General features: G+C 37.1%; 2 protein-coding genes across 2 annotated transcripts; both read left to right on the top strand.

Annotated features, from left to right (window-relative positions):
• Positions 1 to 19,763: 19,763 nt before the first annotated feature.
• On the top strand, positions 19,764 to 30,788 carry alg14 (ALG14 UDP-N-acetylglucosaminyltransferase subunit). The gene is made up of 4 exons (XM_065258521.2): positions 19,764 to 20,129; positions 20,489 to 20,637; positions 21,107 to 21,229; positions 29,329 to 30,788. The coding sequence occupies exons 1-4, from the start codon at positions 19,970 to 19,972 to the stop codon at positions 29,557 to 29,559; spliced, it is 663 nt and encodes a 220-aa protein (XP_065114593.1). The 5' UTR covers positions 19,764 to 19,969; the 3' UTR covers positions 29,560 to 30,788.
• Positions 30,789 to 31,753: 965 nt separating this feature from the next.
• On the top strand, positions 31,754 to 48,482 carry cnn3a (calponin 3, acidic a). The gene is made up of 7 exons (XM_065258520.1): positions 31,754 to 31,990; positions 41,686 to 41,807; positions 44,046 to 44,112; positions 44,462 to 44,599; positions 45,949 to 46,065; positions 47,149 to 47,295; positions 47,469 to 48,482. Exons 1-7 carry the CDS (start codon positions 31,934 to 31,936, stop codon positions 47,808 to 47,810), a joined length of 990 nt encoding a protein of 329 aa, XP_065114592.1. The 5' UTR covers positions 31,754 to 31,933; the 3' UTR covers positions 47,811 to 48,482.
• The last annotated feature ends 5,553 nt before the right edge of the window (positions 48,483 to 54,035 follow it).

Here is a 54,035-nt window from a genome sequence, read left to right as displayed (position 1 = left end):
TTAATAAGCTTTATGAGGTATCATCACCACAAAGTGGTTTGTTTCTAAAATAGCCCTATAATAATTATAATAATTCTTTAATAAAAGGAAATTGGGGACCAAATATCCACAGGTTAACTAACACACACTGTCTAATCATGAGTCACGATGCTTTTATGAACCTGTGAATCAGTTCACACAGAAGATGACTGACAGGTCAAATTCTTTAACACTGTCTAAGCCTCAGATATGCATGGGATTAACACCTGCGCGTCACAACGCACCGAACTATGAGTTACCTCATTTAAACCAGACCCTTTTTGATAATGAAATCATAGCCCACTCTAATCCTAAAATAGATCAGATCCTCAGTGGCTCCTCCCCATCCTCACGACTCCAGCATTACTATGAGGCGGATCATCTTAAGTGCTTCTCCAGAGATCCATGAGAGGATGTGAGCTGTGAAACAATAGTCAGAGTAAGAGTCTGTTTGGCTTAATTCCTTTAATGTTTATAAAACAAACTACACACATTTATCAACGTTTATAAACACTGGAAAAAACACTGTAAATAAAACACACAAGTGCTTTCTGTTTTTACATATATGGAAACACTGTTACAAATAAAGGTGCCACACAGTTCCATATGAACCATTTTTGGCTGAAGGTTCTTATATCTGAAGAACCTTTCTGTTTCGCTAAAGGTTATTTGTGGTGAAAACAATGGTTCTTTGAAGAACCAAAAATGGTTCTTCTATGGCATTGTCATGAAGAAACTTTCATAAAACCTTATTTTTAGGGTTTCAAAGGATTTACACAAAAAATTATCTCATTATTTACTCACCAATTACTTTGTTTTGGACCTGTTTGCAGTTTTAGATATTTTTAATAATGTTCTGTTATTAACATTATATAGACTGTTTCTAATTGTTCTGAGTAAGGATGCACCGATACTACTTTTTAAGGATCGAGTACAAATAGCGATATTTTTTCCCTGGTACTCGCCGACACCAATACTACAGAGCCCGTAAGAGGACATGGTGGACAAAACTTTTGCGTTCCCCCAAGAAACCTTTTGCGTCCCGCTGAGAAACTTTTTGCGTTCACTCGCAAAAAGAGCCTACGTTTTCGCGAAAAACCACGGCGCTTCACAGCGTCACCTGAGGCAGTATTAAACACTTTTTTAAAAGTGACTTACAACAGAGGAAAACAATAAGAAAAACAATATGAGAAGTGAATATTAATGTTTCAACCATTTTGAAAATATATACTGGAAGAGGGAGATAAAAGAGAAGTGTTATTTTTTATTTTTGTGAGCTTTCAACATGTTAAGTATACAGTCTAAAAATGGCTGGGTTATTTTTAACCCTTGCTGGGTAAATATTGGACACACAACACACCACTGGGTTAAAATTTACCCAATGCTGAGTTATTATAGCCCATAGTTGCATAACAACAACCGAATATTGGGTCATTTTTAACCCAGCAAGTGTTCTGTACAATATTTACCAAGCATGAGTTAAAAATAACCCAGCCATTTTCAGAGTGTACCTGGAAACGATTTTTAGCATTTTTAGTTTTTGATGAACTAAACTTTTAACAAAAAAGTTACAACATGTATGTAGCCCCTCATGTGTGTGGTTTGTCATTTCAAAATATGTGTTCGGCGCGTCGTGTGAACCTATGTGCATCATGCGTCTTGTCAAAATAAGTGCTTGCTGCACACGTGTCTAAAGGGTTTATAATAAAAGTGACGCTCGAGTTCGTCAGATACTCGCTTACCCCTCGTTCAGACAGCCAGCGACGTTATCGCTGTGTGTCGCTTGTCTCTTTCAATGAGGCGTTTCTAAATCTGCTTGTCATAAACAAATGAGTAGCATCCACGCCAGTAACTGACGAGAGAAGGGTGACGTGAACTCCACTGCTTTGTTCTCATTGGTAGTCGCTCCCGAAAGTCGCTCGACATTTGCATAAAGTTAAACTTTTCTTAACTTTCTCGCGTCGCTGGATACGCCCATACGGTCGCCAACGGTCACTGTCGCTCGTGTCGCCAGAAGTCGCCAGGTTTCCATTGAAATGAATGAGATCGCGTCGCTCTGCTACTGCTTGTCGTTGGCTGTCTGAACGAGGAGTTAATCTCATCAGAGTTTAGTGTTAAGTGAGCGTCTTCCGAGTATTTTGTGAACGTCAGCGTCTCTTTTATCATAAACCCTCTCAACGCATGTGCAGCATGACACTCTGAACACATATTTTGAATTCTAAGTTACCAGCTGTCACTGTCCAAATACATTATTTACTTTTACTACATGATTAAATTATTTCGAAAGTTTTTGTACTGAATGTTTTGCATTGCAAATTGAAAACAACATATTAATAAAATGGTATAAAAAACGCAAAGTCTATAGAGTGCCACAGAGATGACATATTTTTATAGGCTAACACGGAAGTTAGCGGGAAATTCATAAAATTTTTATTCATCTGTGAAAATTAACTTAAAGTGTAATTGTCTTTTGATAAACACAGAGCTTATTTTTTTGCGATAATCCAAGGAGCGGTTTCCCTGACAGGGTTTAAGCCTAGTCCCAGGATAATTTAAATGTTAGTGTTGTCTTGATCAAAAAAAAACTGACATATCTTTCAGTCCCTCCAGAAAAACACAATTATGCGATCGCATGATTCAACGCATAATCAGCCAAAGTCAGCATATTTATGCAGGGGGCCGCATTTTTTACACTCTTGCAGCATAAATTGCAGATTTCTGTGCGCAAAATATGCAGGGCTTAATAAAAAAATGATAAAAAAATCACATATATCTTAGCATAAAGTTGAAAAAAGTTGCATTTACTTCACACAAGCGCAGCCATGTCCCCTGTTGCCATGGGAACGTTATGAAGTTACGTAATTATGTGACGTGAACATCAATGAAAAGCTGCAAAAGCTGCAAACAGTTCACGCAATTTTTACAAGTTCCCCCAATTTCATCACATTAAATTGCATAAATATCCTGCATATTCCATCGCATTTTTTAAGAAAACGTGTCGCAAGATCAAGGATTTTCGTCCGCAACAATCACAAAAAAACTCTGCGTTTTTCTGGAAGGACTGTAAAAGATATCAGTGCAAGTGTTGTGTCTCAAGATGCATACCAGCCGTGTTTATTTATAAATAATGCATTTAAAAATGACTCAAATATCCAAATTTAACTAAGGCCTAGTCCTGGCATAAGATAATCCCTGTTCGGGAAACCACCACCAAAAGTCTATGGGAAAAATGAATGGGCTTTTTAGCAAGGAAACCAGTGTCTCACTAACTTCCAGGGTTGGCCTACAAAAATATTTTATTGGGCATGACCACAGATAGCCTACATCATTGCGTACATATATTCGTCATAGGATTTTGATAATTCTGTCTCTCATCGAGGGCTTTTGATGTGCACTCATATAATCCGTTTTGTAATTTCTTGTCCCAAAACAAGCACCAAGACCTCAACCTCACTGTTTTTACAGCCGGCATTCGGACACAATTAATAGCCACAGATGACGTTGATTAAGGGTCTTTTATGTTGACTCAGACATCTGTGACATTTTGATAATGAATTTCCAGCTACCTGAAAACTTACTTCCAGACTTGGAAAGACATTTACAGTAAGTAGCAGAAGAGAAACAAACACCTGATAACCTAAAAACGAAGATTACCGTTTTCTACATAAAATCATCTTACATAAAGAGCATTCTATGAAAATATAAACTTGATATTGAGTAAGGTCAAAGATTGAAATCAATGAGTGAAATTACACTAATTAGATAAGACTTCACTGCATGGTCACATATACAGGGTCCTGACAACATGGACCTTCCATAAACTGTAAAATTCACAGCGGGTTACACTTAAAGTTTCTCATGGCTGGCATGTCCTGTATAATCGCTCGCAACATAAAAGCAGGTCTGGAAACAACTTCCTGTTTAACTCTGCGTCTCATCCATCAAACACTTCATGCCACTAGCGCACATAAAGTCCGGTGCACCCGTAATGAAAAACAACTGCATTTTTGTCCTCCATTATGGCAATTATTAGCATCAGTGCACATAAAACAGATACCGGCTCATTTCTTTCCAAAGTTTTAGGCTGAGAGTCAAACAGAGGACAGATGCTCTGCAGTTATGCTCTTATCATCAGGGTGAGGATAGATCTCAGATAAAGTGAACAGTCTGGTTTACATTCTTTCTGCTGGTAGATGAAGGTGTTTCAGCAAATGAAGATACTATATTTCACAATAGCTATGGTTGTGTGCATTTCGGTGGACACAGAAAAAACAATGTTTAGTTTCATGTACAGCGGACGTACTGTAGGAGTGGGAGACGCAGTCAATTCATGACAATGAGAGAATAACAAATATTTCACATGTTTCAGATGAAAAGTCACACATTTTTCACAAACAAATAACTATGTGTGTCCAGATCTCACAGGCATTCATATATATTTTACATGTTGGCTAATTCGAACAAGGAAATCGTTTATTAGAAAAAAAAAAATAATTAAACACCACCCCAAACCCCACCCCTAAACCCAACGTCACAGGCGAAAGCAAATTGTACAAAAAACATAGAATGTAAAAAATATGGACGTAGTGTCCGTGACATCACCCATAGGTTTGTGAAGAGCTTTTTTGAAGCTGATAGTGGGCGGGGCCTGCCGATGCCATCTTGGCAGCGCGTAACTCGCGCATTACCGAAAATGGGTCCCGCACGTGGGTGAAGCTGAAGTGGCAGGTTCTGCCCAGCTTGACGGTAGTGACAGCAGTGGCAGTTCACCCGTCATTCAAGTGGACACACCCTTATGCAGACCTTTAAAGGAAAACACCACCGTTTTTCAATATTTTACTATGTTCTTACCTCAACTTAGATTAATTAATACATACCTATCTTTTTTGAATGCATGAACTTAATCTTTGTACAGCGCCTCTTGAATGTGTTAGCATTTAGGCTAGCCCCATTTATTCCTTAGGATCCAAACAGGGATGAATTTAGAAGCAGCCAAACACTTCCATGTTTTCGCTATTTAAAGACTGTTACATGTAAGGGATAATGTAGAGGCAGCCGGTAGTTATCGGGAAATAAGCCCCGACAGTGTGATCTTGTATCACACTGAAGGGGCTTATTTCGCGATAACTACAGGCTGCCTCTACATTATCCCGCTTATTACACGGCTACTTGCCACATAAGAAAAAAACTGGACATGAATATGAATTTGAAACATTTTATTGGCATATTTGTTTTAAATTAACATTTTTATCCTTCCGCGAAACTTTGCACAGATGCATAAAATGATCGTAATACCTTATTAAGATCCTCTGCTTCATACTTGTCTGTCTCCATTTTTTCTCTTTTAGCCAGTCTTTGAGAAGTTTTAATGCCCATTCTGTATTTTTTTGTGTGTTGGCTTCGTAGCTGTCATGCTCTATTTTGTCAAGTTCAGTCTCAGTAAGCTGTCTGTGTCTTGTCGTGGTTGTCCAGTGTTTGTCACAAGATGGCGCCAAACAGTAATCTTTATTGATCTTTATTGGCGCGGAGCGATTTTACTCGTACAAGTAGTACCGGCTATGCATTATTATTTGGAGCGGTTATTATTTGAAAAGAACGAACCTGCAAATGTCTCAACTGACCAATCAGAATCAAGCATTCCAGAGAGCCGTGTAATAAGAGTGGTTACACGAGTAAGTATGGTGGCACAAAATAAAACTTTTGTTTGGAGCCATAGGAATGAATGGGGCTAGGCTAAATGCTAACACATTCAAGAAGCGCTGTACAAAGATTAAAAGTGCACGCATTGAAAAAAATAGGTATGTATTAATTTATCTAAGTTGAGGTAAGAACATAGTAAAATATTGAAAAACTGTGATGTTTTCCTTTAAGGCCTAATATAATTTATAAAAAAAAATTCACTGCCCTCACAGTTGTCATGAAGGGCATATATAGCTAGTCGACGAATTGCAGTTTAAGTCACTTCCGTGTTGGCTTCATCAGAGAGATCCGAAGGTTGCCCCTCAACAAAAATGTATGAATTAGGTCGTAAAAATGTATAGGAATTAGCCATATTTAAAATATGTGTGCTGTCAGAAATAATGGTCAAAAATGGTCCCAAGCTGTCATTGGGGCAGTACCCTTGCATTTACACACATATATTTGGTACCAATATGTGTATTTGAGGTGCTATGCACTTTTTGGTACCAATATGTGCCTGGTGCAATATTAGGTGCAGTGGTGCAGTTTGGGAACTGCATATAGTGACGGCTAGGACCATTTTTCGACCTTTTATTTTGCTATGAGATTGTGTTGGTATGTCCTAATTTATCCAAAAGAGTTTAAATAAGAAAAAAAATCAACACAAACTTGCATTTAACAATCTTCAACAAGTTTAGCATTTGAAGTTAATTGGCAATGCTTATCAAACTTAAATTCCTGGTTGGATAGGCATGGAGGAGAACTGAAGATATCTCACAAAAGAAAGAATTTCTTGGCCATTATAATTTTTGGCAGGTTGGCATGATCTTACTGGCATGGCCTTTTAATGAGAACAAACCAGCATAATTAGTATGGGAAATATTTTGTTTCATTTGAATCGGTGCCCTGTTTTTACTGTAGTATGTGAGTTGGTTAGAGGGGTCAATGAGTAAAAATCTGACTTTTCCATGTTTAAGTACTATAAATAAGTACAGTTCTTTATATCAACCCAGAAAAGGTGAAATATTTGTGGGGTATTTTGAGCTTAAACTTGACATACGCACTCTGGGGACACCAAATACGTATTTTACATCATAATATGACCCCTTTAAATGCCACAGACATTTAAGACTGACCTAGGACCAAAATAGACAAAGGGACTTTTTGGATATAGGAAAATCTATCCACACTGTAAAAAATATTTTGCTTCCTTAAAATGTTTTGTTGAATTTACAAGTAATTTCAAGTTACTATTAGTTATCTTGACTAGAGATGAGTTGTTATAACTACAGGTGAGTTGTTATAACTTATAAAATTAAGTTGACTTTTCTCAACTATGTTTTAAAAGTTGTGACAACTCATCTCTGTTGACATAATTTCTAAATCTGAGTTGATTTAACAAAAGGCAGCAAAGTATTTTTTACAGTGCATCTATTCATCTTCCAATTGTTGCATTAAGGATCTTTTCAATTCGTTTTAACCCCTAAATGATTTTCTTAGTGTACCTATAATCATGTTGATTCTGTCATTGCATACGCTGTAAAAAATGTGCTGTAGTTATGCATCTGTTTCCCAGTAATATACTTACTGTAGATTTAAACATATGTTATTTACTGGCAAGAGTTTGTTCAAAGTTATTTGAATATTAAAAACTTAACAAGTCTTTACAGAATAAAACTATAAAATAACGGCCTCATGCAAAGCACATGGGAACCAGAAATCTTCATCAACCTTTTTCTTCAGATTTTGGTTCCCAGGATGCTTTGCATAAGGCTATTTTATAGTTTTATTCTGTAAAGATAAAGACTTGTTAATGGTTAATGTTCATTTAACTTTGAACAAACTCCTGCCAGTAAGTAACCTACATTTACAATAAGTTACTGGCAAACAGTTACTTGTAATACTGTAATTTGACCCTGTCTGTGAAATCCAAGCTTAAGTTTCATAATTTCAGTCATTTATTTCCTTTTAATTTCTATTTTTGACATGGTCTGACTCAGTCAATATCATAGATATAAGTAAATCACAAAATTTATGTTTTACTTTAATGATTGATTATTATATGGCCAATGTTTTTTCAAATAGCCATTGACAACATCCTTGCATGACTTTTTCTGTCCTTTCAGGGGACAACACATATTTCCCACACTCTTTGAGTTTATTTTTTATGCACTAAGCGGTGATTCGAAATAAACAGGCACCCCTTCATGATATTTTTATTGGTCAGTCTGCGTGCCGCATTGGAAGAACAACTTGTTTTCTTGCAAGTGGCTAAGATGACTCAGATATGTTCAGTCAGGGGATATTAAAGAAAGGGACTTAAAAGTAAGAGAGCGATTACAGATAAGATAAGGATCTTTCTGCTGATTATTCATCCAAAAACAATTTGTGTCCATGTTTCAGTACATGAATATATGCTATTGCAATAGTATTGAGGTCTTTTCATATTTCCTTAGTCATGTGAATAAACGTCAACCAATGAACAACAAAAAAATCATAGTTGTTGTTTACTTGTCACCCTTTCCTTTCTTATCAAACTGGCAAAGACTTCATCAGTGGAATCCATGAAAGGAGCCAAGGGCGGCTACACTTCCTAAAACAATTTATCAAAAAGTAACAACTGAAGTCATAAAATGTACTTTTGATTTAATAATGCTCATAACTTAGATATGTAAAAGATAAAAAGAAGTATTACAGATGTAACTATTTGTCTTACAAATCACTGTATGTGTGCCTGATGTTATAACAAAGCTTTTCATCAATGTCACAAGAACACACAAATGCCCAAAATTGGATGTCAAAAGTGAACACCTACTGTCATAAAAACACACCCACACAGATTGCACCACAATGAAACTTATATAAAAAAAAACAAATGATAAAAATCGGTCGGTTTATAATATTTAATGAGTCACTCACGCCCCCATCATTGGAGAGCTGTAAGCGTATCAAACTATGAACATGATGTGATGTCTAAATCAAATAAGAAATAAATTATTTTATAATGACTATACTGTACGTGATACAGTCTATCAAAACAGGATTTATGTCACATTTTGTTCTTCCTAAACATGTCGTGGCACGCTGGACGTTCCCGTCTGGGAATTTACAGTTCCTATTTACTTATTACAGATCATGCAGGTATGTTCAGAAGCTTAATCTGATTCAGACCAAGACCATGATATAAAACCAGACCAGACAAGTACTAAGCCAAATGTACACCCAAGCAGTTTGCTTTAGATATTTTCTTTCTGACTATAGCCCACATTGGCTTTGGATTTGTGATCACCATCAGGCCTTTGAGCACAAAATTATCTCTATACGTGATCACACTGAAGTTTGCTCAAAGGTAAAAATTCATGGATTGTTTAAACAACTGTTTTCCACTATGAAACTCTAAATTTACAGTAAACCATTACACCACATGCAGCCACTTGGAGTAAAATAGAGGAAATACTGATGACATCATCTTCCACAGTAGAAGATAGGGGACACAAGGCCAGTATACCGCACTGATTACCACAATTTATTTAAGAATAAGTTCTCCTAAAGTATTTCTCGAAACCTGGTCAAGACAATCTCCTGAACTCCAAACTGAAAGTCAGAATGGGAATGAAAGGTGATTTAAGCAATTTTGAGCGTGTCATGGTTGTTGGTGCCAGACGGGCCGGTCTGAGTATTTCACAATCTGCCCAGTTACTGGGATTTTCATGCACAACAATTTCTAGGGTTTACAAAGAATGGTGTGAAAAGGGAAAAACATCAAGTATGCGGCAGTCCTGTGGGTGAAAATGTCTTGTTGATGCTAGAGGTCAGAGGAGAATGGGACGACTGATTCAAGCTGATAGAAGAGCAACTTTGACTGAAATAACCACTCGTTGCAACCAAGGTATGCAGCAAAGCATTTGTGAAGCCACAACACGCACAACCTTGAGGCGGATGGGCTACCACAGCAGAAGACCCCACCAGGTACCACCCATCTCTACTACAAATAGGAAAAAGAGGCTACATTTTGCACAAGCTCACCAAAATTGGACCGTTGAAGACTGGAAAAATGTTGCCTGGTCTGATGAGTCTCGATTTCTGTTGAGACATTCAGATGGTAGAGTCAGAATTTGGCGTGAACAGAATAAGAACATGGATCCATCATGCCTTCTTACCACTGTGCAGGCTGGTAGTGGTGGTATAATGGTGTGGGGGATGTTTTCTTGGCACACTTTAGACCCTTTAGTGCCAATTGGGCATCGTTTAAATGCCACAGCCTTCCTGAGCATTGTTTCTAACCATGTCCATCCCTTTATGACCACCATGTACTCATCCTCTGATGGCTACTTCCAGCAGGATAATGCACCATGTCACAAAGCTCGAATAATTTCAAATTGGTTTCTTGAACATGACAATGAGTTCACTGTACTAAAATGGCCCCCACAGTCACCAGATCTCAACCCAATAGAGCATCTTTGGGATTTGGTGGAACGGGAGCTTCGTGCCCTGGATGTGCATCCCACAAATCTCCATCAACTGCAAGATGCTATCCTATCAATATGAGCCAACATTTCTAAAGAATGCTTTTAGTGCCTTGTTGAATCAATGCCACGTAGAATTAAGGCAGTTCTGACGGCGAAAGGGGGTCAAACACAGTATTAGTATGGTGTTCCTAATAATCCTTTAGGTGAGTGTATATACTAATTTCATTTGGCCATACATGGGCATGCTATTTACATTATCATTTAATGATAAAGAAAAGAGTTACAGAGAATAAACCTCTTACAGAATGAGAATCCAAGCATGTATAAATGAGGAAGATGGCTTTCCAGAAAGAGCATCTATTGAAATTTGTTTAGGACTTCCAGGGATTATTTCCTATTTGAACCTTAATTAAACGGCTGACTTCCTATAATTGTTATTATGGAAATGACATTCACGGTTGGCCGAGGCTAATATGTCATATGTTACTGTTCAACAAACCACATTTTGAAAACGAAATTGAAAATGGAAATAATGCTTCAAAATTCTAGGTTATTTTCAACCCAGCTTTGGGTCAAAAGGGATTAACCCAGCCTGTTGTGTCGCCAGCTTTAACCCATTGTTGGGTGAAAATATAAACATTTTCTGGATTAATTTAACCCAACGTCTGGGTTTGCCGCCTTTTGACCTAATGTTGGGTTGAAGATAACCACAATGTCTGGTGATTAATAAAACATTTGCTGTTTTATGACAAACTGAAAACACATTTTATATCGCACTTAACACAGACTTCAATTGCTAAAATTAAATAAAAACTTTTATTCTTTTGTTAATGGTTTACAAAAGATTCTCTCTCCTCTTAAACAAGTTGTAGAGAAACCAACATGGATTCATCTCCTCATCTTTAAAAACAAAAAATAGTTGCTATGACCTTTCAGTCCCGAAGTTCAGTTGTTATGTTCTCCTGGGGTGAAGCTGCGTTCCATTGGTGACAAACAGCTGTGGTTATCCTTCCTGCAAACCTTATAAAACACTGCGTGTAGTCTATAACAGACCTTATATTTTCTGATTACAGCAAAATTCTCATACACAATACACATAGAACGCTGTCAGGTCACTATAAACTAACACAAAACACATCTGTCTGAAATTGTTAAACCAACAGGAATGGTTTTTATGGACGCCTTGTTCATCAAAGCAGTATGTGCCTGTTTGCTTGTTAAAAGCAAAGATTAGTGGGAACTATTGTGGGGAATCAGAGGCCCTTAAAGGGGCCAAATCCCTTCAATTAATTTTTAAAAACCTCATGGCACTTGACAGGGTTGTCGTCTATTTTCCAGACAGCTGAAAATAACCTAGCATTTTTTAATGTACGTGCACCCATTTTGCAGACGGGTGATTCTCGCGAAATTAGATTTATGAGGTGTCATGAAACTTTTTGAAAAAAAATTTTAAATGCAAAGTTAGAGCATCAAAATAAGAAGCATACAGTTACAAACATCTATTCATGTACTGTTTTGCACATGATTTCAAATGACATCATAAAAAACAATTTTGTTGTTTTTCCACATTTAAGTTGAAAATATTCATTACCGCAACGTGTCCATGACTGGATTTGGGTTCTTTGACATGGAAAATTTATAATAAAAAAATCTAAAAAATAAATAATTCAGTGCATGTAATACTATAAACATTTACAGTAAAGAATTCATTTACATCATTTACAGTGATTATTGGTAAATCTAGAGACTATAATAAGGAATATAAATGTGTCCAAGACCAATTTTCTCATCCTCCACAACAATTTTCAATCATTGTTTATTTTCAAAAAAAAAAAAAAAAAAAAATAGTTGTAAGGGAATTAATTGACTGTGACACTCAAGATGGTTGCCAGGTAAGCAGTTCTTATTTTTTCTCTCCAGATAAAAGTTGAAATAATGTTTCTCATAGTACCTAGACAACTTTTTAGTTCTCATTGCCGAAACATGAGTTTGTAAATGCATATATTTAATGTATCATGTTGCGGTAATGATAATTTTGATAATGATAATCTAAAAAATTTAAATAATTCTATAGGAAATATTTTTAAATCCTCTAAAAATAATGGATAATCTTATAAAAAATAATAATCTTATTTGTGCAAAAAAATTGGCTTTAATGGTTTTTTTAAAAAATCTGATGCTGAACACCTTCTAAGTCTGGATTTCGTGCGAATCACCCAGACGCTTTCATCCAAAGCAACTTACATCCCAACATCCCATCATTTTATCGACTCTGTTAACTAGACCTGATATAGTCTGGTTATGAGCAATCGCTTCTAGCCAAAATAAACTTGGATTTGGTTACATGTCGTTTTTGCCAACATAACTTGCGATATGCATGATATTCCATCATGTAAGCAATGATTACAAGGTGTTTGGTTTCTTTAATTTATTTATTTTTAGGCTACGATTAGATGTCTAATAAATATTCACTATCAGCCCAAATTTAGCCTAGACGTCTGGGGTGTGTTTGGCCCAGCCTGATCTCACGAGAATTCTTCATATTTTACAAATTGCCTAATTCGTATTCTTACCAATGAATTGTACAAGAATGTATTATTATCATTTTAAAAAAACAGTAACGAAACCCCACCCCTAACGTCGCAGGGGAAGAGCAAATCGTACAAAAATGTAAGAATGTGGCTTAACAAAGGTCATGTAGTTGTCTCTGCAGTGATCACTTTTTCTCACAGTTCTTCATCCGCTGGCCCTCAGCCTGTTTCCTGTGAGGGAGGCTCCGAGTCTCTCGAAATCAAACAGAGCCCTCAAGGGAAACATCTAAGCTTGGTCTGCCTTGGATAAGGAAAAACCTCTCAAAAAGCCTCATTGAGAGCTAAAGTGCAGGTAAGTGGATTTGGAGATAGAGACGGCCTTTTGGGAACGAGGACATTCCTGAGACGTCTTTAGTAAGGGACTGACTTATGTCTCAATCCTCCGCTCATAGCTGCTGACAGGGCATGACATCATCATTCGACTCAGCGTAACATTATAATACAGAGAGTGAAAGGAGTCAGCGTTTGCTGAGGGCGGTAGCAGGGTGAGATTGAGGTGGTATGTGAATGTGGAGGAGTGTGGTTGTGTAAACAGAAGCGCATTGAATCCACTAATAAAACATTTCATGTAATCCTAATATATTAAAATGTCATACGAGTTCATATACAGAGATGTGTTTCCCACAGTTTTCTCTGTTGTTTTGTATGTGTGTGTGTGTGTGTGTGTGTGTGTGTGTGTGTGTGTGGTGTGGATGTACATGATTCAGACACCCAAAATAGCCATTTCTTCATGTACTGTACTCACCCTAATGTCATTCTAAACTACATGACTTTTTGTGAAACAAAATAATCCTAAAGGTCCTAATATGTACCATTAGGTACATAATACATTTGGTACCAATTTGTACCTTTGAGGTACTAGTTTGAAGTCTTTATGTGCAACCCTGTACTTTTTGAAAGGGTAAGTAACAGCTGAGGTATACTGTAGCTTGACCAATTTTATATGTACTGATAAAGAGCTGCCAAGCTTTAAGCTAAAATTAGAGTCGAACATCCAAATGCAAACCATTTTATTTGATAAACCAAAGTTAGCAACATAACAGGGAACCAGAGATTTAAAGAGATAAAACATACGTACACAAGAACAATGTGTATATATACAGACAGGAGTACACGGAGATGACTACAATATACTAAACAAAACTACTAACAAATCATGGTTTTATAATAGTAAAAATATAGTTACCTTTGTTTTTAGCTTTTTTGATGTAGTTATGTAGCTGTTTGCCAACTTACTGTACTTTAGTGGCAACCCGTTGCGGCTGGTGCTCATCCGAGGGGGCAAATAAAAAATAAAGGGTTCGGAGTGTCGTTTGTTGCCCGAGCTTTCAAAATATGTGTTTGTGGCGTCATGTGAACAATGTGCATCACATGTTTTGTCAAAATAAGTGCCTGCTTCACACACGTCAAAACCGCTTTTGATAAAAGAGACGCTCACGTTCACAAAATACACACAAGACACTCTGATGTAAACTCTGATTACGCATGAGATTATGTGAGTATCTGGCAAACGCGAGCGTCTCTTTTATCATAAACCCTTTAGACGCGTCTGCAGCAGGCACTTATTTTGACAAAACACGTGATGCACACAGGATCTCTCGATGCGCAGAACACATATTTTGATATTTCGAACCACACACATAACGGGCATACATGTTGTGACAAACTTCGCACTGTGCACCCTCGAAAAAAGAAGTCACCGGTCGCCACTACTAATACTAAATCATGGTTTTATAATAGTAAAAGTATAGTAACCACCATTTTTAGCTTATTTGATGCAGTTTTGCAGCTGTTTGCCAACTTATTGTACTTTATTGGCAACTGTTTTTCAAAGTTAAATTAACATTATTTAAAAAAAAAAACTATATAAAAACAGCCTCATGCAAAGCATTCTGGGAATAAGAATTTTTTATCAACCTTTTTCTGTTTTTTTCCTTCAGATGCTTTGCATGAGGCTGATATTTTATTTTTATTTTGTAAAGATAAAAGACTTGTTAATGTTTCATGTTCATTTTACTTGAAAACTGTAATTTCTACAGAATTTTTTACGGAGTAAAACGATTGGTTATTACTATAAAAACCATGGTTAATCTACGCTATGAGAAAAAAATACATTATGTATACATTTTGTACCAATATGTACCTTTATAAACTTTTTAGGTACAAATGTGTACTTTTTAAAAGTTTATCGCAGTGCCAGCTATGAACAGAAGTGCAAAGTACTCAAGTATTTTACTTTATTAAAGTACATTTTGTAAGTATCTGCACTTTATCAGGGTGTTTTTCTTTTACTTTAAAGCAACACTATGTAGTTTTTTACCTTTAAATAATGTCTCTAAAATTATTTCAGTGATAGAACAACTTATAACTGGACAAATTGTACTGTTGCTGCAACCTGAGCAGCCTCCTAGCTGCTACAAGCACACTCTGAAAGTGGCGGTGGAGGGACGGAAACACAGCCCCGCCCCTCCCCCTGCCTGCAGAAGAGTGTCTGACACCAGGCACTGTTGCGCTTTTCAACCACATGGGGAGCTGTAAGTCATTTTTACATGGAAACTACATAGTGTTGCTTTAATTCATTTTAAAGCATAATATCAAACTTTTTATTCCACTACATTTCACAATAAATATCTTTTAATATTAAGTTACATAAAAAAATCTAGTACTTGAATATTTTACTCAAGTAAATCTAAAATTATACATGAGTTAGTACTACATTTTAATGTATTTAACGCGAGTAAAAAGTATAAAGTTATGCATCAGAATGTAGTGAAGTAAAAGACAAGAAAAACACACTGATAAAGTTCACATACTTAAAAAAACATTTCCTTGAGTAAAGTAAAAATACTTTAGTACTTTACACCTCTGGCTATGAATGATTATATTTTCAGATATCATGTTTTTTGGTATCTTTGTAGTAAAACCATGGTTACGTTTTATAAAGACAATTTAAAGGCATGCACATATAACAACAATCCACATGACTATCTGCCAGTATTCTTAAAGGGGACATATCATGAAATTCTGACTTTTTCCATGTTTAAGAGCTATAATTGGGTCCCCAGTGCTTCTATTAACCTAGAAAATGTGAAAAATCAACCCAGTAACTTAGTTTTGGTGAACAATTCTCTGCAAGCATGTGAAAAAATAGGTCATTGAAATTCGGCTCCCCTTGTGATGTCAGAAGGGGATAATACCGCCCCTTAATCTGCACTATCCAACCACAGCACTGCCATTTAATGCAGAGATCAGCTCATTTGCATTTAAGAGGACACACCCAAAACTGCACATTTTTGCTCACACCTACAAAGTGGCAATTTTAACATGTTATAATAAATTATCTATATGGTATTTTGAGCTAGAACTTCACATACGTACTCTGGGGACACCAAAGATTTATTTGACATCTTAAAAAAGTCCCCTTTAGTGAGATACCTAATAGTTTATGTGAGGAATAGCTTGAATTTTATCTACTTATTAAAAATGTGGACCTTCCAAAGTGACATTTGTATGTGAATAAGATCTGAGAGATATGGTATAATGATGAACGAAGTGAGTTAAATATTTTTACGACTTTAATAGCACCTGTTATGCTTTCAAGAACACAATGGACATATTTATTTAACGTCTTTGAAAGACATGAAAGGGAGTAAATACTGCTTAAACAGAAACCTAAAGTGCATTGAGTGAATATTGCATGCTTTCCAGAAACTGAACCTGTGACCTTCTATGTGCAACTATGACTACTAATTCAGCCGTAGGAGCAAATGAGTAACAAAAATGTTCATATATGGGTAAAATATTCCTTTAAGCACCGATTACTGAGCATGAGGCTTTCCTTGGTAGATGACCAAATCATTATTTTGCAATTTTTGTAACCACCTTCAGGATTTGCCAGAACACGATGGCCCTGATGTATATGATACATCTGCTTTTATCATGTAATCCATCTCTTCCAAATCCCTCAGGTGTCACACTCAGGTCAGACAACAAAGCATAAAGGTGTGTCTTTACCTGCAATGCTCCGTCTTAGACTAAGCAAACAACTCGTGAACATTGCTTAAACAAATAATCCAGGATGTTATGAAAATTCTTCTCAGGTAAACTGACTCACGGCATTCCACCAAAGCAATAAAACCGCAAGTTTACACATGCAGAAGTTAACGATGTCTTTTACCGTCATTCGCCCCTGAAACTGTCGAAAGTGTTTGTGTCATTGTTAACATTACTGTCATTGCTCTGGATACACCCTGTGCTTTGCCAGATCCAGTTACAATAGCAGCTTTGTGCAGATAGATCGAAATCAACCTGCAGGACTTTTATTGTGTGTTTAAATCCAGAAAAGAGAGGTTTGTCTGCAAGCTTGCATCAACATATGAACATCAGTGTGTCCTAAATATCAGTTCAGAAATGTATTACGTCTAATCACAACTGAGAGTTGTACCAAGATGTACTTTTCTTTCTTCTTTTTGTAAATAAAATCTTTTGTAATCACAGAGCCCAACCAGTTCATCTTTTCCTAACTTCATATAATTGAAACCAGAGCTCGATCCTTTCAAAAATGCCTAAAGGTAGGCTTTTGAAATGATACTTTCTGTAAGCACATACTGCAAACCCTTACGAAAATTAACCATGGTTTTATTGTGGTAAAAGTGTAGTAACCATGGTTTTTTGGTCAATTGATTACTATGAGCAAAACCATGGTTTTACTACACTATATGGTTTAACTATGGTTTTTGAAATCCATGGTTGTCAAAACCATGGTTATTTTGTGGTAACCAGGGTTTTACTACAGTAACTATGGTTTTTTGGTCTTAACTGTAGTAAAACCATGGTTAATTTTCGTAAGGGAAAACAAGACGAGCAATGAAGACGGATGTAAGCGCAAGTAAACACACAAATGTAAACACACCAAAATGTAAACAGATTAAAATCTACCATCATTTTATACTTTTATAGTACAAATCTTTTATCAGCTTGTTTATTGATCATCTTCATTTATTGCAAATAATTAATACAAGTTTTTGTTTACCAAGATTTTATGATACTTTTAACTTGCCACAGGACTTTTATTGCATTTTTTATTTACAGTTACCGTATGTGAACTAACCTTTAATTCTTCTATACTGTATTTTTTTGTCTTTGAACTTTATTTAGAAATGCTTTCCTTCTGAAAGGTTTACTGATAAGAAAGTCAGTGATAAAAATAAAATCAATATTGTCTATATGTGAAATTACGAGCCTGTACATCCAGTTTTAAACTCTATGGTGTCTACAAAAAAGTCTGGAATTTGGTACAAAGGTAAAAGTTTACGCACAAGCAGGAATCAGGATCACTTGTGTTATAGTCATGAGCTCCTTGAGTTTTATGATTACCATAAAGCACATGCACTAACACATACTCACTTATGATCAATGTTCATAAACATCAAAGCAGTAAGTTATTACCCTACAGGTGCTATTAAAGTCCAAACGTTGATTTAATGGCAAATGTCCTATGCAGTGTGCCCCCTTGTGGTACATTAAAGGAATCGCTACAGGCAAACTTGTACCTAGTGTCCTGTTATTGACCCTTTCTTTTTGTTTGGCAGTGTTGCTGAGAATATTTCTGTGTTTCGATAAGACTTTAGATAAATAAAGGCACTGATGACAGAACTGAAATCTTAACCAGCATCTCGACACAGTTGATAACCAGAATGTTAAATTTACAGCCTTTAAGCTAAACAAATATTTTAGACATCTTCTCTATAAGCCACACATCTGGTGGTCAATAGAAAGAGAAGAGGGTGGTACCAAGACTTAATTTAACTTAAAATTGAAGTTTTAAACGGTGGAAATGCAAGGAACTGTAAAGCGTGTATCAAATAAAGTGAAGAGAAAAAACAGAGTAGATCACATTTGCACATCATTTATTTGGTTTGTTTTTAAAACAAATGTTGCCTAAGAAAAGCAGATTCTCAGCACTGAAATCAATCACTTTTAATTATTTTCACAATGGTAGTAAATATAATGTCTGCCAGTTTAAACATATTTCTAACGGGTTTACAGGGTACTGAAATCAAAACAAGCTAAGACCATTTCCTTCAGATGACAAACAGACACATAATCATGAGAACTTCCCATACAAAGTTTATTTAGGAGAAGCTTGGGTGAATACATCCACCACTGAGCAGGATATTGTTTATGTTTTGTTAGGAACATATTTCAGGAAATACCATTGTCGGACTGGAATTCTTTACATCATTAGTATAGCTACAACTGCATAATTGTATAACTTAACTTCAGTTAGACGTCACAGTTTTGTTTCATATAAATGTTTTAGAATTGTTATTTAATGTTATTCAAAGGTGTTAAAACTGCACTATATGAACAAAAAACAGGGAAAAATTGAAGCAGTAGATTTATAATAGTTATTCAGAGTTAAACAAACATTAAGTTAACTCTAAAGATACAAAATAATGAATGATTATTATTATTTAATAAGCTAGAAATTTGCAATAAACTTGAATGTTGCAAAACATATGTGCACAATTACAGCTGTAGACTACTTCATTGTTAAAAATAAAATAATAAAACATACAACAAAATAAATAAACCAAATATACTTAATAATGAATAGTATTTATTCAAATAATATACTAAAAAGTTGTAATAATTGTTACAAAAAATCTTGAGCACAATTAATCCCAATTACCTAACTAAATCAAAATCTCTAAAAATACATAATGAATAATCATTTGAAAAAGAAACTGCAAAATTGTTAAATTAATAACAACATCTTATTTGTGTCATGTGTGTATTTACAATTTAAATTCCACATTAATAACGTAAAAATTCATAATAATTTAAATAATAAACCTAAAAGATGCACACACATAACACATTTATACAATTATTATAAATAAATACAAATAAAAAACATTAAGAAAATTATTACGCCAGTAAACCACTTTGCCAGTAGAGGGCGCTGTTTGTAAGCGCAATTTAAAATGTCATATCAAGTTTGTCCTGTTTGAGTTTCCGTATTCATTTTTTGGTCTGCTGTTGCTCTTCTCATCTTTCAAAACTTGATCGTAAAAATGTTCGTTTTAGCAAATATAGTTGTTTAAATTTTACATCTGAGAGTTTGTCCTGAAAAACATACGTTAAATGTATCGTAATTCGTATTAATTTATTGACCGTATTTAGTTGTGTTGTTAAGTTACCTGTCCGATGGGATTATTATGTGGCGCTGTGTGTGGTGTTATAGTCACCGGTATAATATTAATAACCGTATTTATTTTGCGATTATATGTGACATTACGACATGGATCGGAACATAAACCAGGACAGAAGAAAAGATCTCTGTCAGTTCTGGTGGTGGCAGGATCAGGTATGTTAAGATGTCAAACAGTCAAAAATGGACAGGTGTATTACTTTATATTAATGCAAATTACTATATAAGTATATATATAACATTTTAAGATGTGACACGTGCCATGCAGTATCTTGGTTACCCTGCATAATCTGTTTACCATTAAACACAGTACAAAGTTTAGTTTACGTAGTGTTTTGGGAGTTTATATAACGTTAACCATTAAATCCACTAGAATTTCTGTAATACTTTCTGTTGTTATTTTTTGTCAGCAGGGAATATATATTATAAATGAAAAAGCATGTTTTATTATTATAATTATTATTATTAATGTATTATTATTAACACGTGCACGTGTCTTTGCTGTGTGGTTTCAGGGGGGCACACGACAGAAATCATTCGTCTGATGGGAGGTTTATCTCAGTCTTATAATCCTCGACATTATGTGATAGCAGACACCGATCAAATGAGTGAGGATAAGATACGAGTATTTGAAACAGAAAGAGAGAAAACAGATTCACCTCAGGTAAAGCATTAAAACCATCACTTCCGGTTTTGTCATATTTTTACCAGCAGATGGCAGCAGATCATCTGTCGTGTATATTTCATGAGCATTTATTTAAAAAAATGTGTTGTAGATACAAACTTTTTTGATTTATGTCTTTTTTCTAATTAAAAGTCTTCAAGAATGAGAACATGGCCAGCAAATTATGTTTAATGGCTGTAATATAAATAAAGCCTGTAGTCTGTTTAGACATGACCCTTACTGTACATACAGCCAACCTTTCTCTTTCAATAAAAGTTTTAAACGCAGGAAACAATATTTGGTTCATTAAGTGATTTTATAGGGTCTTTAACCCTCATCATTTACTATTATACCACCACCACCACTTTAGGTTAATAACATTTTGTGGTTCAGTCAGCTATATAATGTTTAGCAATGTTACTAAAACATCTGTTGTATTGTCTGTATTTCCTCCCTCTTGTTATTACAGTTTACTCTTCACCGGATTCCTCGCAGTCGGGAGGTTCGTCAGTCTTGGAGTTCCTCCGTTCTGAGTTCACTGAGCGCTCTGTTGTCATCCGTTCCATTGGTCTTCAGACTGCAGCCGGATGTGGTGGGTCGTCTTTCTCTCCTCTCGTTCATCCCATCACGTCCTCATTAAGTATTAATTTCCTCTGTTCTGCGGGACATCTGCCCAACGCCCCCAGTAATAGAGCATCGATGGTACATTTATGAATGAAATAATAAATTGTACGTTGAAATAACTTACTGCCAATTTGATAATACTTAAATATTGTCCCCATGAAATCAAAATAAAAGTTTTTTTCTTTTGTTATGAATATGTTAACCTTAAAGTCACAATGAAATTGAAATTAAAAACTTTAACTCCTACCAATGACGAGTTTTTCCCAGCAATCCGTATTTCCGCTATTATCCACCAGGTGGCTCTCTTACCCAATGTATAAAACTCAGAAGTATCCCCTTTGGGCAAATAGTAAGAACTACGTGTATGTTTTGATCATCACTCTAAATCTGATCTCTATAAAAGTCCTTCACAAAAATGCAATTATTTCAGTTTTTGCTCAAAACATTTTTTTTTAAGAAAACTTCCCCATATTAGAAAGGTGATAAAAAGAGAAAATGAAGGTAGGATGACACTTTTTTTGAAAGCAGAGGGTCTGTTCTTTCATTTGGTATATTGTATGTTTATATATAATATTGTTGTTGTTTTTTTTTACAAATGACTTATCTGTGAGCTTCATTATTTTTTACAAATTCATGTTCCCTGATAATCTTTAATCTAAAACGCACGGGTCCTTGAAAGTTGTGAATGTGGGGGGGGGGGGGGGGAATTCAAGGCCCTGGGAAGTTTTTGAAAATATACATACATAGATAGAGGTCATTGAAAGTGCTTGAATCTATTTTATGCAAGAAGTTTTCTGGACAAAAATCCATATCATTTCCTGTGTAGTGTAGAATAATATCATAACATTTCTAGCCTTTTAAGCACACGTGCTAAACTGTTCGCTTTAAATGCTTATATATTCTGTTTGTGAATGTTGATTTATACCAAAATGCTTTTTTGCATAGTTGTGTTTGACACATGAAAAAGTATGTAACTGTTGTTTCCTGAGAAGGGAAAGAGACGCTGCGTCTCCCTTGCCATACTAACTGCGTCCCTATAACGCCATCTTTGGCAATATTTCAGATAGCGATATACTTCCTGGCTCCCGCTTCACCCTGTCTTTGTCGTTAGGCCTCACCATTGGTTGAATTTGATATACACATTCAGACGCACTTACCCCTGGAGGCGTACCCAAAGTGTCACCGCAGTGACGCAGCGTGAGTTCCCTCGAAAGGGAGCTGTAACAATGTATCTTAAAAGGTAACACGATGTAACCTTGCTCTCACTTGAAATGTGTCCCCACATTTAGTCCTTGAATTTGAGGGTATTGAACCTGGAAAATCCTTGAAAGGTCCTTGAATTTGAAGTTAACCAAGGTGTGGGAACCCTGATTTTAGCGGCATCTATTGGTGAGGTTGGGAATTGCAACTAACGGCTCATTACACCACTCACTTCTCTCTTTGAAGCACACAGAGAAGCTACAGTAGCAGCCACAGTCACAACACAATTGTAAAATTCATCAGAAACCTGTGGCACATCTTGCACGTACAGATTCTGTTCAGACCGGTTGTGAATGTACAGAATAGTTTTTACACCTTCAAAGAAATGTTGCCAAATAAACAACCAGTTGAAACGTCGCTGATACAAACCTGCTTATTAGTAGCAGTAGTTTTCGGTGACTCAACACACAGGAGCCCCTTTGGAAATATTTTAACAGGTGATAGTGGACTTTTATCCTTCAGCGGATGATAAGACTACAGTATCTGCTGTGTAAACAAACCCAAATCCTGCTGTTACTCTGCTTGTCTTCAACCAGAGAAAGAACAGAACAGAGATAAGAGACCTGTTAAGTACCAAAATTGGAATATAGAGGGAGGAGAGTTCGGTGAACGGAGTGCTTTTAAACACTTTTTCAGGAACGAGCTACAATTCAGGGCCTCTCTCTCTCTCTCTCTCTCTCTCTCTCTCTCTCCCCTCCTCCTGTGGTTGTGTAATGAAGGGTTTTTGGAGAGGACCAGCAGAGGGGTCTTGTTCTCAGGATGTGGCAAGACTTTACTGGCTCCTCAGCTACTCGACTGCTCTCACACGTCCCCCATCGGGGGCGGAGTCCGGCAGCATCGGTTTTCTGCGTAGTCGTGGCAACCAGCCGAGAGGAGGCGGAGCATTACCAAGCAGCCACTGGTACAGTGGTCGGGTAAAATGCGGTCATCTCTTACGGGTGGCTGAGCTATCTGTCTGATAATCTGTAATTAACACCTACTTTCATGAGTGTGATATCATGTTACATTTTTTCACAGAAGCCTGGTGTTTTGGGCGGGTAGATTTTTGCACCATTAAAGTTTTGTCAAACTGTTATGTAAGAATGAAGACAGGAAAATGCATGTGGAATATGGATTTTCCTGATCATTTTCTTGAGATATTTTAATCCAGTTCACATGTGGTTTATTGGCACACATTTTTCCTAAACCCCAGCCATTTTCTTGCAACACGTGAAACCTGGATATAGTTTAAGTTTGTTTATTTGCAATTTGAGATTACAATATAAGTTCCAGGTGTCCTCTGATTCGCCGTTGCACTGAGACAGCAGGATTTCCTTTTTTGTCGAACAGACAATGTCTAAGATCTTCTTTAGGGGTCCGGCACCCCCGTTGTGTCTGCACGGCGAGGGGCTTGACTTAAATCTCAGCTGTTTGTTTTAACCAAACTTGTCTGCGTAGGGCCGTTCGCATACCAGAGAGGAACGGGGAAATGGGGGGTCAGGTCTGGAAACCAGAGGTGAAAACGGGGGAGGATTCAGTCCTACTTTAGCCTTAAAAGGAAATAAGTGCGTCATGGGTTCTTACAAGCTCCAGATGTGTCAGCGCAAGCCAAAAGTCTGACGGCGTTACTCGGTTTTGACCTGATTCTGCGCACAGTGCCTGTAGGCGTCGTGAAGTTAATAGTGAATATTACCGTCTGCTATTTACAACATGTGGAATTGCAAAACGGGAGTCTAGACTGAAGGGGTTACTCATGTGTAGCTTTGCTTTGTGATATAATAAGCATTTGTTTTAGTTGGAAATGGCCTCATTATGCTGTCACTTTTACCCAAAGTTACATTCAAGGAATGCATTTTAAGTATGTGTGGGTTCACTGGGATCGACCCATGACTTTTGCATCGCTAACGCAATGCTTAACCAATTGAGCTACATGAACACTTAAAAATAATTCATCTTGAAAGGTGAACACAAAATCAACCAATTTTCGGTCAAAAACGATTAGTCGATCAAGCTAACTCGCTCACTAATTGTTGCACTTTAATTTTTAAATGTCATTTTATTTGAATTTAAACTTTTTTGGAAGACTACGATTAAGAGGTAATAATCTTAAAATAATTCAAATTTATTCTTATAGCAACTCTTCACTAGTCAAGAAAGTTAAAATTAATTGTAAATTCTAGTTGCTTCAACTTAAAAATTTAAATGCGACAAGGAATTTTGAAAATGTGTAATTTCGCACCGTTTATTAATAAAGCGTAATATTGGGATAACTATTTTGTACGCTAGACTGCTGATCTTGCACGGTTTTAAAGAGTCAAATTGTGACGCAAATCCAAAAAGGGGTGAAAAAGGCAAAACTATTTAAAGAATTCACTTCGTTTAACAGACAGAGTGGAAAAACGGGGAGAGGTTTTCTGAGGGGGTGGAGGGTTTGTGCGATTTACAATAACAAATAAAGGGGCCTGGACGTTGTGCGGCGGACGTCCCCTCGCATTCCAGAACGACTCCTCACTGTTCCTCAAGATCTTTGGGTTAGTTTTGTTTTGCTGTGCGCCCCTGAGCTTAAGCTCCATATGTTTCATCTTAGCCTTATTTGGAAATTGTTGGGGAGCGCGAGAGACGGAGCTGCTGATGTTTTATTTATTATTCTCCATGCATTGGTGGGAGTTTTTAATGGACAGTGTAGACAGGGTTTCAAAATGAAATTGGTGATTTAATATAAAAAAAATTATTCTGTAATATTGATAATTTCTTCTGAGAATCCCATTTTGTTAATATTTTGTAATGTCAGTCAATGAAATACACTTTTAAGTTACTCATTTTTTAGGAGCCACTGTATGTACGCAAAAAATCTTTATGTTATTGTTAATGAATAGTTACGGACCATAAAAGCCGCTATTAAATATTAGATCTAGTTTAGTTGTCTGATACGGTTTATTACTTGAAAACGAAGTTTAAACAACCCTGTTGTTCTTTAACAAATTTTAGGATGAACTTACGTATCATGTCTGAATTTATTTACCCAACACCTACAGTCTGGTCTGTGCTGCTGACTCACGACAGGTAATAAAACCTGGTTACAGTTTAATTTTGCAGGTTTGTACCTGTGGTGTAATATATCTCGATGAGCTCATCACTTATATGTGACTTTTCCTTCTGGAGCCCTCACCTGCCCATGACGCAAAGATGACTCGTTGTGATGTCATCGCAGGAAACGACTGTTAACCCTTGAAAGACCTTTGAACTGTTTACATGTTATACAGTGCCATGCTGGCTAAAGATACGCTGCACTGTCTTCTGTTGTATGTTGTTGGAAGTATACTTTGTTTTTTATGTGTACGCGAGTGTACCCGCACAGTCAAATGCACAGCATTACAAAGCATACTTCATTTGACTTGACCACGTACATAGCCGTTAGATGCATGCATATTTCTCCTGCCCTACAGTGATCCGTAAGGAGCAGTTAAGCAGGTCTACAGGGTTGTGGCTAGAAGGGATACAGCAATGATCAATCTCTTGAAATCTCCCCTGATGATCACTGTTTTTACCCTTATCCTACCCCCAAAACTAACCCTATACCCAAGATCTTGCAATATTTAGGCATTAGCTGTATCCCATCTACCCAAATCTGCCGTTTTATCCTAATCCTACCCCTAAACCTAACCTTAAACCTAAGATCTTGTGATATTTAGGCATTATCTGTATCCCATCTAGCCAAATCCGCTGTTTTATCCTAATCCTACCCCTAAACCTAACCTTAAACCCAAGATCTTGCGATATTTAAGCATTAGCTGTATCCCATCTAGCCAAATCCGCTGTTTTATCCTAATCCTACCCCCGAACCTAACCTTAAACCTAAGATCTTGTGATATTTAGGCATCATCTGTATCCCATCTAGCCAAATCCGCTGTTTTATCCTAATCCTACCCCCGAACCTAACCTTAAACCCAAGATCTGGTGATATTTAAGCATTAGCTGTCTCCCATCTAGCCAAATCCGCTGTTTTATCCTAATCCTACCCCCGAACCTAACCTTAAACCCAAGATCTGGTGATATTTAAGCATTAGCTGTATCCCATCTAGCCAAATCCGCTGTTTTATCCTAATCCTACCCCCAAACCTAACCTTAAACGCAAGATCTTGGATATTTACGCATTAGCTGTCTCCCATCTAGCCAAATCTGCAGTTTTATCCTAATCCTACCCCTAAACCTAACCTTAAACCCAAGATCTTGTGATATTTAGGCATTAGCTGTATCCCATCTAGCCAAATCCGCTGTTTTATCCTAATCCTACCCCCTAACCTAACCTTAAACCCAAGATCTGGTTATATTTAAGCATTAGCTGTATCCCATCTAGCCAAATCCGCTGTTTTATCCTAATCCTACCCCCAAACCTAACCTTAAACGCAAGATCTTGGATATTTAAGCATTAGCTGTCTCCCATCTAGCCAAATCTGCAGTTTTATCCTAATCCTACCCCTAAATCTAGCCTTATACCCAAGATCTTGTGATATTTAGGCATTAGCTGTATCCCATCTAGCCAAATCCACTGTTTTATCCTAATCCTACCCCTAAACCTAACCTTAAACCCAAGATCTTGCGATATTTAAGCATTAGCTGTATCCCATCTAGCCAAATCCTCTGTTTTATCCTAATCCTACTCCCAAACCTAACCTTAAACGCAAGATCTTGGATATTTATGCATTAGCTGTCTCCCATCTAGCCAAATCTGCAGTTTTATCCTAATCCTATCCCTAAACCTAACCTTAAAGCCAAGATCTTGTGATATTTAGGCATTAGCGGTATCGCATCTAGCCAAATCTGCAGTTTTATCCTAATCCTACCCCTAAACCTAATTTTTAACCCAAGATCTTGTGAAATTTAGACATTAGCTGTATACCATCTAGCCAAATCCACTGTTTTATCCTAACCCCTAAATGCAAGATCTCGTGAGATTAGGCGTGCCCATCTAGCCAAAACCGGTCTAAAGGGGTAACGGTACGAGTTAGACTGTTCGACTGAAACAATGAACTTAAATATTTTATCAAGATTTTCCTCAACTTATCTACCATCAGGGGTCTTGTTGTCGTACATTCTGTGGTATTGCCGTTTTTAAAATTTGCATGCGACCAAGCTTGGTATTCTATTTTATGTTTTGGTACCGTTTGGCAAGCAGTTTTTATGTGAAGGGAGCATCCACAATAGCCAAAACATGCTGTTATGTAGTCGGCTCGCTAGGTTTTAGGAAATCCAATCAAAGTCACTGCTACATCTATTCAGCATTTCATTCAAAATGACGTCAAGCTTTAAACCCCCACCAATTCTTAAACCCAGGATGCCTAAAAGCAGCTCAGCTGTACACAACCAGCGTTAGTGTGGAGCCTGTCTTTAGTTTCTGTGTGTGTTCACAACTCTTAATGCCAAGAATTTATTTTTTGGGAGAATAAGGAAGATGCCAAAAAAGAAGCTACTGAGACTAATATCAGGCTTTCGCTATGAGATTCAGCTTCTTTCCTTGTTAGTCTAACAGAGGTTACACAAAGCAGTTTTTCTTCATTAGATTCCAAAATGGGAGCCCCAGATTTTCCCTACTCATGATTTATTACGTGTTGGCGGTTCACATAATGCCCATTTAAATTGGCACCACTCTGTTGACAGACTTAACTAGCACTCTGACAGCTGGGCTTGTGCCAGTGGTAAACACCATTCAGACTCGGTACACAATCCAGCAGCCGTTTATAACTAAATTCTTTGTCTCTCGGTTGGGTGACAACCCCTCGAAATAATTTTGCAGGTGCATGTGAAATGTAAACGTGCTCAAGGTGGATCACCCACATGGCTGTTTGTCTTAGCTCCTCTTCATCGCTCATCCATTTACTACTGCAAGATGAAATAAAAGGTGTGTTAGAAAACTGGGAATCCATTTAACATCCCTACAAGCTATAGTAAGCTCAGATGAAGTATGACATAGAAATGTATATAAAAATATATATTTTTTGCAAACAAAACAATAATATAGCAAATTGGACCCACCTCCCTGAAGTTCTTATTGTTCGATAGATGCCTGAGTCAACAAGTCATGTGTAAACTTGATGGTTCCCAACACAGTTCCTTGGGGAATCCCTCCAGTATCACATTTATACATCAGTGTCTCCTTAATCACTTAATTCAACTCATTTACATTTAGTTCAAAGTATAAATTTTTATCAGAATGTGTGTTCCCTGGAAATCAAACTTTTGACCTCTTATGCTGCTAATTCAATGTTGAGCCCATTAAATGGATGTCAGATGAGGAAGACTTGCCAAATGTGTGCTTTTGTGGGTCGTCCAGGGGCAAGTTTGTGAACCACTGATCTTTTGCGTAAACATCCTTAGAAAGAAGCCCACCCTGCACCACTAGACCTTCAGACCGACAGAAATGGATTGGGGATTTATAACGTGTGTGTGTGAATGCTCTAAATAGAAAGAACTAAAAATTATGCAAGCGTTAAGAGCCCTTACCTGATGTTTACTTCAGTTCCTCGTATCAGTTTCAGCTTCGAGCAGACATAGGCTGCATTTTTCCAGCGTTAATGTGTCTTAGCAGTCAGCGTTAGATGATTTCTCCAGAACCGATGGCTCGTGTCCATCGAAAGTCTCACCGCCTTCCTGTGCTGCTCACTGTGGCTTCAGTTCGGCAGAAAGCTCATATTTCTCCTACTCGCAGGACTCTCTGTGCTGGCGTCTTTCTGCTGTTGTGTCCCAGATTACAGTCATTTATCACTTTATAGACCTTTATATGATTTGCGTACTTGTCTATTCTCAAATACTTTTATGTGTATTTTCTAGATACTTTGTAATGGACCAGGGACATGCGTCCCACTGTGTGCTGCCGGCCTCCTCCTCAGCATCCTGGGTGTGAAAAAGGTTGTGATCGTCTACGTGGAGAGCATCTGCCGGGTGGAGACGCTATCGCTGTCTGGAAAGATCCTCTACTATTTTGCTGACTATTTCTTTGTGCAGTGGGTTCCACTGAAAGACAAATACCCAAAAGCCATTTACTTGGGGAGACTAGTGTGAGGGAAACTCAAGCAGAGTGCCGTTCTTAAATAGCATTGTATTTTACTGTGATGCTGGGATGCTTTTCATATTTTATACAGTTACTAAAGAGCTGATAAACAGAAAGTTGGATCTCATGGATGTTTTCAGTCAAACTGAGAATGTACTGAGCTGAGAGTTGTGCTTATCAGACCTGTTCTACCTTCTACGCCCTTTTTGAAAAGTTGCCAAATCCTAATCTGAGAAATAAATCTTGCATACAAAGCTGTTACAAATTGTTTATATTTTACACATGCATTGTGACTCCTCATTCCAATACAAATGTTCATGTTACTTCCTTATGCATTAACTAATGTTAACATTGACCATATGGGACCACAAAACCATTCATAAGTCGCCAGGTATTTGTAGCAACAGCCAACAATATATCGCATGAGCCAAAATTATAAAAAATTATTAGGATATTATGTAAAAATTAACCTTTGTGAAATGTAACCACGTTTTTTTGTGTTAAAAGTATCTTAAGTATGGTTTTTGGTGTTTTAATTATTATTTGCTAACCATGGTTTTACTACAGTGGTTTTCAAAATATTTTCCCTTATGACTGGTTTTGTGGTCCAGGGTCACATATTTAATTAAAAAAATTTATTAGTAAATTGTTGATTAAATGATAACAGTATTTTAATTTTGCGGTGAACTAATGAGCAAGTGTAGACCTTCGTGTTGTTTAATAGCAGGAAGATCCAAAGTCCTCCAATATTGCATTTCATTGCCAAGCAGATTATAAGAGTTAGTTGCACTCAGCCTTCAATAAAATGTTTATTTTAGGGCATTCTTTGTTATCTTTACCACAGAACACAGAGGTGCTTCATTGTTAAAGTCTTCCTGCATTAACATGTGGTTGGTTTCAGAGGAAACAACAGTGTGACTAAACAGAAAGAGCAGCGGTTCTCTGCTGTAGTTGCTTCTGTTTTGTGTCTCTAATGAGTATTTTGCAGATATATTCTTGTAATTCCTGTTTGCAGATATAATGAGACAGCAGTACTTTACAGGGCCTTTGTCTTTCAGGACAAGTTCATGCAGGTTTAGATCTTGCTCAGCATAAAGTTAATGTTCCTAAACAGCTGTGAGAGTGATTACATCAGACGTGTTTGTTATATGTGTGATGTCATTGTAATATCGCAGGCGAGCATTGACTTGTAGGGCCAACGCAGTGTTAACTTAAAAGTAAACAAAATCATTAAACATAATGTGATCCAAGCTCTTTATTTTTTATTTGCTTGCTATAGTTTTGTTGTTCATAATATACACACACAAGTATAAATCTTTTCCACTGCCATTCAGAATTTCCATTTAATTTCTTATGCATTGCACGACTATTTTACATTTGGTTTCTGTTTTTGGACAAGACTTTCAGCATCTCCGTTTTATGATGCATCAAATGGCAAGTATGTAAGCTATTAGATCAACATTCTCATGTGGCCAGTTTCTGTTTATGCAGCACAGGATGAGTGACAGGGACCCTCATTTTGTCATTCAAAACCTCTTGCGCTAGTTGTTTTTGTCCTTGTACCTTTCAGAGTGACTCTTTAGTTAAAAAAATGAATAATGAAGCCCCACCCAGCAGATCATACTTATAACAGGTCATTACAACCAGAAATTAGATCCACTTGCCTATGTAGTAGAAAACAGGTATAGCCATAATTCTGATCGTTCTTTATATATATTTCTATTTACCTTATTTAAAAAAAATATCTATACATATATCTGAAAGCTTTTAAGGAAATTGATAGTTTTAAGGAAAAAGAGTTTTGTATTTTAGTGTTTATGTTTCTCATGAATAAATTCAGTTATATTATAATAAATCAATTTAAACATAGACACACATTATAAATTGTATTTAAATACATTCATATGTAAATGTACAGACATTATTGATCTGACACACGTATAAACTGCACAAAAAAAGACAAGGATAAACATATATTTTACAATACGATTAGAGACAAAACACTTTAGCAGTAGACTGAAGCTCGGTCAATAACATTACCAAGTTATCTGTTACATTTAACCAATGGCACCCAAACAATCGGTGACCTTTAAAGCTTATTGCGAGAGAAACAATAGACTGGGTGATATGCAAAACCGACACGTCTGATTGGCTGTAGACATACGTGGCTCCGCCCCGAATCTGAGATAGAAGCGAGAAGTTTTTGCGCGAGAGTTTCTGTTGTGTGAAGTGAACGTGGATTACACATGCACGCGGAGCACCAGGTCATCTTTCTCGTGATTTACTCCATCTGTGCCGCGATTTTACCGCATCTTTACTGATTTACTTCGTTGTTTCTTTGTTGGCCTGTTTATTGACTCTTTGAGAAAACTCAAAAAGTGAATCATGACTCAGTTTAACAAGGGACCAGCCTACGGATTATCTGCAGAGGTTAAAAACAAGGTAACGTTACATTTAAAGTCTTTTTTTTTATCACTTCTATATAAACAAGTCCTTGTGTGTTTCATGAAATGTTGATTTGTGTAACGTTATGTGTGTTGTTTAAAGAATCAAACCTTCAGGAATTTCCTTTGTTCTTTTCTGAACTTTTAAATAAAGTTTAATTTGCTGATACTTTTGTTGTTGGTTTAGCAGTGAGAATCATATCTGTCGTGAAAGTTTTATTCAAGCTTTGTTAAGTACCTGGGCCTTATTAAGTTTAAGAAGCGAATTACCTAAATGAAAACTAACGTTAACTTATTTCGGTGATTATATTTTGGTATTTACTATAGTAAACACTTAACTATTTACTGTGGTACGGTTGAAAATCTATGACCAGTCATAAAGTTACTATATATATATATATATATATATATATATATATATATATATATGTAAGTATACTGCAGTGCTTTTTTATACGTTAAGATTAAGTTATGTTATTGTTTTATAAGTAAATTATGCTTTATATTATGTGCTGTATTACAATGACTGGTTAAAATAGGGCACAACTGTACTGAAGTTAATTTAACAAAAGTTTGCAAATGAAGGTACAAATGTCATAATTTTAGATATATTAACAACTTCATGATTAAATTGATCTGGACATGGGTAATGGACTCTCTTTTTCTTATTTGTCTCAGTATCACTGTGATTCACTAAGATTTATGTTATTACAGAATTCAGATGTGAATAAAGGAGTATAATGTTATAAATCATCAATTTGGGAGGGCACTAGTTGTGGTTAACACACAGTCTGTCATTTCTTGATCTGTGAGATTCATATGTTCAGACTGAAAATAATCAGACGTGAGGTTTTATACAATTTTATGTCTGTTATACAATATTACTTTTATAGCACTTAAAAAAACACAACAGAAGATGACCAAATTGTTTTTAAAGAAACAGTTAATCAATAAAATGAACTTCATTATTATTGCTTGGCCTTAAAGGTTAAGTTGAAATATAAATTTAAGCAATAGGGGAAGAAATGCAAGAGCATTACATTCTCATTGTGAATTATTTTTATTATCGTTTCATAAATACTGATAAAAATGTATGCTGCATTGTAAGGCACTTTGGATAAAAGCATCTGCCAATGCATAGATGTAAATGTAAATTTGTTGGAAAGAGAAAGACTTCCAGAATCTGTGAGTATCAGCAGCTGATAAATTAAAGAGAGACTTTTCATTCAGATTGCTTAAAATTGGTATCACCAATACTAAAGAGGGCAGATCATTCTATTTTTAGATTTGTGTAATTTTACAGAATATTAATTAATCAAGACAGGTAACCCCACAGGTAAATAAAGTATATCGTTGCCCAAGTATATTACAACAAGTGATCACCTCTGAAGTAAAGAATGCTGATAGGTTTCACCCTTTTGTTCAGCCCATCGGAAGTAAAGGCTACATTTTGGAATTCGAAGCATTTCTAAAATGTGACACAAGTACCGGAACAGCTGTGATGTGTATAATCCCATTTCATTGAGAAGTTTGGACACTTCCTTTGATCTGTCAAAGTGTGTTTTACCCAGCAATGCAGAAATGAATTCTTTAGCTCAGTGAATGAATGATACATTTGTAACTATACTTTATATTTACAAACCTTTAAAGGTAAATGAATGGCTAAAAAGTTAAGTGCAATGTATTGATCCCAACTAATTTGACTAGATCCTTTACACCGGTTTACCTTGTAATCCATGACTTCTTTTCCATTTTATTCAGTTTTGATAGACAGTAGTACATTATTATCCTGTACAGTATGTCCTATGCATTTATATCTGTGACATAGAACCACAAAACCAGTCATAAAGTTATTTTTTGTTCTGATTTATACATAATCTGGAATCAAAGTGTGCAAAAAAACCCCACATAATTATTGAGAAAATTGCCTTTTTAAAATTATCCAAATTAAGTCCTTAGCAACATATATGATAAATGCATTTTGATATATTTATGGTAGGAAATTTAATATTTTAATGATTTTTGGCACAAAAAAAGATAACTTTGATCCATACAATGTATTTTTTGCGAATTATGACTGGTTTTGTGATCTAGGGTGACATATAGGTTCTTTTTGAAGTTAACTAGTTAGGATTTATTGGATTATATTAGGGATGCACCGATACTGGTATCGGGTATCGGCCTCGATACCACATTTTTTAGAGTACTCGTTAAAAGTCCCCCCGATACCAGGGATCGATACCACGGTCTGAGAAATGTCTATGTTTGAGCGGCATGTAAGGGGTTAATGCCTCTTGTGTTGTCCAAAGAGGCAGAGTTTACAACAAACTGGAAAACTAGTCCCTTTTTTTTTGTTAAATTATATGACTAAAGCTGTTACCTGTAAATTTGAATCATGTTTTTTATTAAGTACTCTGTATCGGTATCGGCAAGTACTGAAATGCAAGTACTCATACTCGTACTCGTATTCCAAAAAAGTGGTATCGGTGCATCCCTAGATTATATGGAGATGTTGGCTCTTTTCTAGTACTGGTAAACTGTGTTTGTAGTGCTCATGCATTATATTGATCCCAACTAATTTGAATAGATCCTTTATAGTGGTTTACCTTGTAATACATGACTTCTTTTTCATTTTATTCAGTTTTGATAGACGGTAGTACATTATTATCCTGTACAGTACGTCCTATGCATTTATATGTGACATAGAACCACAAAACCAGTCATGAAGTTATTTTTTGTTCTGATTTATACATCATCTGGAATCAAAGTGTGCAAAAAAAAATCATAATTGTTGAGAAAATTGCCATTTTACAATTGTCCAAATGAAGTCCTTACAGATGATAAATACATTTTAAGATATTTATGGTAGGAAATTTAATATTTTAATGATTTTTGGCACAAAAAAGGTAACTTTGATCCATACAATGTATTTTTTGCTTATTATGACTGGTTTTGTGATCTAGGGTGACATATAGGTTCTTTTTGAAGTTAACTAGTTAGGATTTATTGGATTATATGGAGATGTTGGCTCTTTTCTAGTACTGGTAAACTTTGTAGTGCTCTTGCATTTTAAAATTGGGCAAATATACATGAGGCTTTACGCCTTGTTTGGTTTGCAATGTGGAAAGAATAACAACTGGGTGTTATGTAAGGAATGTAGGCTGTGCTATTTTTCAGGGCTTTACAAAATGCATAGACAATATGCATTATAGAGTAGCTTATCAACAATAAATCTGGATCATAACTGTTTAGGAATGCAGGGTTATATATTTTTATGTGCATTGCATACTAATTTGACATAATTTTTTGTTTCAGAGTATGTGCATGGTTGTTTATGTTGAAGTCCATACAGTATGTATGTATATGTACAAGTTTTTACTTTCGATTACTTTTAAATCAGGAATAATCTGGAAGTTACTAGAATGTTCTTTGTGTTGTTTTGAACGTTCTCCGGGGTCATGCCGTTTTTTTTCAAAGACTTGTTTGTCTTGTTTCTTGAGTTTCATCGGCAGCCCTCTTCTGCCGAATAGCGAGAGCGGCTTTCTGTTGTTTTTCTCCAAGTTGAACTTTGAAAATGTGGGAACTGGGAAGTCTCTCTTTGCCGTAAAGTTCAGACTTTGAGATTTAGGGTAATGTGTTCTAATCAACTTAGACTAAATCCCTTTAAATGTCAACGAATCGCACCACATTCTCAAACTGAATTAAACTAATACCAATAACATAAAAGTAGTTTTTCTTGTCAAATGAAACCACCTCTCTGGTTATGAAATGTTAGGCAGAATTGGTCACCTATTATGGGCTTGTTGCCAAAGCATTATCCAATGTCGACCAGCACAGTAAAGATATTGTTCTGGGTTATTTTTATACATGGGAGAGAGGTCATTAACTTCCTATTATATCCTGAACATTTGTTTTGCATTATAGTAATGATGTTACTTGTTTTTGTCAAATTCGGTTTGCCAGACCATACAGTCAGTGAGAGGTCAGACAGCCAATCCTGAAGGAAAACTGTTGGAAGCCATTGGTGACGTCAGGGTTGTTGCTAAAATAAGTTGGATGGGACGGTCTCCTTTCCTCTAGAACCAATGAATAGTTCATACAATAGAGTATCTCAGTATGGGGCAACATTGCCTTGGTTGATGTATTAAGCCTATATAGTACTGTTCAAAAGATTTAGATTTAAGATGGTCTTCATCTTTAAATGTTTTAGTAATGCAGACTTTTTGGCATTGTATCTCTGGCTTTCTGTTATCTTTTAAGAGTAGACACAGACAGTAGTTTGCACATCTCCCTAGGCTGAATACATTGTCTTGTATTTTGTCCAACAAATTTCAGATGTCAGAACTTCAAGACACGATTTACATACAGAGGAATTTCCCCTGAAATGTTTGGATGTGGTTCAACCGTCAAGGCACCTAGAGTCTCTCAAGCTTGGGAAATGGCTTTTTCTCACTGTAGTAAATTCATATTATGCTTGGCTCGATGACCAATCTCATTTTGTGTCCATCCGAGCATGCGTGTCAGTCTTGTGGTCTGTGGGCCCACAATTCAAACCCCAGTGTCCTGGGAGAGGCCAGTGGGAGTAAAGATTAGCGTCAGAACAGGGAGGTCACAGTGGTTCTTGGGTAAACCAACACCAGGTTAACCTGATGACTTTGGTCCACATTTATGCCACATTCTTGAACCTTAGAGTAAAATATCTTTTATTGCCATGCTTTGACTACCGATGGGCAACAGGCCCAAAACAATTCCCACAGTGTGCCGATAAGCAATATTTTTTAGGATTGGTTTAGGCTTTGCCCACCGAGTGTGGCTGCAGTTGTTAACCCTGCGTTGCCATTTTGGGAAGGACAGGAAAGTGAGCTTTCCTGCGGCTATTGTTTGGCATCTATTGTTCTGTAGGATCTCATAGCAATGTAAACATGTATGACAATAAGATGTTTATAGAAGGATTATCAAAGTTCGCAGAAAGTTTAAAAGCCTTTTAGCCGAAAGTTGAGAAGTAACAGTTCTCCGGTTTGATTGTTTAGTGTCTTTTAGCATCATTATTTCAATATTTTTATTTAGTAGTGCAAACATTACTATTAAACTCCTGCAAAAATAGGCATTAGAAGAACCATTTGGTTCCCCAAAGAGCCATTCAGTCAAAGGTTCTTAGAAGGTTCCCTTTTTCTGCTGCAAATAGCCTTTTGTGAAACAGAAAGTTTCTTTGGATGTTAAATGTTTCTTATCCAGAAATTGTTCTTCTACGGCATCACCTGTATTTAAAGTTTGGGATTTATAACAAATCTCTAAACATAGGTATTTCACATACTGATTCAATTTTGGTATATGATAAACCAAATTGCAGGGTATTGAGTAGAGATGTGGTTATTGAATAAAATAGGACCTGGGCCAGTGGTTTTCAAAATTTTCGACATGCGCACCCCAACCCGCCAGCACGCCATGCCCCTAAAACTTAGTATTTGAATTAAACAAAACATATTAAATTCTACAATATAGTGCTGTTGGTTAGTAGCCTTGTTTTTCATTTATAGAATTTATGATAAATTCATGCATTTTATAAAACGTCATAAACTGGGGCCCACGGCCCAATTTTTTGGCCCCCCAGTTTGAGAACCACTGACCTTGGCCATAATACCCAAACCATAGAGACCTGGGTATTAACTCTTTTGACTTGAGACACTAAGTAACCAAGTATCAAATGCTCAAAACACCGTAGCAACCATCTAGCAATGCCCTAGCAACCATTTGACGAGAACTCGATAGCAATATGCTTAAAGCCATTTTGTACCCTTCTTCACAAAATGTACAAATGTATACTAACATTTAAAGTGGATCAAAAACTTCAATTTGTTTAAAGACAAGAATGGGTATTGGGTGTTGGTTTTAAGACAACTTTTAGAAAAGGTTTTGATCCAATTTAAATGTTGACTAGTGTAGTTTGTGTAACTGTTTCTCTGGATGAATGTCCTGACTCATTTGTAACGTCTTTGACTCATTGTGTTTTATTTGAAATCTTTTGAAAGAGAGCATTTCTAGTTGATTTCACATGCATAGTAGAGCGAATCTCTCCATGTTGTCCGCTCTACTGAGCGTTTCCAGAGAACGGAGTTAAAAATTGCTTAATACTGGCTGGACTGGTTGCTCACATGTGATTAAGTATGCATACTTGATGTCAGCACAATCCTTAGTATTTATTCATAAGATAGAAAAGAAACTAATCATCCTAATAGAGGTTATTATGCAAGAATCTTTCTCCTGTTTTAAGTTTTATTATTTTTAAATCTTAACTCAAGGTGAGAGGTTCACTCCTTCTTCCTTCCACTGTTTTATTGATCTCTAAGGGACTGTTTGATGAATTGATCATGTCATGTTGAGAGCCCTTTCGCCTCTTGACCTTCTTTTAGTTTGGATGTTTGCTCATTTTTTGTGCCGTCATCACTAAATGCTCGGCATGAAGTGGGGGAGGCGAGCTGGGATCAAGCCGCAACTTTCCAGAATGTTCTTCTTCAGCAAATGCCTATAACATCTCCATCACGAGCCAGGTCACTTTTCCACATTTCTGTTCCCCCTTTATTTCTACAACTGGCCGGTTTCCCGGCAGACTGAAAGACAGACGGTTTTCCGATCTTTCCATCTCATCGTTAAGCTCATTCTTTTTATGTTTTTGTCCGTCTTCATTGTCCGACTCGTGTTTAATATAAATCATGCAAGTCGGTGGCTCGTTATATCAGAGATGTAACGTTGTTCCGAACCCGCCACATCTGAAATCGTTCATTTTGATCTATTTGGAACGTGGATAAAGTTTTGCAGTTCTTCAAAGATGAGAAACTGTGTACGGTTTAACTTTTTGCCTGTCATTATAGGAGAAAAGTCATCTCGCATGACCTCAAATTGCACAAGGGAGCTGCCGCAACACCCCACGCACCATTTTTCCTAGTAGTCATGTGGGAGACTCCAATATTGATCTTCAGCCTTTCTGTGGAATTGAATAGCCCGGAGAAATATCTTGTTGCATTTAAGTATCAACTGAAAATCTCTGGGGTTTCTACTAAAATACCTTAAGAGATATTTGACTTTTATTGTTGACTTTGAGAGCTTGGCAAATCTAAGGACCGTTCGTGACTTTGTCTAGAGAAAACTCTAGATGACGAGGAAAATTCCTGGTGAAGTTAAGAGACTTAAAGCTACAGTGCGTCATTTTTTTCTTATCATATCCTAGCTTAATATGCAGAGTCATAAGTCGTTTAATGCTTTATATAACTGATAAAATCTAAACGCTTGCATGTCAAAACAGCAGTGGTCAACCAATGTGGTTAAGTTTGGGGCTGGACTGTTAATGTATGTGTTTATCTAATGCCAAAAAGGAAACCTGTTTGAAAACAACACTGAAATGACACGCATCTGCTTTATCAGTTGTTCAACTCATTGGTGTCTAGGGCTGTTTACACGAAAACTGAAAAGTTTTTCTCTTTGTGATTATAAAAAAACGCTGTCAAAAAGATCCACAGTTACATGGATCAGCGAAGATGATTAAATCCCCTACATGATGTATACCAGTCCAGTAGATGTTGGTGATGTTGTACAGTAAATTAAAACTACAAGCCTGCGGACAGACACATTCATCCACAAACGGTAAAATTCAAACAATCAAGACGACGAAAGCATTAAGCATTTTTTTACTGTTACTATTTTGAGTAGGTTTATTACTACAAGTGGACTATTAAGTCAAAATATTGTATTTTATGCAGCACAAACAAACACAGTCCTGTAGGCCGTCGTCATTGTTTTGGTTATACGCGCACATGCCTTAAGACTGACTCGACACATCTGCATGGCGTCACTGTTAGCACAGATTTGCATTTTCATTAGGGGTGAAATGCCGCTACATCCAAAAGCCAGAGGGCGCTCTTGTGCAGAAACTCAATATGCGCTGCAGACAAAGAACCATACACATGCAGCATGGCTTAAGGATATATTTATATTGCTGTTCTTCAAACCGTTTCAGGTATTTTCATAATAAAAAAAATATATATATATAATGATTATGTTTGACGAGTGTTGCTTTTTCAAATGTATGTTTAAACGACTCAAACTAACAGCGATTTCAGATAAGGACTTACTGATCAAAAGCCGTAGTACATGAAATAGCTGTGAATAATATCGGCTGTGCGATTCAGAATAGTTATCGGCCACGTATTATTAGTGTATATCGGCATTCATCTGTGCACCTCTAACATTTATACGTAGACGACAAGGCATCGTTATTAAAAACTTGCACTTTGACACCTGTCTTAAAAGTTGCCATTTTCTGGACCACAAAAACCCAGTCATTGTGTAAACGAACGACCAAAGCGCATAAAAACTTTATTTTCGTGTAAATGTCCCCTAGGAGAAACAACGCAGATATCATTTGTTTCTTTAAAGAGTTGTTTCTGCCTGAACTTTTAAAATGACTTTTTATCGGTTGCTTTGGTTTAATATATTTTATTATCTAATTTGACTAGTTAATTTGAATGTATATTCAAAGTTACCTGACAGTGCTACAATGGGAAAACTTGGCAAAGATTTTGTAAGCGAATGTTATTGTTGCCCTCGTTTCTTGAGAAGGAATGCAAAGACTTTATAAAGAATTATAATGAGCTACAACAAAAGTAAAATGCATTGACTGAAAATCAAAGGGTTAAAGGCTGTTTGTGCTCGATATAAAGGTTTGTGATACCAGACATCTTGTCGAAGGCCGCAAGGAACGTTCTGTTTTTGGAAGGCGTCTGCTTATCATGTTTTGGCAGTGAAAAAAAGAGACATTTCCATTATCTAAAAACACCTACTGCTGAAAACAACATCTACTGTAGACTTTCTTTCTCTCACACATCTTGATAGCCACATTTAGCTTTGTTCACCCTTAAAATAAAAAGCTGTGTGATTGACATCATTTCCTGGTCTTGTATAAATTTGTGCTTTACAGTAATGGTGCGTGCAAAATAACTATGTAATGTTGTTTTTTCTGTGAAACCGAAAGGAGAACATTTGTATGTGCATACTGCTCAGAAAAGATCTATAAGACTTATGCATTTTATTTTGGGTCTGTGCATCAAGACACAAAACACAAATGTGATGCATATGATAGTATGAAATACTAATGTGGTGATGCATTGACGTTTTTGGTAAACTATTGCTATTTGGTAAACTATATCTCTAATGAAGAGGAAAAACAGTCTGAAGGTCGAATGCATCTTTTTCAACATCGTCCAATCTGACCTCGGTGTTCAATGTCAGCAGTTTAATGATGCTGTTGAGCGCAAGAGAGCAATAACAAGCCAGAATGCTTTCATACTGCGTCTCTGCAGTTTTTATGCCCTGTTGCTGACTAAATTGCATGTCTGAATTACATCACATGCTTTAAATGCAAACACCAAGAAAACTCTTTTTAGGTTCAATCTGATTAGATTAATCTGCATTTGGTGGTTTTCCAAAGGTTAAGGTAGAATTCAATTTGATTCTAAATGTTTTGGTCTCTTTGTCATGTGATCGAAAGCAAACATGTTTTGCTTCTAGTGACGTTCAAGTGGCAAAGATAAGCAAGTATGTATGAATAAACTGTACAGTAGCAGTCTAGAGGAACTGCAGAGCCAGTTTGACTTTTATGTTTAAGCTCACCGATTGATGGCTTATTCCTCTCACTCGCAGATCGCACAGAAATATGACCTACAGAAAGAGGAGGAGCTTCGCTTCTGGATCGAGGAGGTGACGGGAATGCCCATCGGAGATAACTTTCAGAAAGGACTGAAGGATGGCGTCATTCTGTGCGAGTGAGTACGGGTGTAAATCCTGCTAATCTTTGGGCTGTGGGATGTAGTTTTTTTTCTAACTGATAAATGATAAAACATTGACAGCCAATCAAAATCTGTATAGATTTTTAGCGGGATCTATGGGTGAGACTGTGAATTGCTACCACGGCTGTCAAAGCTCACACATCAGTTTCAAAACGCATAGTAAAGGTAGCTGTCACAGGACAAACATGTCGTCGTCTGAGACTACGTAATGATAAAATTTGCTCTGTAGGATGGTTTGTCCGTTTAGGGCTTCTGTAGAAACATGGCGATAACTTCCATTTAAAGGAGCAGTATGTAGCATTGTGGCCAAAACTGGTACTGCAATCACACAACTGGTGGCAAATACACAACATGACTACATAAACATCAGTTGAGGGCTGCAACTCCACTTTTTAAATGACAATATCCTGGCCGGACCGCTGTTGTGCTGATATAAATATTTGAAATGAAAATGATTTCTTAATGTCTAGTGACATTTCAGGGCCATTTTATGATTAATTGATATACATTTCTCACATACTGTTCCTTTAAGGAGACCCATGGTATTTGTAGATAAAAACAGCTCATTTAAAGGTAATAAAAACTATAGAGTTCATTTTTAAGGTCTTTATATACCACCACTAATGTAGTTGTGTATATTATATTGCACTTTGTGTTAATAGGTCCTTTGAAATGTAAAAATACAGTACACAAGCTTAGAATAAACATAATATTATTCTCAGTTAGTGTGAACGCTAATGTAGTTTTCTTTATATTTATTGTTGTTCTTTGTGTGAAGAGCATTAAAGCTTCAAATTACACTTTTGTAACGCATTTTATCGTCGCTTAAAGTTAAGGAAAAGCAGTTTGTATATTGATTTCTACCGAGCCCCTAAGGTGACATTGGAGTAAAAAAATCTAAAGTTTAGTTTCATGTGCTTACGTGAAACTTTCATGTGATCACGCAAAACCTTCATGTGCAGAATTTTTTTAAAAAGTTTAGTTTCGCGTGCTTGTGATAGTTTCACGTGCTCTCGCGATAGCTTCACATGACATGAGCATGCGAAACTAAACTTAAAAAAAAAATCTGCACATGAAGGTTTCGCGTGAGCATATGAAGGTTTCGCGTGAGCACATGAAGGTTTCGCGTGAGCACATGAAGGTTTCGCGTGAGCACATGAAGGTTTCGCGTGAGCACATGAAGGTTTCGCGTGAGCACATGAAACTAAACTTTATTTTATTTTTGCTCCATGTCCCCTTAGGGGCTCCGTAGATTTCCCCCAAAGTGTCAAATGTTTTTTTGACCAATAGCAAACGGATGATTGTTTCCAAATCTATTTGAAAGTCAATATTTTATCAATCTGGTATGATGATACAACTAATACAGATATTTACACACTTCACGCATAAATGTTTCATAAAGTTTGTGATGCTTATATAAGAAATAATGTGTAAGCAGCAGGTTTTTATCGCAGAAATGACAACCGTCTGCCTTTAAATTTTCTCGCTCATTTTGAACAAATGTAGTCCTTCCACAAGTGAAACCTGTTTACTTTTGGTTTTGCGTGCGATAAGACAAGATGTTCATATGTGTTTGTGACATTTGAACATGTTATTAAAAGCGATATTTCACAAGACTTTTTTAAAGATGTCATAAAACTTGGTGTCCCCAGATTATGTGACGTTTTAGCTCAAAATCCATTTATATATAATTTATAATATCATGTTAAAATTGCCACTTTGTAGGTTTGCACAAAAATGTTCCTTGTGTTTTTGGGTGTGTCCCTTTAAATGCAAATGAGCTGATGAAATGCAAACACTGATCGCCATAATAGTGGTTTGTTGAAATTGAAACTCAGTTGTGCTGTCAATTATTTTCTCTCTCAGCACTAAATGGCAGTGCTGTGGTTGGATAGTGCAGATTAAGGGGGTGGTATTATTATAATCCTAATAAGATCCCTTTCTGACATCACAAGGGAAGCCAAATTTCAATGACTTATTTTTTCACATGCTTGGGGAGAGTGGTTTACCAAAAGTAAGCTACTGGGTCGATATTTTTTACATTTTTTTAGGTTGATAGAAGCACTGTGGACCCACTTAAACCCCAAAACATGGAAAAAGTCAGATTATCTCGGAATAACATACCTTGGAATGTCACGACTGGCCAATCAAAATCAAGCATTTTAGAGTACAGCGTAAAATATCTGATGTATCTTGTGTTTTTATTCTTTTTAGATTAATAAACAAACTTCAACCTGGGTCCATAAGGAAAATCAACAGCTCTCAGTTGAACTGGCATAAGGTAAATGTTTTAGCTTTGAATTTTGTTTCCACGATGCACAACCAAAACAAACCTTTTGTATAAGATACTTTATAAATATGCAAGTCTTTGCATGTTTCTTTAATAAAAAGCCGCATGAGAACAAAGCACAAATCGTGTTACTGACAAATACCAGAACAGACATCTGACAACACACATGCTAAGCAGTGTCTATTGAGAAGCCTCTTATGTGCTTTAAGAATAAATGGACCCATTCATTCGTTCTTCAACACATCCTCCAACAACCAGTTCTTTTATCTGTAATAAAGCAGCGGTAACCAGTTGGATTACCGCGAAACCACGCCCTCACTGTTTTTTGTTGCTCCCTCAGCTAGAGAACCTTGGGAACTTCATCAAAGCCATCCTAGCCTACGGACTCAAGCCCAACGACATCTTTGAAGCCAACGACCTCTTTGAAAATGGGAACATGACACAGGTCCAGACCACACTCCTCGCTTTGGCCAGTATGGTACGTTTACCATCCATATATTATTTTAAAACTGTGAATATGTACACAGATGCTATTGAAGGAATAGTTTGGCCAAAAATTTAAATTAGCCCATGATTTACTCAACCTGAAGCCACACAAGTTCAGGGTTTTTACGGGTCCTTGAAATCCTTGAAATGCAAGGCCCTGGGAAGTTTTTGAAAATATACATACATAGATACAGGTCATTGAAAGTGCTTGAATCTATTTTATGCATGGAAAAAAAATCCATATTATTCCCTGTGTAGTGTGGGATAATATCATAAAACTTCTAGACTTTTTAAGCACACGTGCTAAACTGTTCACTTTAAATGCTTATATCTTCTGTATGCGAATGATGATTCATACCAAAATGCTTTTTTGCATAGTTGTGTTTGACACATGAAAACGTCTCTGGTTACTAATGTAACTGTTGTTCCCTGAAAAGGGAACGAGACGCTGCATCTCCCTTGCCATACTTCCTGCGTCCCTGTAACAGCGTCTTTGGCAATTTTTCAGATAGCGATATACTTTCTGGCTCCCGCGTCACCCTGTCTTTGTCATTAAGCCTCACCATTGGTTGAATTTGATATACACATTCAGACGCACTTACCACTGGAGGCGTCCCCAAAGTGTCACTGCAGTGACGCAGCGTTAGTTCCCTCAAAAGGGAACTGTAACAAAGTGTCTTAAAAGGTAACACGATGTAACCTTGCTCTAACTTGAAATGTATCCTCACATTTAGTCCTTGAATTTGAGGGTATTGGACCTGGAAAGTCCTTGAAAGGTCCTTGAATTTGAAGTTAACTAAGGCGTGGAAACCCTGAATCTACACAGATGCTGTTGAAGGAATAGTTCGGCCAAAAATGAAAATTAGCCCAGGATTTTCTCACCCGAGTTACATATGTCCATCCTTTTTCATACAAACACCTATTTAGATATTTTTGAAAATCTCCTAGCTCTTCCAATCTTTATAATAAATGAATATTGGGTCCACTCCATTTAATATCAAAGAATGTCCATCCATCCTTCGCAAAATTAATCCACACAGCTCTAAGGGATAAAAAAGGCTTTTAAGGGTAATCAATGGCGATTTTGTAAGCGAAATACATATTTAAAATTTTACAAACTAAAATAACTAGCTTCTGATAACGCCGTCATCTTAGGCTCCTCCGCATTCAGGAAAGAGTATAAGCGTAGTGTACACACTTTTCGTATTGACGTATGACAAATGCGGAGCGTTGTTTTGCTCCCTGCACTGTGCCTCCGCATATTAAAAGTGCTTAAAAAAAATTAAGCATGCTTTCCATGAACAATGTTGGAGAAATTAAATCATTGTCTTTTTTCCACAGGCAAAGACTAAAGGAATGGAAACGCACGTCGACATCGGTGTGAAATATGCAGACAAACAGCAGAGGCATTTTAATGAGGAGAAAATGAAGGCGGGCCAATGTGTCATTGGACTTCAGGTTGGAAACACACCTCCTTAAATGTTTTCTTTGTGGAAAGCAATGATTTTTTAATTAAAACTGATCAAAGGTCAGTTAAAGAGAAAAAAGTCTAGATACTATGTCTGTGTCCAAAATAGCCCCATATACCCACATTCCCTACATAAGTTTGCTAATATAGTCCACTTGAATTAGTGAATGAAAAATTCGGACACTAACGCTTCGGAAATGTCCACTATCATTTTGGACCTCTACAAATGGCTGTCCCCTCAAATAGTGAACTATTTAAGGGTATACACTGCAAAAAAATATTTTCAAGAAAAAAAATTCTTAGTATTTTTGTCTTGTTTTCAGTAAAAATATCTAAAAATTCTTAAATTAAGTTGCTTTTTCTTGATGAGCAAAATGACCCAAGAAAATAAGTCTAGTTTTTAGACCAAAAAATTCAAATTTAAGTGATTTTGTGCATAAAACAAGCAAAAAAAATCTGCAAGGGGGTAAGCAAATTTTTTTCTAAAACACTTAATTCAAGAAAAATTCATTACCCCATAAGCAGATTTTTTTGCTTGTTTTATGCGCAAAATCACTTAAATTTGATATGTTTGGTCTAAAAACTAGACTTATTTTCTTGGGTCGTTTTGCTCATCAAGAAAAAGCATCTTAATTTAAGAATATTTAGATATTTTTAGTGAAAACAAGACAAAAATACAGTGCAGTCAGTGTAGGGCGCTATTTCGGAAACGGCCTCTAAGATAGCTACTTTTTAATTTAGGTCATCCATTTATTCACTACAAACTTGTTTAAACCCGAAGCCATCTAAACTGTAGTAAATTTATTTAACTGCGTTCGGGAGGAGCATGATATAATCCAACCAATCAGAGCCCTCTCCTTGGACAGCACGCCAAATATTCTTTATATGATTACTTATTGATTACATGTTAATGCAAACTCGTGAACTTTATAAAGCTACAATTTAACTATCAAAGGCTGAAAATGTCAATGAAGGAAAACCATCTGAATCTGTAGACTGATCTAAAAGGATCAAGTTGACCATGAGTTGTTTTGATGCTTGTATTTATACATCACAAATTACTTCACCTTCAGATGGGAACCAACAAATGTGCAAGCCAGGCCGGCATGACCGCTTACGGGACCAGGAGGCACCTTTATGACCCAAAGACACAGGCGGAGAAACCGTATGACCAGACCACCATCAGTCTGCAAATGGGCACCAACAAAGGTGCCAGTCAGGTACAGCCATTAAAGACATCCAAAGTTGATAATGATAATTCCAGTGGACAAATTAAATTGCCATCTATTTGGCTCAACCAGCAGCCAATGTGTTTTTGGTTATTAAAACTTATTTGGTGGCACTAAAAATGCAGAACTGGTTGATGTATAAATGTATATCTGTATTTCTCCAGGCTGGTATGTCTGCCCCAGGCACCAGACGGGACATCTTTGACCAAAAGACAGCCGTCCAGCCAATGGACAACTCCACAATCTCATTGCAGATGGGAACCAACAAAGTGGCGTCTCAGAAGGGCATGAGCGTGTACGGGCTGGGACGCCAGGTGTACGATCCCAAGTATTGCGCCACCCCAACAGACCCCGTTGTCCATGCCAATGGGAGCCAGGGCACGGGCACGAATGGTTCGGAAATCAGCGACAGTGACTATCAGGCGGAATATCAGGATGAAGAGTATCAGGCCAATTACCATGAAGAGTACAGAGGGCACTTTGATGACCAGGGCATCGACTACTAGAGAAAGCTACTGCGCTGTTAGTCAAAGCAGTATTAACACAGTGTATGTCAACAGAGCAAGTCTTTCGCTTTCTACAATTACCCCTCCCAGCGCATCTGTTTGGATGGCGACGTCTTAGACGATTATTATCTCACATTTGCCACCTTAACAATGGCGAAGTTGATGTTTTTATAATTTTAATTGTTTTTATATGAAGTATGGAGAACTGAGATCGTTTTGCAGAAAGTTTTGTGTTTGCCCTATTCGCTTTTATTTTTAGTTTTAGGGTTTTAAAGCAGCTTGCTTAAAAGAAGCCATTCGGAAGCCCATTTTAATAGAAATTGTGCTATACACCAACGCACGACAGGCCGCATAAGAGAAAAAAATGAAGACATTCCATCTTAAGGTTTTCATATCAATGGTTATGAATCTGAAACTGGATATGAATCTTTTGAATTCTGAAATTTTAATTATTAGCATTTTAAATATTAATTTTAACAGACGGGACAATGAAAACATTCCACTTTATTGCTTATTTTTTTACTTTGTGCCGTAATATCTGGAAAAAATTGTTTCCCACTGTATTTATTGCCCTGCTTTTCATTATAAACCGTTTTTTCTGTAATATGTTTTTTATATGAATAAATTTTATGTTATAAATAAACTATTGAATATCTTGGTTCTCAAAGAATATCTATTTGAACTTTTTTTTGTTCATATTAGCATTTTCACCATTGTCTTTGAAGTATTAGTATTGGTTTAGTTTTACAGTTTTTAGACAAAGTAAATCTTAAACAACTTTTTTGTCTCGCCACGAACATAGCCATAGAAGCTGGCATGGTGTTAATAAAAAGCAAAAAGTTTAGTTTAGTCATTTATAAATTCATATTTGATCAGAATTAAAGATGATGTGCCAATTTTTAGCGGCATCTATCAGTGAGCCTGTGAATTGCAACCAACGACTCAGTCCACAGGTCACCCCTCCCTTTTGAAACGCATGGAGAAGCTACGGTAGCCGCCACAGGACAAACACGTCATTGTCTTAAGGGGGTCGCACACCGGACACGCAGCTTAGCGTCGTGCTGTTGTAAAAAAAATCAAACACATTGTTTTCTATGAGTATACGCACACCGGTGCCGCTTGTCCGTGGCGCCCAGCTACGACTCAGGAAGTTGCTCAAATCCCTGTTGTGCCACTCACATAGTTTAACATTAAATAACATAATATATAATGTGCACTTCCTGTGTACGATACCTCCGAGTTGTCATAGACGCGACTCGATGCGGCGCTGAGCTGCGCGTCTGGTGTGGGACCCCTTTTGGCCCTGTCCCAAATGGCACACTTCATGTGGACTTTCGGTCTCGTGGCCTTAAATTGCACGTGCTTGATTAGCCTATGAGTCCATAGGGTGTCCCATCTGTCATTTTTACGCTCTGAAGTGTGCTCATCAGCGTGCTCATCAGCGCCCTCTTTCCCCCTTTGATGTGGTCTTCGGCAAAGCCAGCACTGCAGCAGGCAGCACTTGGCGCACTTTACCAACCCAGAAGTCCTTGCGAAAGAGCAATCAGACACCGGAAGGGAGGAGTTCACACTGATGGGCAACTTCTCTTCCTATTTCAGGCGTGACGCTCGAGTCGTTCCCAAAATACGACTCACTACAAAAGACTGCACTACATGATGTCATCAAAGTGTGGACTCTGAGGAGGTCCACAAGTCCGGAGTGTGCCATTTGGGACAGGGTCTATAAGTCCGTAAGGTGTCCCATCTGTCATTTTTATGCTTTGTGTGCTCATCAGCACCCCCTTTGCACCCTTGATGTGGTCTTCAGCGAAGCCCAAACTAAGGGGCTGTTTACACTTGGTTTTAAGATGTGTTTTCATCGATCGGATCACAAGTGGACGAGAGCGACACCTTACGTTTACACCTGGTATTTAAATCCGTCTTTTTTGTCCACTTTCGACCGCATCTGTCCTGAATACTGTGAGGGGGTGGTCTGTGAGACGGTGGGCGAGTCTCTCTGCTGTCATTCAAACGCGAGCGGGAGTAATTATGAGTTTATATGGACGCAAACTTATATTATGTCGGAGCCCGCTGCTTGTTTAGCAAGTATACATGCTGCACAGTGTTTTGTACGTTTATTTGTTGGAGCTTTCTCTGAATTTTCAGCGCAATTGATGAAATAGGATCGCGCAACTTTCACGCTTTCAAAACGAAACTATGGAGAACACCCGCAGTAGTTTTGTCAATGAAAGGCTAAAAATAGCGCTGTTCACGTATGTTCACTCCAGAAGTCAGAAAAAGATGTAAAACTTGTGTTTAATACCTCAGATTAGATAAATGGGCGGAGAGAAGGCGGTCGCGTGTGGCTATTCGAACACATTCAACCACATTGCGTTCCGCAACTCCAAAGCGATCCGATCGAAAGTGGTTTCGACTACCTCTGGATGTGGTTGGAAGTGGTCGAAAGTGGACCCGTTCAAAACGTTTTGAACACCGTTTACACCTGGCATTAACGTCGTCCACTTGTGATCCGATCGACGAAAACGCATGTTAATGCCAAGTGTAAACAGCCTCTAAAGCAGGCTTCACACACTTTACCAACCCAGAAGTCCTTGCGAAAGAGCAATCAGACGCCAGAAGGGAGGAGTTCACACTAATGGGCAACTTCTCTTCCTATTTCAGGTGTGACGCTCGAGTCGTTCCCAAAATACAACTCCTGTGCGCCCTCGTGGACTTGCGTCAAGGGTCCCTAAAGTCTGCACTACATGATGTCATCAAAGTGTGGACTCTGAGAAGGTCCATAAGTCCGGAGTGTGCCATTTGGGACAGGGTCTATGAGTCCGTAGGGTGTCCCATCTGTCATTTTTACACTCTGAAGTGTGCTCATCAGCACCCCCTTTGCACCCTTGATGCGGTCTTCGGCGAAGCCCACACTGCAGCAGGCTTCACGCACTTTACCAAACCAGAAGTCCTTGTGAAAGAGCAATCAGACGAGGGAAGGGAGGAGTTCACACTGATGAGCAACTTCTCTTTCTATTTACGCTCGAGTCGTTCCCAAAAATACGACTCCGGTGCTCCCTCGAGGACTCTCGTCAAGGGTCACTAACGTCTGCACTACATGATGTCTTTATACACCGCTGATAATATAGTTATGTATATTATATTGCATTTCTGTCAAAAAATCCTTCTAAAAGTTACATACTTTTAATAAGACTGGAAATGTTTGTCTTGTATTTATCTAATTTTATTGCAAGTTAGTGTCGGTTGCCCTTCAATGCTGAGGTGTGGTTTTTCTAAACTGCCCTGATTTCATTATTTGGTTTCGTGCTCTTGGATATTTTATGAGGCTGAATTGAAGTGGCACAGGGCCTTAGATGTGCGTTCATTCTGCCCAAGTAGCACAGCGCAGCTATAAATCTTGTGTTTTTGAGGCTGCCCTCAGAGGCTTTTGGAAGCTGCTCCTCCCGCCGATAGCCCACAGTTTCTGGAAACGGTTATATAACCGCACCGTGTGGAATCTAAAGTAGAGCAAGCCGGCGTTCGAGTAATTCGTGCAAATGCTGCATCTTGTGCTTATGTGTATACGCTGTATCCCTATGGATTTGGATTACACATAAATTGCTAGTAAATTGCTCCTGGCGCGTGTATGTGTATTTTTTGGGAAATGGATTATGTTCTGCATTTGGTTTTTTCATTAGTAAACCTTAAAGTAAGCCTGCTTGAAATGCTACACCAGTGATTTTGTAGATATACGCAATCAGGGATGTTTAGAAAACAAAAAATATCAAAATATGCATCCTAGCTGTCACTCAGACGATAGCTGTACCCTTTCAAAAAGTAAAGCACCTAAAGAGTTCATATTAGTACCTATAGATGGTATATATTGGAACCAAATGTTTACATATATGTACCTAATGGTACATATTAGGACCCTTTAAAGGACAACTGGGGTACATTTTTTTCTATCAGTGTGAGGGAAAATCTGACACATCACTGTTGAATTGTGCATCTAATGACCTTTCTGGCTTCTAATAGGCCCCATTGTGTCCAAAAACACAGCTGAATTGCAAACTGGTGTTGGACCGGTTTGTCGATCCGTTGCCAATTTGAGTTCAAAAGGTTTTATATGCACAGAAAATGACATGTTTGTGTCGCATTACGGGTTCGGATGCACGTCACGTTATTCCACATTATTCTGTTGCCGTGGTGATCCGGTGCAATGAAACCCCCAATAATATGTTTGTTTTAAATAAAAAATCTACTAATTTAGATGTTGCGCTGCATGCTATATCTGTACGTCGAGGGTGTTTGTGTACTCGGTTGAACTTTCATTGTGTAAATAAGTGGGTCCACATGAGGGGAGGACCACATGAAAGCGTCTACGTTCGGGACGGTCTATCATTCAGGACAGTGACTGAACAACCAATTGGCTTCATGAGAAAACGCAGGCATTCGCAGAAGCCCCGCCCTCCCCTCTGTGCTATTTGGAGATAATCGGCGCTTTGTATGAGCTGTGGAATCCGAGACAAAAACCCGAGACTCGATTATAGAAAAGGTCTGAAACAAATTGTTACTGCAGCAACCACAGACCAGATGAATTTTCGACTGCTAAGGTATTTGCTGCGTGAATTGTTCAAAGAGAGACCTGAGAAATGTTTACACACTAGAAACAAGGTACAAAGGCTGTAACTGGGACCGTGCTATATGTAGCTTAGGTACTAATATCCATTCTTTATGTACAAAGACCCCAGTAAAGTTTGTACCTTTATTAGGAACCAGAACTGTATAGAGATTTGGAGACTAAAGGACTCTTCATTTGCCTTAAAGATTTTTCACAGTGATGCCATAGAAGAACCATTTTTGGTTCCTCAAAGAACCATTTAGTCAAAAATCGTTCTTCTTTGGCATCGTGAAACACTTTTAATTTTAAAAGTGTAGTAACTTTGAGGAACCTTTATTTATAAGATCGTGGGCCAGCAAGCAAAGCCTTTGCAACCACCATAAAACTAGAAAATCTTATTTCATTATCATCATATATACAACTTCTGCAAGATATTAAACATATGTCGCACTGTTCAACTTCAGAGATATAAAAGATCTGCTTCTGTCTATTGATTTCACATCCCACAATAGTAACTTGATAACTTGGTGATTAGCTGTCTAGAAGCACATTATGGATCCAAAGATAACAGAGAAAAGCATTTGGAGTTGTGTGGAAACGGCCTGGAGTTTATTAGCACACGGATCCTCAGGCTGAGCTTGACAAAGCTAAACAAAGATTTATTGGTCAAGAGGAATCGGTTCTCTGACTGCTGATCGACATGGGACTTATTCCCGAAAAGTAATAGAAAGGAGTTTCAAGGATTCCTGGACAAAAACACAAAATCTGCTTCTTTTTTCTTCGTTTACAGCACTAGTCTGTAGTTTCTTCCATTATACACAATACATCCAGAAACCAAACATCTTAAAATTTTAAGAGATATTATGCATCATTATTGTCATGTTGTTGAAAAATCGAGCCCCGGATAGTTTACAGCAGAACTTGAAGTTTAAATTGTGCCGGATAAAAGCTGAAACCGTGTGTCCGTGACATCTGAAACTTCCTCGCATGCCTGTGGATATTTTTTTAGGAGAACGCTCGCATTCCCCAGACTCTACAAATGTCTGAACTGAGAGAGTTGGATTCTGTATTGATTCCTCTCTTTATGAATCCAAACCAGCCGCATATACCCATACACGATTTTTCTCCAGATTTTCAGCTCTGAAAGAACGAGACACATTTTTTTATTAGTGTAGGGGAGGAAATCTGTGCCGAGTATTGGAATGCCAAAAGTTTTCTTTCTTAATTAAAAAGAGTCCTTCCTGTAAATGTAAAACAGCAGATGTGTGCATATTATTACCTCAGTTTTTCATTTTTATAACCAAAAGTACACCTATGCTCTGACATCCAGGACAAAGGCATGTTTTATGTTCATACTACGTTCACGTTTACAGTAAGGTGATTGTGTGTTACCTGTAAACAATGCTAATGTTATGACATCAGTTTTCAACAATGCAAGCCACATGATATGAAACTTCTCATGTTTACTCAGCTTTTTAAAGAGAAGGTAAACTTCCCCTGTTTTACAACCAATTAGTCAACTAGTTGGTTTATTTACAGACGGAATAGGCCTGAGAAACAAGCACTCCAGACTTTATCAGTGTTCACAACAGAATCCATGTGCACTCTTAAAATTAAAGGTCCTC

Source organism: Paramisgurnus dabryanus, chromosome 22, assembly GCF_030506205.2.
Source record: "Paramisgurnus dabryanus chromosome 22, PD_genome_1.1, whole genome shotgun sequence".
Classification (NCBI taxonomy): Eukaryota; Metazoa; Chordata; class Actinopteri; order Cypriniformes; family Cobitidae; genus Paramisgurnus; species Paramisgurnus dabryanus.
Note: the sequence above shows the minus strand (reverse complement) of the source record. Positions and strands in the feature narration are given on the sequence as shown.

Excerpts from the sequence above, each read along its gene's own strand:
- alg14 (XM_065258521.2), top strand. The coding sequence starts at position 19,970 with ATGGGATTATTATGTGGCGCTGTGTGTGGTGTTATAGTCACCGGTATA. Across the intron at positions 20,130-20,488 it reads TCTGGTGGTGGCAGGATCAG|GGGGGCACACGACAGAAATC; the intron begins GTATGTTAAGAT and ends GTGTGGTTTCAG. Across the intron at positions 21,230-29,328 it reads TCAGACTGCAGCCGGATGTG|ATACTTTGTAATGGACCAGG; the intron begins GTGGGTCGTCTT and ends TGTATTTTCTAG.
- cnn3a (XM_065258520.1), top strand. The coding sequence starts at position 31,934 with ATGACTCAGTTTAACAAGGGACCAGCCTACGGATTATCTGCAGAGGTT. Across the intron at positions 41,808-44,045 it reads GATGGCGTCATTCTGTGCGA|ATTAATAAACAAACTTCAAC; the intron begins GTGAGTACGGGT and ends TATTCTTTTTAG. Across the intron at positions 44,600-45,948 it reads TCCTCGCTTTGGCCAGTATG|GCAAAGACTAAAGGAATGGA; the intron begins GTACGTTTACCA and ends TTTTTTCCACAG.